The sequence below is a fragment of the Netta rufina genome, assembly GCF_964035555.1.
Source record: "Netta rufina genome assembly, chromosome: 1".
NCBI classification, from domain to species: domain Eukaryota; kingdom Metazoa; phylum Chordata; class Aves; order Anseriformes; family Anatidae; genus Netta; species Netta rufina.
Window position 1 is genome coordinate 166,371,170 of NC_140123.1, and position 72,089 is coordinate 166,443,258.

The window sequence follows — 72,089 nt, forward strand, 5'->3', positions numbered from 1 at the left end:
TTAATCTCATAGGGGCTGTGAATGAGAAGGATGGGAGGACTGGGTACAAGAAGGACAAAGCTCCAAGCAATACAATGCTGGAAGTGTCCCTTGTCTGCTCCCCAGGACAGCATGGGCACAGCTACAAGCCATCACTCACATGTGCAGCTAGGCATGGGCATTCATATTTTATAAAACAAACACCAGATCTTTCAGCAATTTGTGGAAGGGAGTTTATATATATAAATATATATATATATATATATATAAACTAATCTAGGGCCCCTTCTTTCGCATGTTGGTGTGGAATTTCCTGTGCTCTATCTTGTGGCCATTACCCCTTGTCCTGTCCCCACAAACCACTGAAACAAGGTTGGCCAAATCCCTCTGTCTCCCACACCTCAGGTATTTATACACATTGATGAGATTCCCTCTCAGTCTTCTTTTCTCCAGGCTGAACAGACCCAGGTCTCTCAGCCTTTCCTCATAAGGAAGAAGCTTCAGGCACCGTATCATCTTTGTGGCCCTCTGCTGGACTCTTTCCAGGAGATCACTGTCTTTTTTGTACCAGGGAGACCAGAACTGGACACAGTACTCCAGGTGAGGCCTGACCAGGGCAGAGTAAACAGGGAGGATCACCTCCCTTGACCTGCTGGCCACGCTCCTTTTAATGCACACCAGGATCCCATTGGCCCTCTTGGCCACGAGGGCACACTGCTGGTTCATAGTCAACTTGTCGTCCACCAGGACCCTCAGGTCCTTCTCCTCAGAGCTCCTCTCCAGCCTGTACTGATACGTCCAGTTGTTCCTTCCCAGGTGCAGGACTCTACACTTGCTCTTATTAAACCTCATTTGGTCTCTTCCTGCCCGTATCTCCAGCCTGTCCACATCTTGCTGAATGGCAGCATAGCCTTCTGGCATGTCAGCCACTCCTCCCAAAGAACAGCTTTTAAGAGCAGCTCTCACACCACAGCTACACAGAAACTGTTAGATAGTTCAAATCTTTCAAGAAAAAGGAATTAAGCTAAGAGTTAATGTTGAGGTCAACATCATACCAGTCTAGGACCACTCCTGTCTGTAATGTAGTGTGTTAGACCTCTGGAGGCTATCTCCATCTCCCTTCTGAGAAAAAGTCAACTTGCCCCATTTGCTCTGTGCTCTGGAAAGGAGACTCTGGTCCTGTGGCTCCCAGTGTGTGAAGATCCTGGTGTTCAAGCTGGAGCATCAGAAAAGTTGTCTGCTTCTGGCATAATGTATTTCTTGCAGTCCAGATATCCAAGAATCTTTGCCACCTAATGGCTGGAATAAATTAAGACTTGACTTGCACGCATTGACTGATCATCATAAAATGAAGATGGTTGGAACTCAGTACCTCAAAATCTCTGCATGAAAAAAGTAATGTGATATTACTAGTGAGAGTAGCAGTTTGAAAATGGCAGCAACATGCAAGTATTCTGCAGGTAAATCTCAGTTATATTCATGTAATGAACTCAACTCTCTTGTTACTTCTGAGCCTGGAATTTATTTAATAGAAAGAAATAAAATGTGAGAGGGAAAGGAATGAATTATCCTATTTTAACATCATTGAATTATGCGCCATGAAGTTACTGCACTGAAGAGAAGTTTTCATCAGCATGAGGAAAGGCTGGGTAAGTTAGGGAAGAGTGGATCTTCCAACAGCAGACTGTAGCTATATCATACACAACATTTTAAAAAGTTCTTATAAGTTTGTACGCTTGAGAATTTAATGAGCCCACACCTGGTCTAAATCAGGTCTTTAAACATGTTACTGATGTTAGCAACATCTTACAGAGAGCCTCAAAAACTAGGGAAACTGATCTTACTTTACTGTTCAGAAGTTTCACATTAAAGGGCTAAGTACAAACCTTCTAGCACATACGAAAAGAAATTTTTTCAGAATGTGGCATATGGGGACAAATATTTCTGTTTCTAATATACATATTTACTCTATTGGCTTAAAAATTATAATATACAACATAGTTCAAAGAACGTAGGAAAACATGGTAATAATCTGTTGACACTTCCACAGATAAGTGACTGAAGTGCATCTCTTCATAGGACAAGAAATGCCAGAAGCACTCTAGTCATTCATAAAACCACAGAATTCTTAGAGTTGGAAGGGACCTTAAAGACCCCCCAGTTCCAACCCCCTGCCATGAGCAGGGACACCTCCCACCAGACCAGGTTGCCCAAAGCCCCATCCAGCCTGGCCTTGAACACCTCCAGGGATGGGGCATCCACAGCTTCTCTGGGCAACCTGTGCCAGGGCCTCACTACCCTCTGAGTGAAGAATTTCCTCCTAACATCCAATCTAAACCTACCCTCTTTTAGCTTAAAGCTGTTATCCTTTGTCCTGTCACCACACTCCCTAACAGAGTCCCTCCACAGCTTTCTTGCAGGCCCCTTTAGTCTGCTATAAGGTCTCCCCGGATTCTTCTCTTCTCCAGGATGAACGATTCCAACTTCCTCAGCCTGTCTTCATAGGAGAGGTGCTCCAGCCCCATGATCATCCTCTGGACTCATTCTAATAGCTCCATGCCCTTCTTGTGCTGGGGACCCCAGAGCTGAACATAGTACTCCAGGTTTATTCAGAAATAAAGTGACCAAGGACTATGTAAGAGATACTGTAGTAGTGCTGTCAGTGCACTTTGTTTCCAGTCAGCAAACCACTTAGATGCCTGATTTCAGGAGGAAAAGAATCAAGTTAAATGGTAACAATGAAAAATACACAGCAGGAGAAAAGCAAAGTAATTCTGACTCCAAATGCCAGCCTGCACTGAGACAGCTTTTTCCATCTTTTACTCTATCTTGTGGATGATGTTTTGACACAGCAGGTGCCTGTAGCATAAAATAGGAAAAATATCTTAAGAAGCATAGGCTTACAACAGCCTCATAGAGCTGGCTTGCCAGTCTAGGCAAGGGGAATCCAAAGTTTTTGCTTATTTTACCCTGCTCTGACTGTGACCATAAAACAAGCTTTTGAAGGAATGACTGGATAAATTCATTCTCTCTGGAGTCTACCAGTGGTCAGTTCACAGGTGACTAGTATAAAAATTGGAAGCTAATATGAATTGATGGTTGGACCAGATGATCTTGGAGTTCTTTTTCAACCTTAATGATTCCATCATTCTATGAAATGTAATATGTCTAACTGAATCCAAGGCCATGTGATCAGTAATTTTTGTTATTTCCACAGACTTCTTTATATTTCTTTCTCTTAAAAAAAAAAGAAATAATAATAATAATAATAAAAAAGAGACGTTCCGTGGTAATAAACTCAGTAGAAGCAATCAGAACAGAAATAATATGCCTGGCAGAATCAGTAGTAGTTAATCCTTTTAGTTGTGAATGCAGCCAGTCAAACCTGAATCAGCCTTGTGTTTTCTTCTTCAGTGTGGCAACAGATAATAGTGACAATAGCTTCAAGAGACTAATTTGGCTCTTTCCCTTACTTCAGTGGAGCATTGACTCTGAAAGGGGTTGATAAAACATGAATTCAAAGCTGTTAACTACTTTTTGCTAGTCAGCATTCAAGCCTTCACTCAGCCAAGGTTTTATCCAGTGTGGTTGCCTACCTTCCTAAAACAGGTTGAACACAATAAAAAAGAAACGAAAAAACAAAGCAAAGAAATTCCTAGAACAGCCAGGGTCTGACAGTGTTCCATAGGATTTCCCAGGTAGTCTGTCAGAATACCCTAAATTAGCTACTTGACGCCCACAAGATCACTTAAGAAACTTCACCTTATACACATAATAATGTGAACAATTTGCAATATGCTATAGAAGAAAAAGATACGCAATGGTATGGATCAAAAAAGATCTCTTACAAAAGAGGTATTTATAAACTACCACCCCACTCCCCCCCTCAAAAAAAAAAAAATCAAATGTGTTCAAGCTTGATCTTCTATCAAAGTACACTGAATGAATAGGAAGAGAACAGGTTAGTAAGTAGCAAGAGTTCTTAATTGATTCATCTATGGATGAGATCACAGAAAATTATCCTGCAGCCAAGCTACTGTAAATAAAAGAAAATTGTTTTGGTTTCTAATGCAGTAAACCTTTTAAAAACAAATTACGGAGCTTTAGTCAAAACTGACTCAGTGTCAAAGTCAGTGTTTTAAAACTGACTCTTGCTGAAAACGAGCAGTTACAGAGAGGTAACAAAATGACCACAAGGACATGAGCATCATTTAAACTGCAATGTGGAAAATGTGAATTTAAATGTCATCAGTACACAGGCATCTAAACTAATTGTGCATCTGTGTTACGATCAAACTATCACTTACATCTTTTTTAGCACCACTATCATATTCAAGACTTCCATAACACTATACCATTTACCAGCAAAATCCAGTCCAAGAGTGGCAATGATGCAGACTGTTATTTTGCCTTAATCTGTTCATTAATAAAATGTGACAGAAAACAACTTGAATCAAAGAGCACATCCATTTCTTGTATTTCACTTATAGTAAGTAAAGTTACGTAAGTCCTTCCATTCAAATCCTTTTAGCTACTTATTAGAAATAACTAAAATGCTCATCCAAACAGATGTCTTTTCAGTTCAAAATGTGCCAAAAAGGAGCACTTAGTGATTTGTGTGGTAGAGCACAGCTCTCCCAGGTCTCTTTACTAGAGTAAGAGAGAGGTTAGGCTGGAGACAGGTTATGTAGCACAAAGAAATATGGTCAAGATCACTGTTGATTATTCATATTGGCAGGAGTGCTGTGAGAAAAGTGAGATTACTCAGGTGGAAGCAATGTCCATAAAATTATATCTATGCCAGTGGGATGCATTATCAGTCTTTAGCTCTTGACAAGGAAACCAAAAGCTTGGCTTTAAACAACAAAATGAAAATTTCATCCAGAAACAAATCATTTTCCTGTTCTATCTCAGCTTCTTCGAAACAAACAAAACAAAGCAAAACAAACAAACTACAAAAAAAAAAAAAAAAAAAAAAAAAAAACAGGAAAATATTTTAGATTTCCAATGTTCCAGTCATCCTATATCCTATGATGGTATCCTCTTCTCAGCACTGTTGGAATGTAAAAAAATAAAAAGCAAAAATTCAATGGAACATTTTAGTATTCGGAATCAGGCAAGCTTCATTTAATTGGCCTAGCTTCAATTTCATTCACATCTGTTGACAAGGTTTCTGCCTTCTCTTCCATTTGTCCTCTCTCTTTTCTCAAAGACAGTCTTTGGCTGGACTAAAGCAAGAAAGGGGGGGAAAACACTTTATTATCATGTTGTGTGTAACCCATTTGCAGAACTTTCTCAGTTAAGAAGAAAAAGAGGAAGAACCTGCACCAAATACAAGCAGTAAATGGGAATATTGGACACTTCAGAGAATCATCAAAGCATGACCCTTTGGGTGACTGGATTGTCTTGCCATCATTCCCTGCTGACTCCTCATCAATGTACCTATGGAGCATCAATCAGGCAATGATGGTCTTGAAAGAAGACTGAACCAGAGTTAAAACTAAATTTTATTAAATGTTTTACTTTGATTGCTGGGCAGTGGGAAGAAGGAAAATGCATAAAAAGTTATTGTTCTTATTTAGAAGTCATTCATGGTCTTTATGCAAATGACAGAAATCTCAGCAGGGTGGTTTTAAACTAGTATCTGACCACTTGGCACTGTTTATTTCTGCCCAGCTGTTGAACTTGAAACCTGCTTATCAATGCAGAGCTTCTTTGCCTCGATGCTGAAATTATCTCCAGTGCACTGCCAAAATATTGAGAATGTTGTGACACTCTGTAAAGGTTTGCCTTCATTACCTCTGCATCACAGTGACATAGAACCACAGGACTGCATTGATATTCAAGGGAAGGGGCTACAGGTTACATAAACAAAGTGTTAGCAAAAGAAGAAAAAAATCTTCCCATACTCTCCAAAATAATGGTCTCATTTACTTATTACTTCTTCCTCTGAAGTGTCTTAAAGAAATCATGCCCCAAAACGTATGAGCACTACAGGAGTTTGTATTTGTGATATGCAGATAAAGCTTCAAAATTAAATAATACTGATTTTACTGGAGTTTTATATTGCTTAATAACTCTTAATGTAACTCAATGCCTTATGCATATTGATATGCTTTTAAATAACTAAAGCAATTCTGTAGTGTATATTCCAAAATAAGATATGTTGACTCTTACATTAACTCTTTTGGCTGTTTGGATGACTAATCAGCTTTTTCTGTTACAAGCTAAGACTTTCAGTAAAGGATATTTGGATTTGCTACTTCCAGAAGTGTAATGAATTTGCAGTGCCCTTAAATAGATCATAGGAATCCATATCTTCTAAGGTACTTCTAAAAACTCATCAACTGTCCCTTCACCACTTTTTAGCTGCTGGTTTGTCAAGGTTATTGTAAGTATTTCCAATTTTATCCATTTCCCCCTGCTTTACTAATTTTTAAGACATAATAACTATGCATTAAGACGTCCATCCAAAGACCAAGGATGAAAGTTTTATAGTCTGGCTGGAGTTAGACTATAAAATCTGATCATCTACAGTAAACAAAATTTATCATAATGAACTATTAGACCATTTTAGTTTCAACATCCTCTTCCAAATTGCCATGTTACCTAGGATCAGTTTTCTAACTGACCTGATGCTATATAAAACAGAGGAAGATATGGACCTATACTTAAAAGCCAGGTGGAAGTGAGCCTACTGGCCAAAATATCTAGATGTTACATTTATGCTTGAGGAAAAGTAACATTTCACCGTATAAAGTAATTGACAGCATTGAGAAATATAGCCAAAGATGAGCAAAACAGAATCCTTTGATACAGCACCTATTTCTGAAAAAGGTAATTGCTCCATAAATTCAGATTTGTAACCGTAAACTTGATTAATGCATAATTTACAGATCAACCCATAATCCTTGCTGAAAATATTTCTTCCCAAATATAAAACAAGTGATTGTTCTAGTCTTCAGCAAACCATTTTGTTTTAAACAGCATCCATCAACTTGCCAATGAAAATGTCAATAGCACAGAGAGAAGAGGCACATTTATCTAATTTTTCCACAAAGAAGAAGGTATATATGTAATAAATCTAATATGAAAAATACCTCGTGTTGTTTTTATGACATGTAAACACATTTGATCTATTTTTCCTCAGAATCAAATTATTTAGAACACTGCAGGATATCCCACTTAAAAGGCATCTACTATTAACTTTTATCTCTCTACGAGCATGGTTCCGAATAATCAAAAAATCTCAAGTTTTCTGCTACCGAAAGAAGATTCATTAAAATCTGGTGAGAAAACAACTGCTTCTATTTCCGTAAGCTCTCAGTCAAGCATTCTTTTTTATGATCTTTCATAGCCCTTAGGCATTTTTTAACTTTACGCAAATGTTTGTCTGGTTCAGTATAAATCTTAACTTTCTTTACTAACACTATTACTTTACCGGCTTTCAGTTACTACTCAATTGTTTGCAGTGTTTTCATCTGAAAGTATTAAGAGTGGGGTAACTTTCAAACACCTCCAGGGACAACTTCTGTTTTAAAGCCCAGGTAAGTACCCGGTGCTGAAATACGATGCATACAAGTACATCAACCACTGATGATTATATTGCCGTATAACAAATAACAGTTATTATCATTTTAGAAATGAAGTTTAGAAATGGAAAGTCACCAACAGATTAGCAGACATAATGATATGAGTTTGTTTTTCCTACTTACATTCTTCTCCTGTCTATTGGCTGGGCAGTCGTGATGTGTTGAATTAATCTGAAAGAACCTTGCTGTCCCATTTGAAGTAGGCCTACCAACTGAAGCATCTCCAAGTGGAATACATTTGCTCTGAGCCCTGAGCCTGGCTGAGGTCTCTAGACTCCACTTAAATACAAATACTGTAAACCAGTCACTCTAGTAAATGATGCTCACTGACCTATTCCTTACAAACCTGGACATCTTCTCCTTCCACAGAAGTTAACAAAATTATAGCTCATTGGGCCTTAGGATCAGATGGATCTCTTTCATAATTCCCACTGGAAAAAGCCACTTTTGTGTGCATTTTACTGATTTGCACGTCTATAGTTACACAGACAGGAACGTTGATGCTCTTACCATCCAACATAGAACTCCTCACAGGACAACTGACACACATGCAGACAGCAATCAGCAGTCCAAGTAGCTGGTGAGGACCAAAGAGTTGTCAGAGGAAGGACTGGCTTTTTAAATGCTTTTACCCTATGCAGAGTTTCAGTGAGGCCTTGTGATAGCCCAGATCCAGAGGACTTGGAAGTGCAGGGCACCAGGACTGGCAAGCCTTGAGGGATGTTTTGGGATGGGACCCCAAGCTGAATTCTGGTCCACCAATGTGCAGTTAAGAGAGAGCAGCTCCCAAACCCATTATCCTATCTGCCTTTTCTGGGTTAAAAAAAGTAATATGTCTTATTTGTCACACAATTAAATAGATATTATTCTAAATATAGATGGGAGAGGGGGAAAACAACAGAGTAAAGAGGTGCTATTTTGCATGCGGTCATTTTGAAGAGTAGAACATGAAAATTAAAGCATACAGTAATTTACCATTACATACTTCTGCAAAATGTTTCTGCAGAGAAGTTTTGTCATAGTTTTTCCTTCAACAACTGTCAGGCAAATGCTGAACATCTGGGTAAGGCTCTGGTTTTATACTGACAAAATCTTAAGTATTTTAATGGCAAGCATAGTGTTGGGTCCTTGCAAATGTATATTATACTGACTAGCATAACCTGGATGCAGGACATAATCAAAAACACTGTAGTATTTTTGCCTCTGACTAGCTTGTTTTGCTGATGCATTACATGAAAGTTTATCTTAAAGTAATGGGGCAGTTTTCAGAAGCCAGCATCCTTCTTTGTTAACAACTTTCCATGCACACACTTATCCTTGCAGTAGTAACTGATCTACATATAGACATAACAGTTCTGTACACGCAAATTTTAACAGCTCTCAGGCAGATTGCTTCATGAACACGTGCAGGCAATACCACAGGCGGCTAGTATAAAAAGATGCACAGGCATAGATGCAAGTCCCTATTAAAAATAAACACATCCCAACCATATACCCCTGATCAATGTGGAAACTAGCTGTAAAATTTATCATGAAGTAGATAGCAATTCTCTAAGAAAAAGAGAAAATCTGTATTATTACATCTCTGCACAAGCAATCAAACATAATGAATTTTTGATCCTCTGTAGTTTAAACCACATTAATGCTAGCCATCTAAAGCAAACATTCCCAGACTCAGAAAAAGCAGAGAGGAATCAATGCCAGAAACTGCCACCAAGATCAGCACCCCGTGCAATAATATTTACATCTGTATTTCTAAGTCCATACCAGTCCAATCTGGGTGAAACAATAGCTTTATGCAGGATTCAGTCAATTTCTTAGAATTATTACAGCTGGCTGCTCAAGCAACATGCTACTCAAATTATTTCTACACTCCTCTCAAGCTGGAATTTAAACTAATTTCAGATATTCTCTTATAGTATTTTTAATTGGATCAATAGCATTCAGCCATTTTGAAAACTGTTACAGCACACATTAACTAATACATACATGAGCACTCTCTTAAATATAGGGGTAATGCTGCAACTCTTTCTTACATACATGTAACATCAAAGTATTTGCTAGACAAGACCAAAAGGGCTGTAGTTTCCTTCACTGTGCTGTTTTATATGGGATGCATGCATGCTCCCTGCAAGGTAAGAGCCACACATCTCCTGCACTCTAGCCCACACTGTGACTGACGGTGACCCTTCCTCACAATGCACTGCAACGTTCACTGGGGAAGATGCCCTACAACCACTCTGAATTTGGCTCCCTGGGGTCATATTACCATTGGGGTTTTTGATTTTAACTGTGGGAGTCTATATGCTATATAGGAGGCGAACTCAGGAACGTGAGTATATTAAAAGGCTCCTCAATTCTCAGATCTGATTTTTGTTCATATTTAAAGCCCCCAGTAGGGGAAAGAGGAGAGATTTCTTTTTTCCTTGCAGCACTTCAGAGTCAATACATTTACCAAGATACGATCTGAATTCCATTCTGATTTGCAGAATGGTTAGTTAATTGGCAGGCATACACAATTTAAGAACTAGATTTTGTAGATTAAACTCATTACTTCAAGCTTTTTATGTCAGCCTCCAAGTCCCTGCATAACCTCTTCCCCTGCTGGTTATCTGCCCTGCTCTCTTTTCGTATTGCTTTCCCCCACTCCAGCGCTGTACCTGGCTCCTTCTCCGGCAGAGGTTTCCTCACCTGCCCCCCGTGCCTCCTCCTGTCCGGGCTCCCTCTCTCACAGCTCTGGCTCCTCATCCCGCTGCCACCGGAGGCTTGACCAGCAGGTTACAGCCGTCCCCTCTGAGCCACCGGCACCCCAGCACGCATTGCTCGTCCCTCTCGCCTGTCGCATCTCCCGAAACGAGGCTAGTTATTAATTGGCGGCAGAGCTGTTTGTTGATCGGCTTTCCCCTCCAGCTGACTGCCTTTTTAGCATGCACGCTCTTCAGGCCACAGACTACGCCTTTCTTTTGTGTCTGGAAAGCCTGTAGCAGTTGCTGGGCACGAGGAACAAACCAAGCTCTGTACTGGCAGCTACAAAAACTATTCCCACCTAAGAGCACTGCAATCCTCCTCCACCTTGTCTAAACGAAGACTGTAAAAGGTCCGGGGGTGTATTAGGATGGGCAACCTTCTGCAAAACAAGGATGGTTTCCTGTCTTAACCGAACGCTCATTATTTACATCAGAAATAATGCTCATCAAAAGCTTGAAGTTGCCTTTACTTTGAAAGGAATACGTCATCTTCTAATATGCAAAGCAGGCTTAACATTGATAACACATGAGTTATTGACCTTGTATTTCAGCTGTTTTCAGTGTGCACTTTGGCTTTTTCTGTAATAAGATCATCTTACCACCAGATGATTATTGATCACTTATGACAGAAACAAAAAGCCATGACCAGACTCATCTATTCATTGCGCTCAGTAAAAACCGGTATAAAAATGACAAACTCCCCCTCCCCATCCCCAACTGAGTCACGGTCTGGAAGCCCATCTAGGGATGAAACCCGGAGGAGCAGGGAAGGCAGCGAGCCTTCCCTAAGTAAGTTTCAGCAGAGACCTGATGGTGCACAGCCACCACCTGGCAATAGTGACCAGCCGGGTATGATGGAAACTGGGAGAAGCCCCCAACCACCAAACCTATACCTGTGGGGCCTGCCCCATGCAGCCCACCCGGGTGGGAGCAATGCTGGGCTCTGGAGGCAAGGGGAGGCAGAGAGGAGAAGGGCTGGGACCTTAGGGCAGCCCAGTTGGCAGCCCAGCACCCATGGGACCATTGGTGCCGTTGCCAACCCAAGGCCAAGGCAGCAGCAAGACGACACATCCCTCATCCTCAACTTCTCCGGACGGGCCCAGGCGGGTGGGCAAGGAGCGGGTTTTGGGGGGGGAGAAGCTTCTAGACTGACCTGCCTACAGGTTTCCGCGATGTGCATCCCCCCGGGGACTGCTTTGGGCCGCTGCCCCTCGACGAGGGCCGGCCCCTGGGCGCCCCGAGGTGCCCCGGGAGCTCCCCCCGGGGCCGGGGGGAGGCGAGGAGCGGAGATGCGGCGGGTGCCGGCCGCACCGGGAGCGGGCAGCCGGGTGGCTGCGTCCTCGCTCGCTGCAGGTTTGAAGGTAAAGTGCGTGCGATTTGTCACCCGCACAAAAGGGAGGAGGAAGGAAAGACGAGCAAGGAAACAAACCAGGCAGGGGAGGGTTGGAGGGGAGGGGGGGGGGGGGGGGGAGGAAGAAAAGGAGGGAGAAACAAAGGGAAGAATAAAACCCTCTCCGGGAACAAGCAAACAAAGAGGGTAAGAGGAGCTCGGCGCTCTCCCCTGGGGGTAACCCCGGGAGGGGGCTCCCTGGCCCCGCTGCACCCCGCCCCGACGTGCCGCCCCCCCGGCGGGGATCCGGCCCCGGCCCCGGGCTGCAGCCCCCGGGCAGGACCCCGCTGCTGGCCGCTGCCGCCCGGGGAAGTTGGCGGCGCAGAAATGCCCCCGCGGGGCAGGGGCACCTTACCTGCCGGCTGTCACTCCTCGGAGGGGGGCGCGGGTGTCGGGGTGGGGGGGGGGTGGTGAAGGAAGAAGCGGAGAAAAACGTGAGCGGGGAGAGAGAAGAAGGAAAAAAAAAAAAAAAAAAAAAAAGCGGAAAAATAATAATAAAGCCACCCCAGTTTCCGAAATTGCACCGCTCGATCAGGTTACTATGGAAATCATCTCGAGGAGGCAAAAAAAGAAGGCAGAAGCCACCCGCATCCTCGCCGCCTCCGCGAGGGACCGCGGCGCCGGCAGCAGCCGCCGCCTCCCCCCGGGCTCCGCTGGGCTCCGAGCGGCTCCGAGCGGCTCCGAGGGGCTCTGTGGGGCTCCCCGGGGCTCCGCAGGGCTCCGCGCCCCCGCCGCCGAGCACCGGCAGCCGGCCCCGGCCCCAGCCCCGCGCCGCGCCGCCAGCGGTGCTGCCCCCCCCCCGCCGCACAGCTGGAATTTAAAGGGGCCGTGCGCCGCTGCCCCCGCCGCCCGCCGCCGCCACGGTATGCCGGGCCGGCCAAAGTTTGCCTTGGGGGGGGTGGCACGGGACGGGGAGAGCGGCTGGGGTGCGCTGCTCGGGGTGTTGGGGATGGTGTGAGTGAGGAACCGCAGGAGACGAAAGACGAAGGCCTCGGCAGGGCTCGGCTGCACGGGTGGGGATAAGGAGAGGCAGCCCCTGCCTCAGGGAGCTGGTGCTGTAAGCGGTCAGGGCATAGAAATAGGGAGGAAGAATATGTAATCGGCGGGGATGAAAACTTCCTACCCCTCCACATTTTTAATGGCAATTAAAAGACTCAAAAAAAAATTTAAATCCAAGAGTTCTGAAACATGCCATCCCCCCTGCTCTCCCCACTCACAATGTGAAATGCTCCTCAGCCCCACACGTCCCAACAAGTGAGCCCGGCCTGAAGAAGTCCTCTTCATCCTTAAGGCTGGAAACCCAGATAAAGACAGAGCTGTGCCAAAAGCTGCCGCTCACAGGTATGGGTGGACTTTGGAGCAGGTCGATGGATGGAGCCTGGCAGCTGTTGCTACCTCTTCAGTCTCCACCCTGACCCCTCATGTGCTGGCTGTCTCTGTCCCACCAGTGTGTCACGTACCTCTCCCTGCTCCTGCAGTGTCGGGTCCACTGCTGGGTCTGGCTCAGCCCCCAAGGGCGCAGTTTTCCCTCACATTCAAGTTTGCACTGATGGGGGATGCAACTTCCAAGTTATTTCAGCTCGGAAACCCAGCTGGGCAGCAGAGCACAGAGCGGGCCCCTCACTGCTCTGTCATCGCAGGCAACACCCTATGTGCTCCAACTCCTGAGAAAGAGAAATGTGGAGAAAAAAGTCATCAGATGGTTTCCTTAAGGAGAAGGAGCCCTGCTCTATTGCAGAACAGCAGGCAAGATAAGGAGGGACAGAAGAGAATTCCTCCTCCAGAATAAAAATTGTTGTTTTTTCTCTTTCCTATTTTCTTGCAAGAGCTAGAGGAGGGAGAACACGTTGCAAGCGGTAGGTTTAGGGAAGATGGTTTGCAGTTAGCGGCCCCCATGACACCTGTGGGTCTTTGAAAATGCTTCCTTTTACAGACTATCAGCTGGTTAGGCCTCACAGCTCTTTATTTTTGCACCGCTGCTCGGTGTAGCTGAGGTTGAAACTGTACTTTCCGGCAGAGCTTAAATTGTTAGCGAGGCTGGAGGTGGAGGAATCAGCCAGTGGAGCTGTGTTTGGATGCAGGAGGAAAAAATAAAATTAAAAAAAAAAAAATGAAAGAAACAAAAAACTCTCCCACTGTGCTGTGTGGTATTTCCCCATTCCAAATAATTCCTGGCATTTCAGCTAGCCATTTCTATTTAAGAAAACAAGAGGCGTAAAAAATCCAGCTGCTAGCAGTCTAGCGAGAGCTTAGTGTTAAGAAATAACAAAGGCTATTTGAAAGGGCTAAACAAAAGGCAGGAATGGACAACCACAGTGTCCGAGAGGCCACTTTTCCAAATCCTGCCATATTTTGCACAGAACAAAACACAAAACAATTTGATCATAGTTTGAAAAACACTATAAAACATAAGGGGACATTCGAGGCCATCTTTCCTTAAAGTTCAGGACATGAAGGAGGCTGACTGTCTCCCAGTTTGAGTAAAGCAGAAGTAGTTCTGTGAGAGAAGATGCCAGGTGAGACACCTTTTGGAAAACCCTGCCCATGGGCTGCATAGCTCTGAGGTTATTTCTGTCCATGTGTAGAAGGCACAGGGCAGCGAGCTATCCAGGCAGCATCTCTGCTGCAAGACTTTCACCCAAAAGGTCAATCGGGTGAGAGATGCATTTTTTACGGAGTAGAGAAGTGTCAGCTGAGGCCTCCAATGTTGATGTGGCTCATATTGACAGAACCACAGCTTCGTTAGCAGAAGGTTTTTCACCGTGGTGTGAGGTATTGCCATTATCCCAGTCCAGAGATCAGCCCCAGTGGTCTACCCACGTCTGCTCTGTGCCCTCAATGCCATACTCTGTCCCCTGCAGCAAAACCAACAGCAGTGCCCATAACTCTCCCACCTCATTTTCACTCACAATTGGTCTGTGATGGCTGGTTTTTCCAAAAAGTTTTGCACTTTTCTCCTGGATAGTGTATTTCACTGTTTCTTAGGCTCCACCACTCCATCTCATGCCTCAAGCAGTTTTAGGAGCCTGTGGCTGACAGTGCAACAGTAACCAGGCCTCTAGTCCTCCAGAAAGACATATTCCACATCAAAAAAAGTATCCAGAGGCAGTTTATTTATTAGCAAGACTTTTCTACAATGACTTTTGCAGTTTTGTAGAGAAAATATTCATTAATTCTTTATTTTTGCTTTTATTGCAATATGACTAACAAAGGATAGTGAAAAAAATAAAAAAGCAATACTCAGCTTTAGAATGAACTGCATAGTTATACCTTTCATATGTAAAACTCCACAGTTTCTTATTTAACAGTGTATAAAAGTAGTTTTAAGTATCCTCAAGCTGTCTGTGAATTAATTTGCAAAATTTGGGAAATAAAAAAAAAAAAAAAAAAAAAAACTAAAAAACTATATTAGTTATGTTTTAGTTTTTCTCTATATGAGACAAAAAGAAGTGTGTTGGTGTCACTTAAATGAAATTAAAAATAAATTTATTTTGATTATATTTAAGATAACTGCAGTGATACATGCTAGTTTGAAATTGCAACATCTTGGCTTGTGTGTTTGAATGAGATCAATTATCTTAGCTACCATACGCTCACGTAAGTGGAATGGCAAAACAATTAAAACCTCACAAAGACAAACTAATATATTATCCCTGAGGACTGGGTACTTTTCAGTCCTTTCAAAATTACATCACTGTATGTGACGTGACCTTGTCACAAAGAATAAAGGACTCTCCTGCCAACCATAAAGATTTATACTGCATTGTGAGCCCAATACATTAGCACCTTTTACATGCTAAATCCCCATCTCAGGCAAAAAATTGCTATAAGACTCTGGAGTCAAGCGGTAGCAAAAGAGTACTTAATCCAAAAAGTATGCTGTATTAAAAGCAAAAGTTTATTGTTACGGCAGTATTTGAAAGTTTGAAATGTTTTAACATTAATATTTCTCTCAAAATGGTAATCAAGCCATGCTGCAAACTCTGTATTTTGTGGGGTCAAGTAAAATGCAAAAACCTTTTTTTTAATCTGCATGGGAAGTTCTGTAATCTGATTTCATGGGCTTCAGACGTTTTTATGTCTAATCAGAAACCTTTAATATGTGGGGGGAAAAAAATGAGATACTCTATTAAAGCTTAGGAATTTGACATTTAGCTACTGAACTTTGAGGGAGACTGTGTTGTCCCTCTACAGAGCCACAGGCACCTGAATGGGAGCTCAAGACTACATCCCCAGGGGACCATGTGCACAGCAGGAGAAGAAATTCTGAGTTGAAACACCACATGCATCACAAAACCACGGGCACAACATACTCAGGAAATGTAACACCCTTAAGACACATCAGGGAAAAGCCCAAACTCCAAACAACAAAAGAAGGCATCTTTCCCAAGAACAGAAAATTCCTGACTCCATCAGAAGAATGAAAACTGGGGGTTGCACTGGTTGCTGGATAAGCCATTTCAGATCACCATTTGGGTTGCCTTACCCCTCTTACATGACCTCACTAGATTTGGCGAACTAGTTGGATGATGCTCAGTTAATGAAGCACCTTCCTCAGTTATATGTTTTATCCTAACTGCTCATGATATGGTCTTAATACTGTGCATATCATGCATTTTAGGCACAAGCGTTCATTTCTATGCCCCTCATTACTGTGCCCTCTTCTCTCGTAGGGAAGGCACAGCCTGGCTGCCAGCCCACGGAGGTGGGAGCTGCTCTGGAGAGACTGAGTCTTCTCTTCAGAAAGCAGAGCTGCTAAAATTCAAGACATCCTTGTAGCATCTGTGCAAATGTGATTTTCCAAAATCCAGTAACTTAAGCAAATTCAGAAGTGAGTTTTCTCATGGAAGATGAAAACTCTCAGCCTAACTCTTGCCCTGACTCTTAGCTGTCAACACTGAAGGCACTCTGCTGTGCAGCTGCGCTTTACAAAAGGGCTCAAACTGGACAGGTTTCTGTAGAATGGTGAGAAACATGTCTCTGATGGAAAGACCACTTTCCTGCTCATTTCCAAAAGCGTGTTCTAAAGGTAAAGTTATTCAAAGGACAACAAATTTTAATGCTGTATTAGTTTCTCAAGCCTCATTTTCATTTGTAGATGAATTTTCAAACAAAATTTTGTTTTCATTATACCATGGTTGTAAGACAACTTAAATGGTCAGAAATTAACAATTTAAGTGCCTAAAAACAGTATTTTCACAGGAAAAAGTGGGTGAAACATCCAGTTCCTCTTATATCAGCAACTGAACTGCAATCTGACTTTGAAGAAGGGGAAAACTCACCAGTCCCCCGATCTAAATTCACAGCTTCTTCAACCGCATGCTCAGCGCTTTTTATAGTTTTAGAATTTGTAAAAAAATTAACCTTCTCGATTTTTGCTGTTTTTCTGTTAGACCCAGACCATGTATTCTTTAAACCACTTACATTCTGCTGAAGGGATACCCAACCCAGGATACAAGTTGGCCACTGAATAGCACGCCCCGACTCCATGCTGTTATTTTCAACTTCAGATGGCACAGAAAATGCTCTCTAGTTTACTTGTTTCCAAATAGAAGCAAATAAATAAATAAAACAAAACAAACAAACAAAAAGCCCCATGCACAAAACCAACATAAAACACAAGAACATAAAGTTTTCTAAACATAAAGCAGAAGGAAAACCAAATTATTTAGGTTTAAATAACACTGCAAAACCATTATAACCCAAACAAAGCAATCAGACGGCATTATAAAATATATGCTTCTTGTAACAAAGACCAAAAGTACCCTGAAGAGTGATTTTGTGATGCTTAAATAAGAGCTTACATGCATTGGAAATGAGCTTCTATAGCTTTCGTACTGGCAAAATAGCTTTCATAGGCAATTTTTTTCTTATAACTGGATCTGCCCAGCAGACATAAACACGTTTCTGTCAGATTCACCAGTCTGCCATGGATATAAGAAAATATCTTGAGGAGACATGGATATGTTTTTACTTCATTAATCCTTAAATTCTTAAGTTCTCAGATGACTGAGATCTCTTGTAATATTCTATATTTTTAATATTCTGGCAAAAGTTTCTGAGCACCTCTCAGGTCTATTGCTCCTACCTGCAGGATGGAGCCTGCATCTTTTTAGATATTAACATCTCTGGAAATGTGACTTGCAACTAGAGGAGGATTATGGAGTAGCCTATAGTTTATAATTCCAGCAAGCATCTGCCTTGTGGTGTTCCTGGCACTCACCCAAGATGTAGGTTCTTGACTCTATTGACTCTATTTCAGCCCCATCCTGTATGGAGGCAAAAGCTACTTGCAGTCAGTGGTAACTCACAGCAAATAAGGGCAAATCATACATTCATGAAACACGTATAAGCACAATCATATGGGATTTGTTCCAGAACTTGGGCATCTAGTATGAGATTTCTGTCACCCAAACCATGAGAAGGGAATTGAAGAAGCTGAAGCAGCAAAAGAAGCCAAGGAATATTCATTTGGCAGCTACTGAGGTTTTGGTACTGGTGAAGAGCAGAATGGTTTCCAAGAGTGACTTCTAGCAGGCTGTACCTGGAGGAAATTCCCTTGGTAGATAGCTATACCTCCAGTCATTAAGACAGCTTCTGCATTAAATTTAGGAAAGTGGATTTGTTAGCAGTGTGACCCTGCATCATTTTAAACACTTGATATTCCAGCTTTGTCAGCTTATTGGACATCAAACCCTACTTTCCACTTCACCTGCTTCTTGCAACTGTGTTTATTCATAGTTACAATGAAACATGGCAGTAATTTCTTCTTTAATTTGGGACAGAATTTATTTTTTTTTTCTGAAACTGAAAACAAATGGCAAACATCACCTTCCATGTTCTATTACAGTTATGTCTGGGTTCTCTCTGCAAACATTCAGAAATGTGTGCATACAGGAATATTTTCTGCTCCCTGTGTTCTTGCTGAATCCTCAGCTGTAGAAGTGGGTCCAGATTTGGGTACTGATTTAAAAAGTGATGCAAACCTCTTAGTCACTCTGATATACAGCAATGACCAGAGACTTAGATCACAGACTGTGATGAAGGGCTTTTTCTCAAAAGCTTGTGAGAGACATAGGAGCACACAAATCAGAAACCTTGTCTCTCTTTTAGAGCAAAATGGCTCCCACCTAATGTTTTAGGGGATGGTATACCAAATTCAAAAGATGAATTATTCCTTGCCCCAGTTAAACAAGTAAAAAGTGCAAACTGAGTGTCCAAAACTATTGAAAGAAAATAAGAAGTAAAAAGATCTTAACAGAGGGTCCTGAGGTTGTCACTTCACCTGCTGAAGGTAAAATGCTAACAGAGTTTGATCTGATTATTGATGTCTCCTCATCATGTCATTTGTGAAGAAGGAAGGAAGGAAGGAAGGAAGGAAGGAAGGAAGGAAGGAAGGAAGGAAGGAAGGAAGGAAGGAAGGAAGGAAGGAAGGAAGGAAGGAAGGAAGGAAGGAAGGAAGGAAGGAAGGAAGGAAGGAAGGAAGGAACAAATGAACAATTTCTATCCAAAACTGTAATCAGGTTAAGTTATTGTGCCCAAGCTGAAAAACTATACCTTAACACAACCTCCAAAGAGGATCACACAGGATCTCAAAGAGGATCTCTCTCTCTCAGGGTGTAATTGGAGTAGATACATTTATTTAATTGCCACCAGGCTGGAAGTCTGTGCTTCTGTATTTATGCCACAGCAATTATTTTCCTAGGAATGAAGCATTTGAATTTTAATATCTCATAAATTCAGTGCTACACAGCATATTACAATATCTTGACCTTTTCAATGTTCCATAAATTAATTGTCTGGTTGTTCCTTTTCTCCCTTGCTTATAGCCCTGGAAATCTTGGAAGAAGAGGTAACATGGACGTCTCTGAGTCATATCTTCAATGTTTACCAGCCCTTTCTGAATCACACTTCTGGTCTCTTGAAGGCTTGACAGAAGCTACATACTGTGTGCCTGAGGTGCAGTAGCATATAAAATCATGCCAGAAAAGGCAGGGATAAGAGCTACAGTCTCGCTCATAAGGTCCACCACAGGTGGTCCTGTGGTAGGTCACATTGGTTGACCAGTATTGTTATCAAATTGTGATGTCTCCAGCGAGTTATTCTGACAGCCAGATAAACCTCCAGCTAAATAAGTAACATGCATAACCTTCAGCCAACCAAATGCAACCGTTTAATTAATGTGCTTATTCTAAGTAAATTATAAAAAAAAAAAAAAAAAAAAAAAAAGGAGGGGTGGAGGGAGGCCTTCTGGTCTTCTAAGGATGAATAAAACAGAAAATGCAATACCAGATCTAAATATGAAAGGGAATGAATCCTCTTAAAGCTGAGGATGCAGCAGTAATGCAAAGCAGGGAAATGGCTTTCATTTTCAGCCAGAGAATCAACCTGTTGGATTAATAAAAAGAAGATACAAATTGTAATAATCTGTGAATTCTGGGGGAAGACTTCAACATCAAACCAAAGAAAGAGCAATTGCCACTTTCTCACTGCTTGTCTTATATCAGTCAAAGAAGGGAGAAATAACAGTGTAGAACCAAATCTGGTTGTAACAAAGAATATATTGGAGTTATGACCAAGAACATTTTTTACTTGCTGTGAGACAGCTAGGAACCTTTCCTCAGATGCCTTTTAAAGGTTATAGTTTGGGTGCCTCTCTGTCTAGAGTATAGTACAGACATAACATTGGCTCTTTTCCTGTCTGCTGAGCAGGGAAAATACCCACTTGGTAGTATTAATTAAAAGCATTATACACACACATACACACACACAAAAGTGGAATTAAATAGAAATGCCCTGAAGTGTCTCAAGTTCTTCCTCTGAGACTAAATGTAAAAGGTTGTTCTGGGGCAGCTCTTCCACCTCCAGGTCCTTATTCACGTGAGTGTAGATGTGAAGAGGCAAGAATTACTTTAGTAGCTTCCTACAGGCATACTTCCAAACCTCAAATTTGCCCCTTCAAACAGTGGCAAGAGCAGCAGAAAGGCCTGTTTTGTCTCAAAATATTTAACAGAGCAGGAGGAGCATGCAGCTACCTGCACAAATGAAAGGTGGTGGTGCAGATGGGCAGGACACGCAGCTCACCTCTGTTAGACTGACCATTATCTGAAAACTGTTGGCACCATGTTATTATCCCTTTTCTACAACAGCTGTTCCCAATTTTTTCTATTTTCAGGTGCAGAGCACCATTTGAAGTCCCACATCCAATCTGGGGTGTGAGAGTATGAGACAAACCATGTGAGAGCATGCCTGAAGCATACAGTGGCCTTTGGTCTCCATCTCCTCTGTACCCCATGGAGAACAGTCCTGCCTTTCCAGTCTTCTGCTGAAAGCAGTATCAAGATGAAAAATAATCACACTAGGGTGAATCCAGACAAAACAGAGAAGTCAGTTCTGGGATGAGGAAAGCATGTTTAAGAATCTTCCTCCTTTTTCAAATGCATAAATCTTAAGATTGTTAAAAAACCTCTCATCCTCAAGTTTTTGGACAGCTTGTTGTTTTTGGCTGCTCATTTACCTATCATAGCAACATTCATACATTTTTGTCTTCAATTAATGAGAACATTTTGAACAATACAAATAGAACTAAGCCTGGTTGCTTTCATGATGATGTGACCTCCTATGGGTTTGCTGCCAAAATTTGAGCTTCGTGAGCACTGACCAGCACAATATGCACCAGTATTTTACCCAACAATAAAGATAATTGTAAGCTGATAACTAACATAATGTTCTGCATGTTGTCCTCCTTCTTTATTCAGTATAGACTTAATCATGACAATTGTTCTGGTAATCAAAAGCTTTACCTATGGATATGTTACCAGTTGCAATTCGTGCCTTAACAGAGACTGTACATTATCTTACCAACATAATGGAAGAAGCATCAATGTCAGGAGGCAAAGACTATCTATTATCCATGTCATCCACAGAAGAAAAAAATATATAATTTGATTGACAACCAAGAAGCCTGCAGTAGCGCCATGCTGGGACTGATTGTGAGAAAGGCTAGAAAGGAGGGGCAGATGCCTTCCACAACAGCAGATGTGAGAAGTGTGGGGCAAGAAAGGATGGAAATCTATAGCAAGAAAGTAACTTTCTGCAATGGTGGAGGTAAATTTCATCTCACACCCCCCCAACCCCCCTCTCTCACCAATGAAAAATGAAAAACCATAGAACTGTAGAATCATAGAATCACAGAATCATAGAACAGCTTGGGTTGGAAAGGACTTTAAAGAAGGTCAAGTTCAAACCCTCCTCCCATGGGCAGGGATGCCACCCATTAGATAAGGTACTCCAGGGCCTCATCCATCCTGATCTTGAGCACTTCCAGGGATGGGGCATCCACAGCTTCTCTGGACAACCTGTTTCAGTGCCTTACCACCCTCTGAGTCAAGAATTTTCTCCTAATGTCGAATCTAAAACTCTCCTCTTCTAGTTTAAAGTCATTTTCCTTGTCTTATCACTATCTGACCAAGTAAAAAGTCACTCGCCATCTTTTTGATTACCCCCTTTACGTATTGAAAGGCTGCAATGGTCTCACCAGTCTTCTCTTCAGGCTGAAAATCCCCAGCTCTCTCAGTATTTCTTTGTAGGAGAGCCGCTCCAGCCCTCTGATCATCTCTGTGGTTCTCCTCTGTACCTGCTTTAACAGACCTACATCCTTCTTGTACTTGTGGCCCCAAACCTGGATACAACACTCCAAGTGGGGCCTCACAAGGACAGAGTAGAGGGGCAAAATCCCCTTCATCGACCTGCTGGCCACTCCTCTGTAAGTGCAGCTCAGGATGCAGTTAGCTTTCTGGGCTGCAAGCTTGCACTGAAGACTCACGTGGAGCTTTTTGTCCAACAGAACCCTCAAGTCCCTCTCTGCAGGTCTACCCTCAAAGATTTCTTCTCCCGGTCTGTACTTGTGTCTGGGATTGCACCGACCCAGGTTCAGCACTTGTCAAAGGAGACACTGATTAGTCTTCCCTGGTTGACTGATACAGACACTCCATCATATAAGGCCACCAGACAGGTCAGGCACTATTTCCCCTTGGTGAATCCACAGCGGCTGTCTTGGCTCACCTCCTTTTCCTGCATGTTCCTTGACATTGCTTCCAGAATGTTCCATGATCTTGCCAGGAACAGAGGTAGGGCTAACTGGTCTTAGTTCCCTGTGTCCTCTTTTCTACTCTTTTTAAAAATGGGAGTAATGTTTCCCTTTTTCCAGTCACCAGAGACTTCACCTGACTGACGCGACTTTTCAAATATGATGGAGAGGACTTGGTGACTGCATCAGCCGTTTCCCTCAGGAACCTGTTATGCATGTCGTCAGGCCCCACATACTTGTACCTACTCAGTTTCATTAAGCAGTGTTGAACCTGTTCTTCATTTACAGTTGGGAGGGACTTTTAGTAAATGTAAAAAATACAAAAATAATATCTGCAGGCCACACGATGAAATTGTTTGGAGTGGGATGAGACAACCATTAAGTGTATTATTGTGATGTGTTACTTGTTTACATAATTTATGTTACTCCAACTATTGGGCGGATCTGAAGTAGACACATTGTCAGGAGGAAACACTGACTTGCAAAGTTTGCTATCCAAGTGGGTTGTATATGAGTTGAAGAGAGGCAGAAAGTGAAGGGGGCTTACCCATATTCACATGACAGATCTGTGCCAGAGCCTGAAAATGGACAATAAATTCCCAGTACTTGCATCTTATACTTGGCAGACATGCTATGTAATTTATGGTTCCTGAAAAGAGACACAATGAAATATTCCTCTGGCTGTCCAAATACTCTAACACATCAAAATCAGGTTAGTATGATTGCAGAAAGAAAAAATAAAAAAATAAAAATAAAAAGGCTTGTGTATCTGAAATATTACTTAGAGGTCCTTTCATAAATACAATTGATGTTTTCTTTGTTGATGTGAGGTGTGAGCCCTTCTATACCTCTACCCAAAGCCTATCAAAAGTTGTGTGCAGCCTAAATATCTCACTGGCTGATTTTAAGCTAAGCAAAGGAGACACAGAGGGGCAAAGGAAAATGTAATTAAGAAAATCTATCTTCAGGATGCACTGTGTCTTATTTTACTTGCCTTGTCAAGGTTTTTCATTGATTTCTGAGAGATTTGGCCAGAAATAGAGGATGGTGGCTTTGAATTTGTGCATATTTTATTGCTCAGGATACATTGCCAATACATGACACATTTCAAGATCTCTCAAATAGTCTGTGCTGAACACACAGTCAGAAGGGTTCTACTCATAAAACTTAGTTAAAGGGAAGCATACAGTTTTCTTTCAGGAAAATAAGAATGAGTCATCCATACAAGCATTTGATTTCCAGATCCAAGAGTTTGCTGTCTAGACTTATGGTTTTCATTTTTCTAAACACTTAATCAGTGTCTCTGTGGGCTGTTATAACCTGATGTCAATAGGAGGTTCATGAGGGTATGAAAAGCAGAGCAAGATGTACCAGAGTTTTCTGCAAGGTAGGAAGATGAAATAGTTCTCTGGAGTGACTACCTTCAAAAATATCCTAAGATATCTAAGTTGAGGGACCCATCAGTTCTCTCCAAACCTGATCCACAGAGGAGTGACTGCCTATCTGTATTAAAGTCTGTATAAATTCATTTATGGCTCCTCAGGGTAAGTAGATTTGTAAAACTCTAGTGTACTCTCGAGTAACAAATGCAATTTCCCTCTGAGTTCTGTGAGACCACCAAAGGACTGGGGGATGGTTTTTGAGGGAGACTGGATGTGTTGACAGGTGGAATGAGGGAGGATCTTAGCAGATGAGAAAGCAGTGATGATAAATGGCATAGCTTCACATGGAGGAGCCTCAGAGAAATGAGGCTCTCTTCTTTGACTCCATATGTGCAAGATGGAAATCTGCAACAGAGCTGAGTACATGCTTTCTCTTTCTCCATGGGCAGTGGGTTAAATTAGCCATCATCAAGCTGGGGAACAGAAAAGAGGCTTATAGATGGAAACACTCTGTAACCCTAGAGCTGCAAACAGCTGTTTTAAAAGTAAATGGAGAAGCCCCTGGATGGGAGGAAAGGAGTTGGGTTCCTGCATTCCTCCTGCAGAAACAAACATCTTTCAACTCAGGTCCTGGTGGATGCAGCTGATTAGAAGACATTTTGGCTTCTAAGTAAAAACTACATATGGATACTGTACTAGCAGATGGGGTTCACATCCAAGGGTTTGGTAGCAAGGGGACTCAGGGCTGGCCCCTGTAAGCAGAGCCCAGCAGTTGTCCCATGTCAGATCAGAGCCAGCTCTAGACAGCTCCAAAAAGGACCCTCTACTGGCCAGAGCCAAACCAGTGAGCAATGTTGGTTGGGCCTGTCTGAATGCTAGAAGACGTTCCCCTGCAGCCTGTGGAGAGGTCCCTGGTGGAGCAGGCTGTCCCCCTGCAGCCCATGGGTCCCACATGGAGCAGATCTCCACGCTGCAGCACATGGAGGAGCTCCTGGCGGAGCAGGTGGATGTGGCCTGGAGGAGGCTGCGGCCCATGGAGAGCCCCCGCAGGAGCAGGCCCTGGTCCGGAGCTGCAGCCCGTGGAGAGGAGCCCACGCAGGAGCAGGGGTCTGGGGGGAGCTGCCGCCCACCCGTGGGGGACCCGTGCTGGAGCAGTTTGCTCCTGGGGAATGGACCCCATGGTATGGAGCCGTGTGGGAGCAGTGCTTGGAGAGCTGCTGCCTGTAGGCAGCCAATGTGGGATCAGTTTGGGAAGGACAGCATCCCGTGGGAGAAACCCCATGGGGAGCAGGGACAGAGAGTGACCATGAGGGAGGGGTGGAGGAGAAGTGTTACAGTCTGACTGTAGCCCCCATTGCCCGTTCCCCTGCTTTTAGCTTCTCAGCTTCTCAGTGTACTAGTCTGTTATTGATAGGCAATAAATTACATTAATCTCCCAACAAGGCTGTTTTGCCCATAATGGTAATAGGTGAGAAATTTTCCTGTCCTTATTGCAACCCTTCCCCTGCACAGTGAGAGAAGGTGGAAGAGCGTGGATGAGGGGAAGATGTTTATAGTTTGTTTTGTTTCTTGCTTCTCTAGCTTGTTTGTAATAGGTAATAAAAAATTTCTCTAACCTCCCTATGCTGAGTCTGTTTTGCCTGTCACAGGAATTGTTGAGTGATCTCCCTGTCCTTATCTCAACCCTTGGGCCCTTTTTATCATATTTTCTCCCACTTGTGCCATAACCCTCCGGACAATTTGGTGTAGCAAGTTTGAGTAAAGTGGCTGTGTCTCCTAGAAGGCAATCCACTTTCCATCTGTAGCCAAACAAAAGCTGTCATTGCATCTGCCATTAAAGCAGTCATGTGCATGGGGCTGCAGGTGCAAAACATTGCTTGTTTACCCAAGTCTCCCACAATTGTTCCTGTGGTATTAAAATAAGTCATGAGAAGATATATATAAACTGTCTTCATCAAATCAGTTGATATTTAGCTTCAACTAGCATATGGATTTATTCTTAGCAAGGAACAAAGAAGGAGCAAAAAGAGAAGAAATAGCAAGCAATGGAAATATATATACATGTGTGGGAAAAGAAAGGTGGCTCATGAAGCTGTCTTTCCAGCACGTGAAGATCTGCTCCAGGAAAAGGCAGCAGTCAACTCAGCTTAGCTGTCAGAGGCACAACACCACTGCCACCAGGAGAAACTCCCACTCAGGAGTTCCCACCTCCCCCTGCCCAGACAGCAAAACTTGGCAATAACTACTTAAAAACCAAGCCTCTCAGTCCCCAAACATAAATTAGTTAGTGTCTCGAAGTAACAGGCCACATTTAATCTCCAGCATGTGACCTGATTTTACCTTCAGTGTGCTGAATTTGATGGAGCAAGGTGTACTTGGCAGGAATGCACTGGCAACTTTCAGAAATGACATGAGGTTTGAATGCCAGCACGGGCTGTCAATCTTCCCTTTGTTTTCTGGAAAACAAGGCCAGCAGGCGGCTATTTAATCGTTTCAGTTGCCCCTGGTAAAGCACACTCTTGTTAGCTCTCTTTTTGTCTCTCAAGGTCTTCCAAAGCAGAAGTGGGGCAGCTGGAGGTGAGTACCCCCTGCCTGCACACATCCACAAGCAGCAGGCTTCAGGAACCAGGGCCTCACTGTGGCTAACACAGTGACACAGAATAGCACCTTTCTGCCTTTACCATGCTCATCAGAATATTCAAAAATAGCCAGAAAGCTTGCAGTTTCAAAGCTGTAAAGAATTGAAAATATTTTTTCCTTGCATGTAGTATTGACACCACTTGCCATTTCACAAGCTGTTTTCCTTGTACAGTAAATTTTCTAGCTCAGAATTTGGTTTCTATTGTTAGTGCTTAGTATCTCAGTACGGTGATATCACAAGGTATGGATCCAAGGAAGGTGGGGTTTGCAGGGATATGCCATTTCCTTTATAAGGGCAGCTGAAACACTTAGGGAAAGTGGACAAGCTCCCTGAGACCCAGTCTCTGCAGGTCTGGTGGTATTTATTACTGTATCAAAGACAGAGAATGTATGAGCTTAGAGAAAAATATCTAAAGTATTGTTGTCACCATCTTTAAAAAGCAATTTAGGGTCATTACCATTCAACTCAAGCTCTTTAAAATGCTGGTTTACAAATTTTAATAGTTATTGCCAAGGAAAGCTAGTGCTCACGCTCTTTAAGTAAGACTGCACCCTGGCCACAGCTCATAGAATCAATTTGCAGGCTCCTAATAATGTTTTCTTGAAGTATTCAAAGGGAAAAATGCACCTCATATGGACATGATGCAAAGTACAATCTGATATAGCAATGACCTGAGGTACAGTTGTTTCCTAGAAATAAAATAAAGTACTGGAAGTATAGAAATGTTTCTGCTTCTGGCAGGACAAGCTAACACCATGATCCTAGCAGGTTTGTTGGCATTTTCATCAGTACTTTTATCTTGTCCACACATCAGGGGGAAAAAAAATCCTCTACATTTGACCTATATATAATATGATTTGGCATTAGGTGCCTCCAGAAAAATATGTCAGTTTTTTAGTCATTTAAGTTATTATTGTTCTGGGGCTACATCATGCTCTCATATTCAGTTTGCTTAATTTGACTATATAAACAGGAATTCTTGATCACATAACCAGGAGATATAGTCTGGAATAAGTGATTGACCCATGCAATAATGAAATTATAACAGCTGGAACATCCAGTGACAGTGTTTTCAACTGAAATATTACAGTTGAGAGTGAATTATTTGTATTTAATTGTTTGTTTTTTCAACACACACACACACAAAATCAAAATTCCCACAGCCACAGACAGTGATTACTGCTGGTTAGATTTGTGCCTTGGCAAAAAATAAACAAATAAATAAAAAATCAGGCAAGCAACAACATGAACAAAAATTTAATTACCCCTCCAAATATTTAATCATGCTTACTGATCACGGGATGCTGCAAGGTGATTTAAAAAAAAAAAAAAAAAAAAAAAAAAAAAAAAAAAAAAGTAGGAACTCCTACTTCTGCTCTTGTCTCCTGCCTGTGAGCTTGCTCCTCACCATTTGGGCCAGGAGAGAACAGAGCCCCTCTGGTAGCAACTTTCCCTGTCCCCAGGCTGTGGGACCAGTACTGCGCAGTGCGCTCCCCTGCACTGCCCACTCCTGGGATGTCCAGGGCCACAGAAAGCCCAGTTCTGTCTTTTCTGAAAAGTAAGGAGGGAGGCTGCAATGTTTCTAGGAGTAGGTGGCAGCTGAAAGTATGTCTTGTGAAATTGCTCTGATGAATGTATAGCGTCCCTGGAGGAAAACAGGAGTTTGCCAAGTTAAGACATTTTCTGTTCTCACATAACTAAAGCTGCTTTGATCTAAATTTGACAAGTGATGTGTATATTATACTACTGCAACCACTTTAGTCTTTTTAGCTCGAAAAACAAATAGCCCAGGGACCAAAATCTGCTCTCAGATATCCTCTTCATGGAACTCCCACTGATTTCAAATTACTGAGTACGAAGGTTAGGTATGGCAGAGGATGCAGCAAATGTTTTTAGGAGTTTTTGTACAGTTCAGGTCCTGGGATACTGGTGGCTCAGCTTGGAAGCTCTGGTTCATGTCCTGCTCTGGATCCTTGTTCCTTTCTGGGTAATGTTAGCGGTGCTGGTGCTTGCAGGAGAAGCTAACCTACCATTAAGCATTCCTCTAACCTGCACTGACACTGACTCATTTCTTACTCTTTTTTTTTTTTTTTTTTTTTTTTTTGAGGGATCAGAATTTCACCTCTTCCAGGGAAATTAATCACCTCTTAATGTCAATTTCCTTTAAAGGTAATCCATGATGTCTTAAAAGGAAGATTAATTAACTCTTAGTCTGCTTAATTGTCTCTTTCTCGATAAAGTCTGGTTGAAATATAGGTAACTTTGACTCATTTATTGCCAAAATGACTTCTGTACTCCCTCTACCTGGTATATGTATTGTAATGGTAGTTTTTAATTCAACAACATAAGAAGGATTATGAGTGAAAGCTCCTGTGTATTGTGACACCAAATTTAACCTCTGTACATAGCTTTATATTCTTTAAATGTAACTGATGGCCAGTCTGTTACCACTGCTTGAACTGGTTCTCCTTTCTCCAGAACGATATACATGTCTTAATAAATAAGTGAATCAGGAGCAGTTGCCTCTGTCTTTCAGCTGGGAAATTAAGAGCGTTAGTGCCAAAAATACCCAGGCTCCTTTCACAAAACAAGCTCATGAAGATTCCTACCACATCTAGGGTTAAAATGTTATTTGTTCCACTACAGCTTTCTTTCAGAAAAGCCAAATCATTGCATTACTTGCTTCTCTCTCTCTCTCTCTTTTTATTGCCAGGATTATTTTCCAGGAAGAGATTTTTAAAAATTACAGCCAAGCAAACCCCAGACTGGAAGAAGGGAAGGAGGGAAGCTACAGCCCTATAAATACGAGAAGATGTACTTTTTGTAGATTAAATTTGTGTTTAGTGAGCAAGGAAGAGAAACAGCATTTTGTTTAATATTTCAGGAAATCATGCAGTAAATGCCCAAAGAAATGTAGTTTGTTGAGGCCAGGGCACACTCCAGTTCAACTTCCCACATGGAGAGCTGTTTGCCAAGCCTGGCTGATGCACAGTTTTTGTACGGTATAATTATTTAATTTTGTGGCATGATTTTTTACCATTGTTTTTTGCTGTTATAACACATAACATGGATGTTTTTACATCAGAATAATTGTTGTTTTGTTCTCTAATTATGGATATATTTAACAGAACAAAGAACCAGTAGGAATTGCAAATTGTTTAGGTCATCTACTCTGTTCCTTTGCCTGTGACGAATTAGTTCTTACATTGTGTTAATTAAAGCTTTTTCCAACATATGAAAAACACTGAAAAGTCATGTTATATGATGTTATGTGACTGGGGGGGGGGGGGGGTAATAATACAGGACCAGTAAAGAGGATTACAGAAACATCTGCTGGAAACTTTTTTCTTATAAAGTATGACATTTATACCTTGGCAATGAGCGATATTCACATTAACTGCAGATTATTTCTACAATTGACCATTTGACAACACTACCCAGCCTGTTTCCATGGCAGTCAGAGAGACTTTGCCCCACTCTGTTGAAGGAAAAGTCCTGGAGCAGTTGGACTATTGGGATCTTAATAACACCAGCATTCAAACAGGCTACATGCTACCTGAGCACTGTCTGGCCTCCTCTAAGATACACCTGCGTATACCGTTTCTGTCTTTGAGACTGCTTGTGTCTTTTTCTGTAACAAAGTGAAGAAAATCATTTAAGAGAGATAGTAATGGCCAAAGGAAATTAAGTCAAGGAGGCCACATCACTGTCCTGATCTTAAATACATTAAAATCGGGGAACTTCTCTGCTTTAGAGACATGTCTTTGTTGGAAGGTTTCTGTCTTTATATACACAATTGTCTTTTTGCTGTGTTTTCATAAATTAAAAAAAACAGCTGTGATGACAGTGCTGTAGGAAGGGGCAAGAATAGGTAAATATAAATTACTTTGGGGAATTAGCAGGCCTAATGAAAGTGACCCTGGATGCATACAAAGCAGCATTTTAAACAAATATTTGGCTTCTCTGAGACAGAGAGAGCCCTAGAAGATACAAACACTGTCTCTGAAATTCAGGTGGTCTTTCCCTTCTTTCACTCTGCCTGTGTATGTTTCCCTGCTCTGAGCTGCTGTGGGGTCACATGGGGCAAGTCCAGAGTCCATCTGGGATGAATCCAGCTTATTAGAGACCATGTAAATCAGTGAACAGCCTCATTCCCATTTTTTATTTCCACCAACAAACCAACTCAAGTTTCCTGGGACGGAGGTGTCGTGGTTCTGCTCGAGTGGGCAGCCGAGCTCCACCACAGCCGCTCTCTCAATACCCCTCCTCAAAGAGGAATGGGGAGAAAACATGTGAAAAGGGCTCAAAGGTTGAGATAAGGATGAGAAAATCACGCAGTAATTATTGTAACGGGCAAAACAGACTCAGCTTAAGGAGATAGTAAGATTTATTGCTTATTACTAACAAGCTAGAGAAGTGAGAAACAAAGGAAAAAAACCAAAAGCACCTTCCCCCCCATCCACCCTCTTCCACTTCCTCCCCCCGAGCGGCGCAGGGGAACGGGGGAATGGGGGTTATGGTCAGTCTACAGCGCTTCTTCTCTGCCGCTCCTTCTTGGTCACTCTCGTCCCCTGTGCTGTGGGGTCCCACCCATGGGATGCAGTCCTTGATGAACTGATTGGGCGTGGGCTTCCCACAGGCAGCGGCTCTTCCAGAACTGCTCCAGATATGGGTCCACGGGGTCCATCCCTCAGGAGAAAACTGCTCCAACCTGGGTCCCCTACGGGCAGCAGCTCCTGCCAGGTCACCTGCTCCTGCGTGGGCTCCTCTCCACAGGCTACAGGTCCGGCCCGGAATCTGCTCCGGCAGGGGTCTTCCACAGGCGGCAGCCTCCATTGGTGTAGGGCCACCTGCTCCACTGTGGTCTCCTCCACAGGCTGCAGCATGGAGCCCTGCTCCACCATGGTACTCCATGGGCTGCAGGGGGACATCCTGCTTCACCATGGTCCTCACCACAGGCCGCAGGGGACTTCTGCTCCGGTGCCTGGAGCACCTCTCCCCCTCCTTCTGCACTGACCTTGGTGCCTGCAAGGCCGTTCCTCACTCCTCTCACTCTCCCAGCTGCTGTGTGGCGCAGCATTTTTTTCCCTGTCTTAAATATGCTCTCACAGAGGGACAAAACAACATCGCTTATTGGCTCAGCTCTGGTCAGCCATGGGGCCCTTACCAAACATGGGGCAGCTTCTAGATCCTTCTCACAGAAACCATTCCTATGGCCCCCTGCTACCAAAACCTTGCCACGTAAACCCACTACAAGAGGCTGTGAGCAGGAGTGGTGAAGCAACCTGGGCCAGGGCATCTGGACAGACTCAACATTTAAGTTGCAAAGATGGCTGCTTCTTCAACCGTGGTAGCAGAGAGAGAAATATATAGTAAATGCGAACCTTTATGCATTCTTCTTTGCCCAGTTCTAGACTCTTTACCACAGCAGAATCTTTCCTTCCCCCTCCACATCCCACACAGGGGAACCAGAGTGCTGTCTGATTTTCAAACAGCAGCAGACCTCCTGTCCTCAAATTATCCTCAGTGGCTGTATTTCCCGAGTGTCTTCAGCTCCAGTTACTGTAAGGGAAAGTTTTAGCCTGCCTTGTGCAGACAGACAGACAGGCTAGGGCCCCTACATGCATGGTTTTACCTCTCGCATACAGATCAATCAGGGTTAATACGCAGCTGTGGCTCTCCCCTCATGCCAGGCAGCTCAGGTAGTCATTGCACCGGTTTAATGGAATCTCTGGCACCAGCCTGTTGGGCATATAGGATTACACCATTCAAAATGTTTCCCTAGACATCCAATGAATAATGAAAAGAGTTTAAAAGGTACTTCAACTGATACGCCCTCACATCCTTTGGGGTATGGGGTTATCTTTTCAAAGGGATAAATCTGTGTTAGTTTTAAGTAATTTCCTTAAAATGTGCATCCTTTACTGAGAGAGAAGGATAGATACAGAGCTAGGGACAACACGTGCTTTGTCATTGGTTTTGCTCGTGAGCGTCTCATTGTGTTGTGCCTATATGACCCAGCTTCATTCCATCATTTAGCTCACATGAGCTCTCTTTGAAGCAAGATCCCAATGAAGGGGGATGAGGTGGTTCATAGCAGTTATATCCTTGTCTAAAACAATGTTCCTAATAGTGAACATTTACCGAAGGGCAGATGTGGCTGCCAAAAGGGCACAGCCAAGGCTGAAGTAGGTACAATGACTTGGCCTGTCCTTTTAGTTAATTCCATGCATCCACTTTGTTTACAGCCTTAGTATTAATGATAAATGTTTGCTAACTTCACAAAACCTGACAGTAGGCACATGTTACAAGACTGACAGTAGGCACATGCCAGGGTATGTAGCTGGGCATCTTAGATTTCAGGCTGGCAATGTTTCTTTTCTTTCAGTCCACGATCCCTGTTGGGAGAGTATCTTGTCATGTCAGCAGTGAATATCTAATGTGGTCTTCATACCGTGCCAGCAAGCCATTAGCAAAACCTCCTGGTTATAATCCTGCTGGTGTCTTGCTGGCTTTGCACCTTACCTGTACAGACACAGCACAGGCAGTGTCAAGACTTGCCTTTGTTTTTCCTGTGTAATGCCCAGAATTAGCGGTTACATAATAATATATTTCTAAGATGAGGCTTGGATAGAAAGGCCACAAATAAGGAGAAACACTTAGGAGTGTAGACGATAAACTTTTTAATGCACAGACTGCCTCTGTGTATTTCCTATAATGAGGACGCACATGCTAGGTAACATCTCAGCACTTCCACAGCCTCCATCAAAGAACAAAAAACTGGTGAAAGGTGATGCCTTTTAGGTAAATTACCCAAGGCTCAAAAACAATATACACACTTGATTGTGGTAGAGAGACTTGAGCTTGCCTAGTCAAATAAGATATTAACTACCCACATAAATTCTTTTGAATTAAGTGAAGAAAGAGGTTAATAAGAAAACAAAATTAATTATGACTAACATTTGGCGTTTGGGCAGGGGGAGGGGAGGGTATGAATGGAGAAAGAATCATAAGGACAAAATTTTAGATCCAAGGTTATTATTCAGTCTTCTAAATAACTTTAAAAAATATGAGTCTTTTGCTCAGTAGTTTTTATTTAAAGTTAATAAGCAGGAGAAGTTTCTGTTTCATGATAACAGTTGCTTAATGGGTCATTTTGTTTAACTGTTCAGTCATTCTTCCTATCAGGTGGTGGCAAGAGCAGCCTCTCACAGCAAAACAAATCTGCATGTGCTGTTGTTCAGCAAACACTTTTAGATATGATAGCAAATGTTTCGTATGTATTTGCAATTATGACCCTTTCCTTGTGTTCTGTTCCAGGGTCTACTTCACACTTTCATGTCAAAAATCTAGTTTCACAGATCACTGCTGATGAAGCTTTCCAATATGTGCCATAAGTATAGGTACATTTTGTTCCACAGAAGGCAGTTTTCATTTGCTATTCTCATACCCTTACACAGGAAAATGAGCTTGCTCCAGTCACATGAGTTCTTCATCTCACTGCACAAAAGTGAAACCAAGCAAAAGGACAAACTTACACCATGGGAAGATCAAGCTTCTTAATTTATGCCTAAAACAACCAGAAAAGAAAGGAAGGATCTGCAAATGCTAGAAACTGCTATTTTGCAATTCATTGTGAGTACATTCGATAGGAATTTAACAATTTTTATACATGGGTATGTACACATGTGTAGTAATTTAACCCACTTAAGTAAAGAAAATGTCAATAAGAGCAATCCATTTAAAGTAAAGATGAAGAAACCCCAAAGTATTCATCTCTTACAGTGTCATCAAAATTTCAGACTATTATACTGAATATATTTTAGAATATTATATAATTATTGCAATCTATGTTGCCATTTATGCTACACATTTCTGTTTCTATTTAACCTATGGGGAAAGAAACTGAGAGAGCTTGAGTGAGATGATCAAATACTGCCCAGAAACTCAAGGCTCCTGTCTCCATTCAACACATTGCACATCCCTGTACTTGAAAATTTGTTCAGATTTCTCTCTTTTCTTCAGGCAACTAATCATGGACATCTTGACAACTTCCACCCATCCATCCCCAAGTAAATGACAGTGTTAAAAAGCTGCATTTCTGTTCTATTACTTTGTTATTTCAGGTACTGAAGCCATTGCTGTTCCTAGGGACAGGAAGCCAGGAGGGGACAAGGAACACAACAGATAGCTGGGGCTAAAGTGTAATGGACTTAAAATAAAAATTATTATTAATTTTAATAATAATAATAATAATAATAATAATAATAATAATAATAATAATAATAATAATAATAATAATAATAATACCATATAGTTTAATAATATGAAAATATTAAAGAGAAAAATAAATGTATGAAAAAGTGCTCTATCTGTGGCTACCAAGCATGAGCAGCAGGCTATAGCCTGGGATTCTCCATTTGTTTTAGAGGTATACAGAGATGACTCCCCCTACTTTACTTTTGTACCTCCTCCCCTCTGTGCACATGTGCCCGCACACACAAATGCACACTCCTTTGTTCTTATGTTCCTGCCCAAACATCGCCTAATGATGTGTATGGGAGAGAGAAAGCAGGACCAGATGAGCCTTTGCAGTGACATAATGTGGATGCTCTGTGTTATGTTATGTTGCAATGCTATAGCAGGGCAGGCTACTCCTATGCTCCTCAGGCTCGTTTCAGCCAGCAAGCTGGCTATCTGATGCAAAGCCCAGTGGATTCAGTGGAATCGTTTTTCACATCTTCAGAGCAGGCTCCTAGCTGCAAGCCTGGCTAATGCTACAACAGAGAACATCTGATTATTACATGGGGCTGGTCAGGACCAGTAATCAAATTACCTAAAGGAAAGCATTTAGGATACATTATTTAAACTGCATTAGATATCCGTGTGGTCAATCCCAGGCAGAATGAATATTTCCTCAATTTGATTCAATTTTATTCAACTTAATTTACACCTTTCGTTCGTTCGGATGAATATTGCTCTGTAGCATGTCTGAAGGAAGCAGGCTCTGCAGGAAATGGTGTGAGCTGCTGACGTCATTTCTTTCAAGGGAGCCTAGGATCAGAAAACATTGCAATGGGAGAGAGTTTTCCCTTGAATAAGACATGAAACTGAAGTTCCTCCTCTGTTTGCAATTATGTGGTAAATATAATTGTGACCTGAACATGGAAGTACATGTGTCAGCAGTAGGCAGGGATAGCTTCTCTGACATCCAAACTTACAATCTTTCCCTTACTACATGGAAACGAATTTTGCCAGCGAGGTCCCTCCCTCCTTGATGTCTGTCCTGTCCCATCCTCACAGGCTTTTGCATCCAGTTCTGCCTGGCTGAATTCCACCTAAACTGCAGCGTAGGTGCATTTGAGTCATCTTAGAATGACTTTGCTCTGCTAAATATCACAGGCCCTGAAATCAAGCAGAGCCTCTGGTTTTGAGCAATTTTCTAAGCAGAGGCTTCAGAATTTGCTAGCTAGAAAAGGAGGATTTTGAGAGAGATAAAGGGATTCTGATGCTCTGCCAACCTCTTCTCCCCCTCTCCAGACTTTGTTCCAATCACAGAGCTATTGTGCAAAAGACAGAGTGTGCCTTCCCTGACACTCCTTGTGTCAGGACCCCTGCCACCTGCACACCAATCACGGCATCTCAGAAATGTCCCTTATCCCATCAATTCAGCCATGATTTATCAGGAATCAGGAGTCGCAGTTCTCTCTTGCTACAACCACATGCTGGGTCTGAAGGCACTGAAAGGTTAAGGGGCGGATGGTCCGTGGAATTTAAGTTTCAAGGAAAACTTGCTCATTGTCTTCTGAAATAAGAAGTAGTAAGACAATAGCTACAGTGATTACTTAGTGTTGGTACTTACAAAAAATGTGCTCCCCATAAATATTGAGTTGTGTCATTATCACTGTATATGCTGGGCTTTCATAAATATTGACATTCTGTAATTAGACAGCTGGCTGTAAACTGGAGGAGACAGTCATTAAAATGGCCATTAACAGAGCTCAGAGTAGAAAAAAAAAAAAAAAAAAAAAAAAAGGCTGCTTCTCTGCTTCTTATTCATTCAGAACACTGGAGCTGAGGAAAAAAAAAAAAAAAAGGAAATTTTAATTTAAATAAATAGGGCAAACATTCTACATTTATTGTAGTCTCTGTTGTTTCTCTGTTGTTGGGTCTTCATTTCCAAATTCATCTATACAAGACCATGGCTATATTTCTGCACATCCATTCCAGAGTGCTCCAGCAAAGACACGTAGAAAAGTACTTGCAAGGTCTTTGTATGGACTTTAAAGCTTGTGCCTGCAAATATGTAGTATCAGGCCTGTGTGAAACAACTGATCTATGACAGGTGTTCACAGGCTAAATACCACTGCTGTTAGCTGAACACTTTGCCTTCTGTCTCAAGAAAAATACCCACCATTCCCTGGTAAGAAACATTGGACTATTTTCTAGCTTTGGCTTTCAGTTACAGCGGCTGAAGCATGGTGTTGTTGGGAAATCTGTGCCTTTGCTTCTCATATAAAAATGGTTTCACTGCTATAGACTTTTAGTCTGATAAATCCCAGGTTCTATATATTGTTCACTCATTTATTTATTCTTATGTAAGGAAATTGTATAATTCAAGGTTTTCTTCCTCTTTTGACTGATCATAACAACTGCTATAATTTGCATGGTCACAACTGTTTGGGGGAAGATGAGGGATTTTCCGAGCTCAGAGACAGCAGGCTGAACAGCATGCAGTCTGGGGTCACTGGTGGTTCCAAGCCATTAAAAGGTGTAACAGCTGGAAAAATCCTGCCTTCAAAACATCAAAATCCATATATTCCAACACATACAGGGAAAAAAATCAGGCGGAATGGGAAGAAGTTAAATGATAAAAATTGGTCTGGTTTTGTGTTGATTGTAATGACAGGGGCTGCCATGCTGCAGAAGGCAAGTCCACAGGTTTTTCTCTCTCCAAGAAATCCTGATATTATTGAAATTTATTTCATGAAATGTCACAGTTGCCATTAATTGGTATAGACTGAGATTCCTCTATGATGACTGTAAAGACACGGGCAGCTTTGAAAATCATTGATTTAAGTCCCACGACAAGCAGGTAGAAAGCCCTTTCAGGAATGGCCACCTGACGAGCAGGCTCTCATTATTGCCATTAACCACAGCTCTCTGCCTGTCTCTTTGATGAGAGCCAAGGCTAGTGAGCATTACAAGTGGATTATTGTTTTACACTCGGCATGAAAGATGCTCTTAATAATAAGAAGAAATAAGATTAATCTGGCTAAAATCACTTTAAGGGAACGACTGCAAATTGAAGTGATTAGTAACAGTAGGTCCAAAAATTTCTGTTGCGGTTATTCAGCCAGGGTGGTCGTGGAGTTTGGGGACTGCTGATACGTATCTCTCGAGTTTGCAGTGGTTTAGACATAATAATTTCATTTACATATTTTGTTTGCTGTATACTGCACCACAGCTGAATATCTGCACAGACTTGTATCTGTACACCTATAGGGAGAGGAGAAGCCAATGGATTTTTCTAATCCAAGATAGAGTCACATATATTCATAGACAATCCTGTTTGGAAGGAAATCCAATTGCTGGTGTGTTTTTATGAGTGAGCACGTGTATATATGCAGCAACAGAATCACGTAACAGAAAGCCAGCTGATTTGTTCTTACCACAGCATCCAATAATTCACCTTTCGATCCTGCCCTTTTCACAAGTTTCTCAAGGAGTGATTGCAGCTAGGAAGACATCCTTCTCTGTGAACATACAATCAGTTTTCTCCCTTACAAAAAGGCTTTGGAGCCACATGGGTGTACCAGTGTGATGGAGATGGGACTTTGTGGAAGAGTCTGGCTCATACAAAACAGGCTGGGTGAGATCATGAGCTTGCATAAATCACCACCAGGGGGATCTCACCTCTGAGCTACAGGTCACCAGCTGCAAAACCTGGCTAACACCATCTCCCTAGTGCCCCTTTTTTATCTCTTCCTTCCAAAGCTTTCCAGGACAGAGGCTTTCACCTTGGCATATTTGGAAAATGACCCTGCCTTTAGTTGCACTTCATCCTGTGGCCAGATCAGTAACTTCTGATGGGGAAAGAGGAAATGAAGAAATTGAGGAGAAAGTTCCTAAGCTGGAGGATTTGTCCTTGCTGCTTGGTGCTGCCGGAGGGGAGGGTGGTTCCCCCACGTGCCTCCTAATCTGCTGTATTTCCTCAAGCTGTCCTGGAAGGTGGGGTCTGACCTTTCCTTTCCTGCCAGAAAAACAAATGTGGGACATAAGGGGACATCCCTGACGTGCTCTGTCCCAACTGGGATCCACACCAAATTCATCTCTGAGTGCTCTGAGGGATGCTCTGGTCTCTGCTGCTGGAAAAGAGGAGGCAGGACATGCTGAGGCTGGGGACGCTGAGACACCATCCTGTTCCAGCTGTAACAATTACCTGGGCTGTCCAAAAAACAGCAGGTCCTAAATTCTGAACAGAATGAACTAAATACAGCCCTGGAGTAACTCCAGCAATCTCTGCAGTTTATAGGTGAAAGATTTTAGTTCTCCATAAGGTTTATACACAGAGCTAAATATTTTCTCTAACACTGAGTCAAAGGACTGAAATTATTTCTCAAGTTGAGAAGTTTGGTGTTCAATTCAGATGACAAACCTACCTTACTGCCACTGGAACTGGCCTCTCTGTATTTCTAGTGCACATTAAGCAAAAAAAAACATTTTTTGGATAGATGGCTATTGCTGATAGCTATTTCAAAATTTCAATTTCAAGTGCGCTATAGGGTTCCTCTGTGAGTGAGAATTGCTTCTTACCATGTCATTTTTCAAAGGGTTGCAGTGAGACCAATGAATTGGCTTCCTTTAAAAATCCTGCAGCATCCTGAACTAGTTCCATGGTGAAACACATCCCTCTGCCAGCTACTGAGTTCACTGTCTGGATAACTGAGTGCATGGGAGGAGTTGTGCAGAAGTTACCTTAGGTTTTGACTGCAAACATTTACAGCTGGCCCTATTCGGTAGGACTGAAAATACCCTGAGAGCTAAAGCATGCAAGAGTGACATGTACGGTGTGGCACAGAGCTCAGTGGGGTTCTCAGCATTTCTTCCAGGATGATAATTCAGGTTACACTTGTTTCTGATGGACATTGCACAGGCTTTGATTGCCAAAGGTGAGAGCAGAGGAGGCTGGACACCATGCGCCCTGCCGTGGCATGGGGGCAATGGCAGCAGATCCCATGTCTGATGGCACAGCCCTGCTCCTGTCCCCCAGCATAATGATCTCAGGGTGCCAGCTGCAGACATGCTGTGGCTGCAAATGGGAGGAGAGGTAAAGAGGCTGAGGATGCTTATCTGAGCAGGAGGCTGCTGCACTGTGTTTCCAGGGAGGCCACTTCTGTTCAGCTCCTTTAAGTCTCATTTTACCCATCTGTTATGCAATGCTCATTTGCCCAGAGTGGTGTCAGGAGACTTCACTGATGTATATGAAGTTCTTTAATGCATGACAGCTCAACATGAAAAATAAAACAACCAGAGCTAGTTTCCCTCTATATCACTTTTACTTGGACATAAGTAGCTATTTGGTGTTACTGAACACTTTCAGAAAAAGAAAAAAAAAAAAAAAGAAAAAAAAAAAAGGAAAAAAGAAAGAAGAAAAAAAAAAAAAAAAAAAGAAAGAAAACAGAAAAATCATTTTATTTATTCAATGTTCCCATGCATGGGACATTCCCAGTTCAGGACTGGCTTCCTGGGCCTGATTTTTTTGCCAATAGTATGTAAAGACCTACTGTTACTTGTTTTTCTCATGATACTGCTTATGACCTCCTTTTCCCTTTTAAAACCATACACAAATTCTATAGTCTTGTCCCATAACTGCCTTTCCCTGGAGTATAGTGGTCTGCATTGTTTGCAAATTACATTTGGAAAAGCAAACAGAGGGGAAAAAATATATGTTTCCTTAGCAGGACAGTAGTGTTAAAAACAGCTTTAAAAAAGCAGAAAGTTGATTGCTAACTTCAGCTGTAAGCAAAGCAGGAAGTTCATCAGTGGTTCAGCCTGTGTGTAGACTAAGGGCAGCTGCTTAAAAGTTAGCTGGGGCAGCAGGGCAGAGGCACAGCAAGCAGTGAGTGCTCGGTCAAAGCTTCTGCACCCAAGCCCCTGGCAGCGGAGCTGCTCCCATTACTTTTGCATCACCCTGCAGGCGCTTGGAGGCCACAGCTAAGTGATGGCAGAAGCCAAGGCACCCTCCTCATCTGTCGGATTGACTCAGCAGCCAGTCTGAGAAGTACGGATGCCAGATGCAAAGCCGTGAGTTGATAGGCATTGCCATTAATGTGTTTTAATTAAATAGTGGAGAGGAGCAGCGAAGGGGCTGAAGCAGTGACAGTGAGAGGAAAGTGAACACCAGTGAGCTGGGATTTTTTTCTCCTGTATCTGTTTCATCAGCAAGAAGGAGGTCATTGCTGCTGTCCAGCTAGTGTATATTACCACAACACATGAGAGTTTTGCTGTTTATAGGTTGAATATAAACCTCTGAGTCAGTCTGTCTGTTACCAAACGTACTCATATCAGCCTTTTATTCCTCACACACACTTGGATCAAATTGCTCGTGTTTGACAGATCACTTCTTTTTTTTTAACTTCCAGTTATCTCAGATTCCCCACTGGTCCAGAGCCCTCATGGTTCTCCATCTGCAGAATAACATTAGCAACCACCAGAGCCTTAGACATTGTTATGGAGATGCTGTGCAGTGGTTTTGGCTTTCTGATGTCCCTGCTGGCCTGATTATGTGCGGATTGTGCCCGGCTGCCCATGTGCAGCAGACGCATTTCAGCAACTGCCCTCAGTAGCTCCCTGCTAAGGAAGCCCCAGGGACCAGCCGGCAGGCTGCAGCTCCCACTGCACAGCCGGAGTGTCTGTCTGTCTGTCTGTCTGTGGCTTCTCTGCTTTCAGCAGAAGCATAACAAGTGGAGTATGAGTATGTAGGCAGAGTCTGAAAACGTACCTTAGGTGGAAAATTAGGCTGTATATAACAATATGCAGTGAAATGTTTCTTTTCCCCATTTACTGTGAGTCTAAAAAAAACTCAATTTCTATGGATCTCAGACACTATTTTGCCACAGTTTGCGTGGAGTCAAATGTTCTGTTTGGGGATCTTTCAAAAACGTAGTCTTTTGGAATTTCCTGTCATGAGTCCTGTACAAGCTAAATCCATGCATCCCTCTCATGAAAGCAGCACACAGCTATAATATGTCTCTGCAATTTTATCACGGTTAATGCTGAAAAGATACATGCTTGTTCTTATTCCTTTTCTTCATTTGTTGAAGTCATTCTCCACTTCCATTTAGCTCTGTTTTCTGTAATGAGTTCCAATCTCTCTGTAAATCTGTCTTTAGGTTACAGTGCACAAAGTGCAGTCACCTTCAGTATAACTTATAAATACTGTGAGATTGTTCTAAAGATATAGTAAATTATAAATAAAAATCTAGCTAGGAGTATATTTGGATAGGAAACTTTGGATGTGAAGTATAGTTATTGCTCCATAAACATGCATTTATATTTGGTCCAATGTAGCACTGAATGTTACTTCAGCCCCTCACCTGAAGCCAGCAAGGAGCAATTCCTGCAGAAAACCTCATAAAATCCAGTAAAGTTGCAGAGGGATGTGGGGATTCAACTTGTACAGGACTCATGGCAGGAAGAAGCCACCACACTGGAGATGTGTGATTCATCTCTTCTATAGTTAGCTGCCTAAAAATGGCAAATCTCCTCTCAGCCTGTTTGCTCGGCAATCAATGGGAAAGGAAGGCAACCTGCAGGCTGACTGACTCACTAGAAAGACCATGAATTAGAAAGGACCATAAGTGACTGAACCTTGGGCATCAAATTCAAGCTAGACAAGCACAGTTAATCAAAATCAATCCAGCCCCAAATGACTTTGGTCCTTGTGGGATTTATAAAAAGCTGCAGTGCAGACCTTACTTCAGAAGTGGCAGCGGCTGCCCCATTAAATTCGGTGTCATAATCCCTGCATCAGCCATCCCATGGGATTTCATCCTTCACAAAGGCTCAGTTTTTCTAGGGAGTGGTAAAGAGGAGATGGGCATAAAGCAAAGGGAGTTTTAAAGGCCAATGTTCCTTTAACATTTTACTCTACTGATCTTTTAGAGGTTTAAAAGCTGCTGGGTTATTTTATAAGGGATGAGGGAGAACTGCAAAAAGAAAAATGTAAAAAAGTAATTCAAGAATAATCTATACACATCACAGTATGGTTCTGTGACTAAATTTGGGCTCAGAGTTTCACTGAAGTTCATGTACTTCTACACGGCCCCAGATAAGGGCAATGTGTCTGAGAACTGGGGCCTAAGACAGGGAAGAGATGAAATCTTTTTTCCTAGGAGAAAAATATGGAAGAAAGAAGAAGGGAGAGAGAGAGATCTTCAATTACCCAATGAGAGGGCAGAGAGAAGATGGAGATGACAGTTCTTGGAGGTACCTAAGGAAAGGACAAAAGGCAATGTGCACAGGTTGCAACAAATAAAATACCTATTTCCAAGGCAGTAGAAAAGACTTTGTTATGGTGTCCAAGCATTACAAAAACAACTTAAGCTGTGAAATTTTTACTTTCATGGACAGTCAAAAGTCATCTGGGCCTGCTAGAATTCACCTGGACCTTATTCTGAGTGAGGGGGAGTTGACCAAACGACGGTCATAACACTAAACCAGCCACTTCTGAGCATGTAATTTGAGTTGTCCCCTCAATTATTGTTCCACCTCAGTAAGAATGAATGAGTGACCTATTCATGAATGGGTATGTAGACAGACAGATCGATAGATATATAGATAAACCAAATACAGAGGTGTCCTTAAACTCTTTGTTCTAGTGTCCCTGCAAGGTATTACGGTGTTTATATTTTTACTTTATCTCCAGAGACCAGCAGGAGACTCAAGAGACCATACTCATATTACTGTACTCCTTCCTATTTAGGACAAATTGGAGCAAGCTGACAGGCTCCAAGGAGAACTTGTACCTATAAATTGATCTCCAAATAAAGGCCTATGTATAAAACAGTCTCCCAACAATGCAAATATATTTCCTTTTATTCACTAGACCTGGTAAATTTAAATGCAAAGTTCTGAAAAAAGATTTTTTGGCATGTGGCATCTGTAGTTAGCATGACATAGACTCACTTCATAGACAATTAGGATTTGATACTTCAGGCAAAACTCCCATAGCAATCAACAGGTATCTTTATCTAAAGAGGCTGTGGGATCTGTATCACAACTTGAAGTGCACAAAAGATTATCACCATCCATTCAGGCAGCACCTCGTCCTAGACTGATGGCACTGATGGCTTTCAGTTTGAAAAGAGAGTATAAGCCTGGGGTAGCATAATATAATTAAAGGATGACTGTAGGAAATCCCTTTAAATTTATTCTTCTGGCTACTCTCTCATCTGCTCACCAAAGAGGATGTGCAAAAGGGGGTGGAAATGATTAAAACGGTAGCACTGGTTGTTGGGGTGACTGAGATCTTCAGGAGCATGGATTGAAGGATTTTGCAGTTGAGGGCTGATAGGTAGGGAGACAGTAAGATGTCACTAAATGCGTGGAGGAAAAAATGAGCACCTAGTTGTAAGGTTAATGACTCCAAATCTTTGTCTTGCAGCAGGGTTAATGTCTACTAGACGTTCTCACAGTGATGTCTTGTCTAGAGCAAGAAACAGTAGGAAAAAATAGAGCATGTGTCTACAAAAAAACTAGCAACAGTAATTAGAGAACATTATCGATTTGACTTTATGCAGAGTAGTGAGGATCAAGTGTAGATCAAGTGACAAACTCCTTGGTGCAGATGTTGTGGACCTACAAATACAGAGGAAAGACCAGGTGAATCATTCGCTGTAGAATGCAATTCTCAGAGCTTGTGTCAAACAAATTAAAAATCTGATGGGAAATGCATCTTTACAGAGTATGATAGGACTGATCTGAAAGTAGAAGGAAAAATTCTGAAGTGTAACTGGCAAAAACATTTCCAAATTAAAGCACACTGTTTTTGACCAGCATTTTGTCGCTGTGGTTGGAGTTTAAAGTGAATTTAGTACCTGTGACAGGGCTGGACTTAAATCAGTGTCCAAATGCAGGGCTTTGGTCCCTGGTACTTTCTGTCTTCCTAACAGACAAGAGGTGCAGACAGCTCATAGGCCAAATAATGTTCATAACTTCTGCTAGATGATCTAAGGCCATGTAATTTTTTTCTTGTTATAACTGAATACCATTAAGGCATGTTTTACTGTCTGGCCTGCCAAGGCTTTTGAAGCACCTTCTTAGCTCCCAGCTAGGGGGAAAAAAAAAAAAAAAAAAAAAAAGCCTTACTTCATGCTTTCTCACTCCTCTTATAAGAATAACTCTCACTTTAAAACAGATTAAAAAATAAGAGCTTGTAATTAAATAGAAGAAAAGACTGAATTCAGGCTGGATTTGGGTATTCTTTCATGTAAATGAAAATGCTCCTTTAAGAAGAAGAAAAGGAGAGAAAAAATGCATTGGACTAACAACTTTCTATTTTATTAAGACGTCACACTGTGGAGCTCTAAGTGGTGATAAAGCCAGGCTGAGCATCATCCATAGTCTGGGAGCCAGGTGATTTGCCTATGTTTAACTACCAGAATGAAAACAGAAGACCTATCAGACCTGTCCTCTGGAAATCCCCTGGAGGCATCAATATGGTGCAGCAGAAGTCTCTGTCTAGTTCTGCTGGACTCTGTGCCTGCATATGGAAAAGGGCATGAGAAAAGATCTGCAACCTGAGTGCTTCTGTACCCCAGCTAACAAGCCCCTTCAGGAGCCTTTTCTAGTCATCAAGTCATGCATAAGTGGAATTCAATTAAAGTTGTGCAAAACCTGAAGGAAATCATGTGATAAATATCCCTGGTTAGCCTGTCTGAAGGCAAAAACTGGCCTGAAAGATACAGAGGTAATTCTCTACCATGTATTTCAAAATACTGGGCCTGGTCTCTCCCGCGGTGCAGCTGTGGTGAGGGGGCTCACTGGGCTGAAAGCACCAACCGGGTGCCTGGTGGCACTCCTGTCACACCAACAGGCTCCTGCTGGGGTCAGTGGTCACACCTGCCAATAACAAGAGACAGAAGTAAAACCTGGGAGCTGAAATACCTGAAGTAGTGCTGTTTATAGGAAAACTCCATCCCCATGGCAGCCCGCCCATGTCTCGCAGCAGCGGGTGCGGTAAGCTGTGATTCTGGTCCACTCCAACCCCAGTAATGTGTGTGTAAGCCACTCACAGCCGTGCCGCTTTTAATAAACCGTTTATTAGCTAAACACGGGCTGATAACAAAGACATCTACGCTGAGAAGGATCCCTCCTTTGAACTTGAATTTGCACAGTTCAAAATCCCATTTCTTCAATCGCCGGATTAATGTCTGTGTTATCTGTGTGTGAAGACAGTTCTACTTTGTCTGCATTGTAACGAGGGCCTGTGCACCCAGGATGTACATGTTGGTGTATGTTTGTAGGAGGATTGTGTTCAAGGCAAGCACAGCTTGACTCGGGGAGGGAACTGCTGCATAATATTTGTATTACCATTTAAAAGCCCCCATGCTGGGTATTAGGCATTATTTCTCTCATACTTGGCATCTTGTAATAGGTTCTGAATGCTGTAATGCCCCTTTAAAATATCACTGGAAGTAAAGCCATGCAGAGAAATAGAGAGAGAAATCCATCTTACACGCTAACCTATTCTTGAACTCAGACCGCTTCTTATGCTTCTCCTGAATTTAGGCATGGAGTTAGTATAAATTTGGAAATACGCCTATGTCTTATCTGTTTTGTAACTTAGCAACCTTTAATCTGGGTTTCTTGCTGCTCCTTATAAAGCAGCTGATAAATCTAGTCAAGCTCTTACAATACACTTGGTGGGGAAAGTATAGAGAGTTCACCACATACATAAGTAACACCCAAAGCTCCGCTCATTTTGCTGACATTTACCTTTACGCATAAAGACAAGCACAAAAACGCCCACTGCTCAAAGTCACGTTTAATCAGACTGAGTGGATTTATATTAGCAGACACCAACTGCTTGGGGGAAGGCTGTGATTTGCAGACGGAAGGAGTTTCATAGGCCATGATTTGTCTGAGGCATGGTGATCTTCGATTTAATCACTTAACTTAGTTAGTTTGCCATCTCTGTATTTGAAGAGGGAGTTAGCCAGATGTAAAAAAATGAAAAGGAAGTGATAAAAATGTAAAAGATTATCTTGATAAGGTGTATTTTTTTAGAATGATTTGACCTCACTGACTGCCACAGAGCACTGCTAGGTTCAATCTTATCCACAAGGCAAACATATTAAGGAAAATAAGATCTGGGAGCTCTGAGTGACGAAGCTCTGAATGGCACAGTTGTCACAAGTAGTTGGCATATTCATTACTGAATTGCACCTTCCTGAAAGGTGTTTGGCATGCTGCTAAAGGATTCCTAGTCACACACAGGGGACTGTCAGACAAGCTCCTCTCTGTTTGTTTTCCTCCTGCATTAATGCAGCTGCATCCTCCTGGAATTGAATGCTGTTGCTGTGCATCCCATTGATTTCAGAGACGTGTCCAAAGGGCAGAGCTGCAGGCTCAGAGCTGTAGGCTGCCTCACAAGTTTTGCGTTTGGGTGTGTTTTTTTTTCAGGCACTTCTTTACAACACAGCATTTGACTCATTTCTTTTGTTCTGAACAGTGTGGGTATTCCTAAATCTCTTTTGGTATTCTTTTTCATCTGAAAAGCCAACCCAGGGATGGGGTAGGCTCCAAGAGAGCAAGGTTACTCCTAGCTTAAAGAACAACAGCCAACTGATCACTGGTTTGCAGGCTTCATTTTTTTTTTTCACAGAGGGTGAGACAGAAGATGAATCAAAGCCATGAAACATGTCCTTTGATATAAAGATAATAAAAGTCATAGACAAAATGCAGCTGTCCAGTGCCCCCAAACACATGGCTATTAGCCAGCACAGAGACTAAACCATATACCCAGAATTGATGTACAGTGACATCAAAGTTTTTATTTAATATCAGTCCGTTTGGGCCTACAGGCATGTTATCACAGGTTTTCCTCTCTTAGTTACTGAAGTTGGACTGAATCAGCCCTGAGATAGAAAACACAGAGATTGTGCCTCCTCCAGGTGCTGCAGAAAGTAGCGACGAGACTTGGCTTGTGTTGCAAGGTGAGCACTGAGTCCAAGTGCCAGCAAAACAACACAGGCTGCTGGGTCCTGGCCTTCTGAAACGTGCAAAAACAACTTCTGGCCTCCTGTCATTAGTGCTGAGAAAACCTCACTGCCTTGGCTGAGATCCCATTGACTGAACTAAGCGTGTGCTTAAATATTTCATAATTAAATCTCTACCCTTGATGTCAATTAATCTTATTTACCAGCAGAAACATTGGCAGTTCTGGAGGTTGCAGAACTCCAGGTGGGCCTGTGACTGTGTGATTCCCCCTGCCTATATGCGTCTCTTTTCTTTAGCTCCCTTTTTGGGTGGCTGTGATGTTCTGCTGGAACTCTTCACCAACCACTGCCATGCTGCTGGGGTCAAGCCATGGGGCAGGGCCTGCCCCGAAAGTCAAGGGGAGTCCCTCCAGGGCAGTATAGTGGGAAGCTCTCAAGTTTCGCTGGGCAGGAGCAGGACCAGGAGCCTCTCTGAAGCACCTGTACACCCAGACATGCAGGGAGGGACTGGAGGCCTGTGTGAAGGTGCTGGGATGTGGCCTCATGCAGATTGTGACGATGCAGCAGGAAAGAAATCAGAGTTTTGGAAACATTTGCAGCCAGCTTTCCCTTTCACTGCCAGTCACCAAGAGCTCAAAGGAAAAGGAGGAGACGAAAGGCACAGAACTTCTCTCTGGGGTCTGGACTCCGTTTCCAGAATGAAGGACCAGGCCTTTCCGATCACAGGGTCAGCTGCTCACAGCAGAAGCCCCTTGTGAGAAAGGCCAAGCAAAGTCTTCTCAAGCTCCTCTGCCACCCTCACTCACTTACAGACCACCAGCACATGAACTAACTTCTTGTGAAGGTGCTGCAGAAGCTCCTGTGGGGACAGTCACGAGAAAGATCTCCATGGAAGCTCTAGCAAACCCAGCTGGTGCCAGGGTTGGTTGCAAGCAGCAACAAGGAGGGGAGCTGTGGCTGCACATGGCTCTCAGGCAGCAGCCACAGGGGGTTCAAGGGCTTGGGGAGAGCAATGGGACAGCCCCAACCGCTGCCTAGTGCCACGTGGGCTTCCACAGCTTATGGCTCACATCTGCTCCTCCTTTCCAAGAGGAGTTTCAAGGAACACATGAGTCCAATTCATCCATTTTTATTTAATTTTTTTTTCCTAGTGCATTTTCTATTAGTTTTTTACTGGCATTTATTTCAGAACAGGAGCCATAGTATGTGCCACTCTGGTTAGAGGATGGTACAAAAAGAGGTGCTTCTACCCATCACATAGGAGTGGAGAAAGGGCTGATGGTGACCCTTGTCCATCATTATCAAAAACTCACTCAAAGTTTCACTTAAAGCCAATGATCCAGGTCAATAGCAGACTGCAAGAGCTTGCTTATCCCTGGTAGTTAGTTATACCCTACTTCAGCTTTCTACAGAGAGTTCATGTGAGCCCAAGGGGTTTGCCAATATGCGTCTTATCATTCCTGTTTTATGGCTGCTGGAGAAATTTGATCTTTCAGTATTGTTCCCTCTGAACCTTGGGAATATTCATTGCACTTGCTTGTGGACTTCATCACCCTGGAGTGAGAGGAAGCACCTTCATTTTATTTGATTTTCTTTTCATGTCTGGAAGCAGATTACTTAACACAATTCCCACAGAAAGGAACAGAGCAGCGTTCCCAGTGCAAAATATAAAGCTTTCTACAAATGAAATCTGCGTTTTTATTTAGAGCAACAAGATCCATCAAATTAACTTCCTCTTCACGGGGGAAAAAGTGGTCTGCAGTGCGCTGACATGATCATCTCTGACAACGCTGCCAGTTCATGTAGCAGTGACACTGAGGAGGCATGTTGGAATTAGAAAATACAAGCAAGCAACAGCCAAGAAACACATGAGAGCACAGCTCAGTGAGAGCTGCCGGTTGCGTGTTCAAGTTAACAGATGTCTGCGTGGCTTCTGAGCTTTAACATCTCCATTGGCTTGCTCAGAAGAACTGTGTCTCTCTCTTGTCAGGGTTTAAATATGTGTGCTCTCTCCTCTCTCCTGTGGGCTTTTATACGGTTGTGCCCTTTCAAAATTTGCCTCTTGTAAGTTAGATAAATAGACAGTGTTTTCTTATAACTTCAATATCTCCATGCTTCCTGAATTTACTAAATGAAATAGCTGACATGAACCAAGATCCCAGCCTGGTCTCCATCCACCAAACTGCACCGATTCCCTGCCCTGTGCACCAGGACCAAGCAGTGTGGGGGGACCATGAAAGGACCATGGACCACAGCACTACAGACATCCATTCAGAAATTTTTGTAAGCAATAGGTAAGTTTTTTTTGAAAGCAAAAGGTAAAATCAGAACTAAAAATTAACTGCTTGCATGCTTTCTAACCCCTTTCTTTCGGTTTGTTCCTTCTTTATTAAATACACTTTTTATGTCTTTTATATATACCAAAAAGATACAAAAGATAAATCTTAGCTAGATGTGCTTACACTCATACATATACATGTATATATATATATATGTATATATCTTTACTAGACACGTTTACAGAATACTACCTAAATACTACTTGAGATAAATAGGTTGCAAGTTTTCTGCCTCAGCATCTGAAGGCCCTTTTTCATCACACTGCAGACGATGGTGTTGAGTAAACATGCCACCACAAAACGCAAACTATGTGTTTATCTTTTTGAAACATTGAATGAACATCCCATGAATTAAAATTGATGATGGTCCAGAGCATTTTAACTATATATGCTTAAAGTAAATTTTACTTTTCATTTCTTGAGTTTTAGAAACCCTCTTTCCCAATTTTTGACGAATGGATACTGAAAAAGAGAACTTCCCAAAAATGCAGAAATGCTTGTAAGAACTAGCTGAACATTTTCAGCTAGTAGCAAACATGAAGAACAAAAACTGGTTCCACAGAATACCAGGAGAATTATTATAATGTCTTCAAATATTACATTTTCCTATCAGGCCATTCCAGAAGCACAAAGAACAGCAGAAAAATTATTTTTCCCTATCTCTGCTTTCATAATTGTCAGTGTGAAGCATCCCTGCTCTCAAGTGTAGTAGCAGCAGCAGAAACCAATATTCTTCTATTTCAGCCTCCAAATGTAGAACCAAAACAAAAACGATGTGGTCTTCTCCACCAGCACCATTGCTTTGGATGCACTTGGGAGGTTCAGATGTACAGATCTAGTTCACTAAAATGTTTGAATTATTATCCATATTCATTATTTTTCGCTTTTGGATCCTGTCTCTGGACAAATAAACAGTAAATCAAAAGGGCCAAGAATTTTCTCCTCTGGGAATAAGTGAACTTAAGCATCAAAGGTGGTTCAGGCACAGAAGCACCTCTCCTGTGGGGAGAGGCTGAGAGAGCTGGGACTGTTCCGCCTGGAGAAGAGAAGGCTTGGGGAGATCTGACCAGTGTCTGTAAATACCTGAAGGGGGGTGCAAAGAAGACAGAGCTGGGCTTTTCTCGCTGGTGCCCAGTGCCAGGACAAGAAGCAACAGGCACAAACTGGTCACAGGAGGTTCCCCCTGAACACCAGGAAGCACATCTTTACTGTCCAGGTCACGGAGCAGTGGCACAGTGCCCACAGAGGCTGTGGAGTCCCCTCAGAATCAGGGCACTTGAGGCTCAAGTCACTGAGATGCTGCACTGACTCCAACCAATGTGAGAGACGTTCCTGCTGGGGTTATTTCTAGGCTCTGGGTTTGTTCCTGACTGTGATATTTTGCTTTGTTTCCCTGTACTGGTAGTATTGGCATTTGCTTAAACGGAAGGATCTGGTGAGGAGAGAAGTCTTTGTCAGCTGCTCATTATAACTTGTGCTTGTATAGTCCATCTTGTGGAGCCTTTCTGAGCTCCAACAGGGGCAAATAGAGTGTTGTTATGTTTAGGGGATTTTTACTTGTTGATGTAAACCTAATGTCTACCTTGACAGACAGGGGATATACTGAACCAACAGGTCTTAGCAAATTCCTGATACTCCTGATACATGCTTGGGAGCTGTCAGTGTTCAAAATCTGTGACACTCCAGCTCTTATAAGCCATGTCTAGAGACAGATGGAGGAAGAGGGAGAGAGAATGATAGATCAAGAAAAATATATAAGGAAAGAATAATGTCATAACACAAAGGTTTTATGTCTACATCTTAGCACAGTGGTTGTTTGTGCAACAATCACTGCAAAAGAGGTCTCTAAAACCTCTGTCCTTCTGTCCAGGGTTCCTGCAGGCTCCTCTGCAAGCCCCGGAGTAGGCGAGCTAGGGGAGCAGGTGCCAAGTGCTGGCAGGGATAAACTCTTTATTACCCCCATAAAAACACCGCATCTCTCCAACCAGCCCTCCAGCAAGCTGTTGAGACTAGATGCTCTAAATAGCTCTCTGGAAAAGCCTACCAATGGGATTTGGGAATATGCCTATCCTAGCTAACGAAGCAGGGCAGCAGATAGACCATTGCCCTGTGATCATTTATCCTATTTAACTGAATATTTGAAGCAACACAGTACCTGGCATGGATATGACCCACACCAAGTGGTACCTCCCTGGACAATGTCATATGGGTCAGAAGGCAGAAAGGACAAATGAAGTCACCACGTCCAGAAGGACCAGGGAGCTTTGTTATGGGAGCACAGCCCAGAGTTTGCCACTTCCCTTCAGGGCCAGAGGATAGACCCTCCTACTTATTTATCAACATTAATGTATACTGAGAGTCCTCAAGCCAGATTGTAGGGATTTTTATTTTTATTTTTGTTACTGTGAGTTGAACAGCACAGGATTCTGTCAGTACTTAGAAGGCCCCCTCTTTTAAAACCCAAGGCTAAACACCAGAGGGGATTCTCCTGAGAGGATGGACACTCCCAGTGTGATGCCATCGGAAAACAAATTTCTGAGTCACATTTCTAGGAAGACAGGACTGTGCTTATCTAGCTCTGAGCCAAGGACAGGCATGGCAGACTACATGCTCCAGAGGCCAGAAATGGCTAGAAGAAGAACTATTTCTTTCACAAGCAGAAAACAAAAGCAATCAAAACGAAATATTTGCAGCTGCTTAAGAGTTGTCTCAGGAAGTACATTAGTATGTTGATTGAGGTGTCAAGTATCTGACAAAGTGCACAGGGATATGTAGTCTTACGCATGCATTTTATTTTCACATATGGTTTAGTTGTCCTATGGGGAAACTTAAACAAAATCTAAAGTTGCTAACCAATCGCTTTCAGTCTGGATTTAGTTTGCTCTTCTTAGCTGTAAATGCAACTGACGGATCTTTGCATAAAAGTGTGTGTTAGTCTCTCAGATGATATTCACTGGCAGTAAAACTGACTTCATTAAGTTATGGTATTTTATAGTAAAATTCTTTGAATTACCTCAGTGCCTGTGCATAATTTTGATTATCTCCTTAGTGGTCCCTGATGCATCTGAGGAGAAAGAGGAACTGAAACAGCACATATTGGTTTAAGGCCTTGTACCTGTGCAAGCCTCTGCCACCCCCCAGTTTGTGTGTGTTACCTGTGATCACTGCTTACCAGAAAACTCAGGACAATTGCGATTTCCTAAGTAATCTACTAAGATCTATGCCACTAGGACTAGACTGCTGTGGGGGCCCATTTGAAGCCATGTCAGACCACAGCTGAGAAGCACCATGAGCATAGAGCTGGGTGTTTTCAGAAGCACCCAGCACTCACATTTTTGTCATGTGTCTTTTTTATCAAATACAAATTGAAAGACCAATGTTGCTCCATTGTAGCCATATTCATAGAATCATAGAATCATAGAATATCCTGAGTTGGAAGGGACCCTTAAGGATCATCAAGTCCAACTCTTGACACCGCACAGGTCTACCCAAAAGTTCAGACCATGTGACTAAGTGCACAGTCCAATCTCTTCTTAAATTCAGCCAGGCTCGGTGCAGTGACCACTTCCCTGGGGAGCCTGTTCCAGTGTGCAACCACCCTCTCTGTGAAGAACCCCCTCCTGACGTCCAGCCTAAATTTCCCCTGCCTCAGCTTAACCCCGTTCCCGCGGGTCCTGTCACTAGTGTTAATGGAGAAAAGGTCTCCTGCCTCTCGACACCCCCTTACGAGGAAGTTGTAGACTGTGATGAGGTCTCCCCTCAGCCTCCTCTTCTCCAGGCTGAACAGGCCCAGTGACCTCAGCCGTTCCTCGTACGTCTTCCCCTCCAGGCCTTTCACCATCTTCGTAGCCCTCCTCTGGACACTTTCCAACAGTTTCATGTCCTTTTTATACTGTGGTGCCCAGAACTGCACACAGTACTCGAGGTGAGGCCGCACCAGCGCAGAGTAGAGCGGGACAATCACCTCCCTTGACCTACTAGCGATGCCGTGCTTGATGCACCCCAGGACACGGTTGGCCCTCCTGGCTGCCAGGGCACACTCCTGGCTCATATTCAACTTGCTGTCTACCACGACCCCCAGATCCCTCTCTTCCAGGCTGCTCTCCAGCGTCTCATCGCCCAGTCTGTACATGCAGCCAGGGTTTCCCCATCCCAGGTGCAGGACCCGGCACTTGCTCTTATTGAACTTCATGCGGTTGGTGATCGCCCAGCTCTCCAACCTATCCAGATCCCTCTGCAAGGCCTTTACACCCTCATTCGAGTCCACAACTCCTCCAAGTTTGGTGTCATCAGCAAACTTGCTCAAAATACCTTCTATTCCTACATCCAGATCGTTTATAAAAATATTGAAAAGTACCGGCCCTAAAATGGAGCCTTGAGGGACCCCACTGGTGACCGCCCGCCAGCCTGACGCAGCCCCATTTACCATAACCCTTTGGGCCCTGCCCGTTAGCCAATTGCTCACCCATCGTATGATGTTTTTATTTAGCTGTATGGTGGACATTTTGTCCAGTAGGATCCTATGGGAAACTGTGTCAAAAGCCTTGCTGAAGTCCAAAAAAATCACATCAGCTGGTTTCCCTTGGTCCACCATACGGGTGATCTTATCATAAAAGGAAATCAGGTTAGTTAGGCAGGACCTACCCTTCACAAACCCATGCTGGCTGGGACCAATGACTGCTCTGTCCCCCAGGTGCGCCTCAATAAGTCCGAGAACCAACTTCTCCATGATTTTACCAGGCACTGACGTGAGACTGACAGGCCTGTAATTGCTAGGGTCTTCTTTCTGACCCTTCTTGAAAATTGGCACAACATTTGCCAGCTTCCAGTCTACCGGGACCTCTCCAAATTCCCAGGATCGTTGAAAAATAATTGAAAGAGGTTCCGCGATGACATCCGCCAGCTCTTTCAGCACCCGGGGATGAATCCCATCCGGACCCATGGACTTGTAGGGATCCAGGTGGAGTAGCAAATCCCGCACACGTTCAGGGTCAGTTGGGAGTTTGTCATCCCCACCGTCCCGGCCCTCCAGCTCAGGGCACCCTGGGTCCCGAAGCCCATCATCGGCATTGAAGACAGAGGCAAAGAAGGCCTTAAGCGTCTCTGCTTTGCCTATGTCATCGTCTGTGAGGAGACCTTCCCTATCAAGGAGCGGCCCTATGTATTCTTTAGTTCTCCTTTTTCCATTTACATATCTAAAAAAACCCTTTTTATTTTCTCTCATATTCCATCTCTTGATTTAAGAATATCACCCAGCACTCACATTTTTGTCATGTGTCTTTTTTATCAAATACAAATTGAACGACCAATGTTGCTCCATTGTAGCCATATTCCATCTCTTGATTTAAGAATATTTTTAATGGATTTGGAATGAATTTTGCTTAATAGCTTATTGTCTCCATTGGTCTATGCTGAATTCTGTTGCTTCACAAGATGGACAGATGAAATATTGTTTTTATTTCTTTGAGATGGTCAATTAAACCATCTTTGCTCTGCTGTTACCTGACGCTCTGAACTACCATGACCATGTGTCATTAATGGCTATGCAAGGTCAGGAGCATTTTGAATAGTAAACGTCAGAAAAGCAGGAGGAACACTGGAATAAATTTCAGCCAGAGATAAGATGGTCTGGGGTAGCACATAATGAATGATTTCTCAATTTAATTTACCTTACTTCTTTTTTATTTATTTTTTCCCTAAATAAGAAGCAGAAGACAAATTATTTCATTGTGTTTCTTATCATTTTAATGGTAAATTGGATCAGTTTGTTACTTCAGCATCTTGTGTCTCCCATGTCTATGCACTGTCTTTCTTTTCTTCTGGAAAATAATATTTATGAACATTTGCTTATAAAATCTAATTAATATATTAAAAGATCAGCTAGACTCTGTCAGGTAAAGCTGAATGCATTAAGTTGCACACTATTTAATACTAAGAGTATTTTTGTTTGAGACCTCCTCTGCCAGTTTATCAGCCAATATTTATTCTGCAAATATCAATTCAAATGTCATTATCTGTCCTTCCAGATTCAAACATTATCATATACTACAGTGCATTATGAAGTATCAATTACATCTAGCATTTGCACAATACCAAAATCCCCTCCTCTTTACTTGTTAGGTAAATGTACCTAATTTGACAATGCTACTGAGTTCTGTATCAAAATGTTCTACAACATCTGGCAATAAATCTGTATTAAATATGAACACAGACATGTCAGTCAACCAATAGCATAGATGCAAACGCTTGTGATCTTTTACTTGCTGTATGCTATCAGATAGTCTTCACCTGTATGCATATACTTGCTTTTTTCAAAGACACCACTTCTCCAAAAATAAGTATTAAATTAAAAATAAACAAATAGACAAATAAATAAATAAAAAAAAAAATAAAAAGAAGAAGCAAAAGAAAGCGTGAGAAAGTATTTCAACATCAACTTCAGGAAAGTGGTGAGCAATGGCCTGGGGCTGTGACTGTACCTGTGATACCACTAAATTATGTTAGGGCTTGTTGTCTGGCACTTGCCATTATGGATGAGCTGTCATGACACGGTGGATGTCCCAGGGCTAGCCAGGCATGCTCGTATGAGAGTGCAGGGCCATACTTGATGTAGGCCAGGGCACTGGCCTCCCACGTTTGGAAAGGCTGCTGTTCCCCAGCGGTGCTCCTCTGAGGGGAGATGGCCCCAAACACACAGGCACTGGCTGCTCTGGGGACAGGGTGGTGATGAGCCCTCCCGATGTACAGCCATTACCACCTCGAAGCCTCTTCTCCCCTCTTGTGGAGCCAAAGGAAGAATTGACCCCAGGTCCCAACGCACCTCTGCCTCCTCTGGCAGCAGCAGCTCTGCTCCACGTTCAGTCTATCTGTCCTACTGAGAAGCCTGGAGGAAATCCAACGCTGAGATGAACCACAGGGACAGAGCTGACTGCACAGCTGGTGAACCCCAAAGGCACCATTTTAGGAAGGCACAGTTCTGTGCTCTGGTGGGAGTTTCCTCAATTTCAGGTCAGGAGAAAGCAAGTTCTGCAGAAAGCAGAACGGCAGTGACTAATCATCTGTATCTGGGCAAAGACTCCTCAGTTCCTTGGAGGAAAAATATAGCCCTTCATTCAGTGGTGAAATGGAGGCAGAAATACTGTTAAAAATAAAATTGTACTGATGGCAGTGGGCAGAAAGAAGGAGCTGGGAAACTTAAGTAATTGCTAAGGGAGAGAAGAGGCATCAATGGCCAGCTGTGGTAAGGTTATCCAGGAGCTGTTGTTTATATACATCAAGAACAAATGAAATTAAATCCCATTAAGGGCACAGACCTACAGTTAGGCAGGGTTGGCAGGAGCATTGATCACAAACTGCAGAAGGCTGAAACATTCAACTGGAGCTTCCCTCAGGTGCAAGGAGCTGGGGGGATGACAGCTGGAGTCAGCCACCAGGACTGATCCATGGAGAGGATGCTGTCTCCCATGCATCCCGTTCAGACATCTTTCAATCTGCAAGACCGGATAATTTGCACCAATAAGAATTAAAAACTGTGGCCAAGGAGCTCTTTGAATTATTAACTTTAATAAATCCTAGACTGATAAAAAAAAAAAAAATCCAACTTGCAAGGTTACAGACAAGCTTAGATTGACATTGGTCTTTGATAATATCCAGGAAAGGCTGGCAGGGAAAACAATCAGCAAGGAGTCAAAAGAACAAGTGATTCAATCAATATTGTATTTATTTTTTTTTAAACCTACCTCAAAAGTTTTATGACATCACAAATTTGATTCAGTTACCCAATTTATATAAGTCATTACAGAAAGTCCTTCATAATGTTCTTAGAAAAATTAGCTGTACATAAAAATCAATGCAGATTCATTTTTAAAAAGATTAAGAATTGCTCAGTTGGTAGATCTCTGAAAGGCATTTGCAGCCACTAAGGGTTTATCAAGCAGAAGTCTCCAGGGAGCTGCTCTCATCCCCTTCAATACCTTTATCAATGATCTTGAAGAAAATATTAAATCATTGCTGATAGAATTTGTAGAAAATAGAAAACAATGAAGAGAGAAAAGATGATGGGCATAGGTCTGGATCACCCAGGAAGGTGGCTTCATTTGAATATATGTTTCAACACAGACAAGTGTAAGGTCATACTCTGAGAGAAAATAAATCCCATTTATGGGGGGTGGGGGACATATCTGGGGAAGCAGTGGCTTTTAGCAGGACGTAGTAGCTGTAGTAAATAAGCAGTTCAATGCAATAGCTGAAAGAGCAAGCAATGTCTGTCACCATGTAAACAGGCAAATGCCAAAGGGTGGTAAGGAAATAGCATTATTTTGTTGTACAGGATGTTTATTACTTCAAAATATAAAATTGACTATGAGTGTCAATAGAGCCACCACTTTTGTTTCTCAGGTGCCTGGTCTACCCTTACAGCTCCTGGCTTTCCCTTGCTGGTGCCATGCCTCAGCATCAAGGCTGGGCCAGGATCATTATCCTAGGGGCAATGGGCAGGATAACCCATAGGCACTGATGACCCTTGCTGGGGGGGTCCAGAGATGGGAGATGAGGGATGCTGTACTGTTTGGGAATTAAAACAGAGCTGGAAAAGAATGGTATGTTTAAGGCTATATCTTCTGGAAATAAAATCCATACGTTTCATCTATTTTGATTACCAAAGAAAAGCATAAGAGGTGATTTTATCACAGTGTTAAAGAACCTAAATGCAGGAGACATTTTGCAGTTGGCAGGACCTCTAACAGAAAAAGATACACAATTCAAGGGCAGGAAGCTATAAGCAGATAAACAGCTTAGAAACTTCTGTTTCAAGAGGTAGAGTAAATAATAATTGAGCCCTCACTTGCAGCTTTTAAACCATGAGTGAACGTTTCACAGAATGAAATGCTATGGTTCAAACAAAAGGCTGGGGTGGAAGGAGAAATCACTGCATAAGTTTATTTGAGAGACAGACCAAACCTCAGAAGGCCCTTCTACACTTTCTTTGTTATTTTGGTATTTTTCCCAGACCCTGGGACGCATGTGTAAGTCTCCTACTATCCTTCTTGGCTTTCATTCTTCCTTTCTGAGATTGCGGCATTACATGGAAAAAGCACAAATGCAAATTATATATACTTTGTGGTCAGGTAGGTTTTCAATCCTGAATTTGCAGACCTACATTGACTACTTAGAGAACCGATATTGATTTTTTATTATTTATTTTTTATTTTTTTTTCCCAAACACAAGGAAATAGCTACTTGTACTAGCATTTTGTACTCTAGCCATGAAGTAAATACAACTGTAAGGACTTCCATGTCCTTTAGCTACATAACCATTTTATAACATTGCAAAACCTTGGTTTAAAGCTATATTGTACCACGTTTTCAACTTACATGGCACATACATTATAGTTAAACTTTGATTCTACTACCCTGAACACACCAGTTCTCAAAGTTGGAGGTTGTCTCCATGACTGAGTTACTTTCTGATCACTCAGTTTCATACCTAACACCTATTTTTAGATTCCAGATGCACTAACTCTTTTCAATCTATACTGTAATAACAGTCATGTTCTAGCAGCTTATATTGATTAGTAATTGCAGACAGCATGGAACTATAGCAATTTTACTGTGACTGCTGTGTGATTATTATGTAATTACTGTCTGATCTACAAATTAAAACATATGCTACTTTGCCATTAATGCTTTAGCTATATTTTACCTGTCTTTAACATTTAGCTGTACAGAAGTAGCCAAGGGAGACCTTGACAATGTTGATTCCAACTTCATAGCAGTCCTTTGAAAAGAAGACTCACTTCATGATTCAGGGAGACAGCTCATTTTCTGTGGTCCAGGGGAAATGTCACCTGTTCAGGACAGACTACCAACAATGTGTGTATCATTGGCCTCAATGTGGTCACAATTTCCCCTAGGCAGGGAGAGGATAGTCCAATAAAATTCCCCTTGATTCCAAAAAGAGTTTCAGGAAGCCAAGAATACCTTTGGAGGTTTTTCTAAGCCATGGCCTGGAGGAAAATTACCGTGTAAATGTGATCTGCTCCGTGATAAGTCTCCAGTACTTCCTACTTGGCACTTCAGTTGACTTCTCCCCAGTGCTGGCTGAACTGCAAGGCTAAGGGATGCTTTGGTACTTTCAGCAGCATTTGTGCTTAGGATAAAGACACAGAACCAAAAAAAGTTGGTAAAGTGTATTTGTTGCAACATGCACCAGGGAGGACCACTGATGGTTCAGTGACAGGTTCCCTGCACATGTATTATGAGAACGTCCACGTGCATATTTTGGCATCCATTATCAGGGACCATCTCCCTACACTTTAAGTCCTTCTGTATGAAATAAGTGAAAAACCTCTTAGCAAATGAGTTTTTGAGTCAGTTTCTTCTCTTTCTCATCTCACATTACTATCACTATTCATTCATTTTCACTTTTTCCTTACTTAATATCTTACCTTGTTTGTCATACCTATCATTTTTATACAAATCATTGTATTTCAGGCAAAAGCAAAATGGAGGATAATTTTTGTAGGCCCTAAATGACAGGCTCATGCTGACATTACTAACCTCCCTTGAGACTTACATATTATCTTTCCTGGCTAAATTCACATAAGAAAAGCTCAGGCTCAAAATCCACTTACAGAATAGATTTTGTAAATACTTCTTTTATTTCTTTATTTCGCTTTTTTTTTTTTTTAATAATTTATTTTTCCATTTACTTCACCCTGGCTTGTCTCCAAGAGTTATTTCAAAGTAAAATACAAGAGCTTCTATTTCCTTTGGATGCAATTTTTAAAACAGGGATTTGTGAAGCTTTAAAACACTCAGTAACTCTACACATAGCATGCTACAGAAAGGTACTCTTCCTTTCAGCTTCTTGGGTCAGTTGGGAGCCCACACAATGAGAGAAGTGACCCCAGATAAGCAGTGGCAGCCAGGCAGAGCACCACATGGCAATCAGTACCAGGCAGAGACTGAACCCTACAGATATGGAGGGAATAGTAGGCACTGATTTTGTGAAGGTCGAAAACATTAATTGTACTGCACAGCTTCCAATTGGAAATGTCCCCTGAGCTACCCTTTCATAAGGTCACACAGATGATAGAAAACTTCTGGGAGTGGAATTCAGTTTCAGTTGTGACACCTAAACTCAAGGTTGTAATTCAGGGAGCTGACGTAGTTCCCACGCTAGCCCATGGTGTTCTTGCCAGCTGTGCCAGTGGACACCAGAGGTTATCTCAGCTGACCACTCTGGGTGAACAAAGTCACTCTGCATGCAAATTAGATCTTCACTGACTATGACAGGAGCTTGGACTCATACTTAAACACATAAATCCAGCTTTTCTTCCCAGTTTGTCCAGTAACCCACAGGACAACCTCTACACAAACATCATGGAAGTGTGATCTACTAAAATTCTTAAATTCAGTTTAAAACCAAAGCTGAGAGTGCTAGCTAAAAAGCTATTCTATAATGCTGGCTATCCTTTTGCAGATTATTTGACAGTAAGTGGTATGTATAATGAAGATCCTGGTTTATTTGTAATGTTTATTCAAAACGTCAGAACAAATTACTTCTATCCAATACAATCTCTGCTTTAAAATTCCATCCATTTCTCTTAGGTTTTTAATACTGGTCCTAGTTTGCATCTTTATGCTGAGACATTAAAATAGAGCTCCTTTCCTTGAATACCCACTTTTTTCATTAACTTTGATAGGAGTGTCTCTTGTAAAAGGAATGCCAGACCAGAAAGCAGTAGCTATAGGAAAAGCAAGATAAATAATGGCATTCAAGAGATGACAGTGTGCTCCATTGCTTTGGAAGGATTATCCATTTTAAACCAGGCAATATTTCGCCTAAAACTTGGCCAACATTCTGAGCTTCCTTTTAGATCCTGTAATTATTTTCTGTGGACCCAGTATCAATTTCAGGAAACATTTCACAGTCCCAGACTGGTAAAACAAGGGGCTGAAAAGGGTCCCCTCATTCCCTACAGGAAAGAACACATCTCTTAGGGCAGGCAGTTACAGCAATTATCTAATAGCAAATCTCTGGGTATTTCTGTTTTGGTTAGCACGCCAACTCAAGGGGAATTTGATTCATGTATCCATGTCTGTAGATGACATTGACAGTGATACCTTAAAGAGCTAGCATGCCATACATCAACATATATCATTATCTGTTTAGACAAGACCCTTCTAAATATAAGCCTTAGAGCATTTATGGGGTATACACAGAGCAAGTTTTCTGCTTCTACAGATTCAGAGTCTGTTGCTTCATCCTTCATATTTGCCTCCCTCAGCTATATGTACAAAGGGCACTGCTTTTCCCCAGAACAGTTAGAAAGATTGTGATGACATTGAATGCAGCCTGGCTTCAGTGACATTGAGCAGATGAAAGTAACAATGCAAAAATGAATAAATAAATAAAAAAAAAAATAATCGCAGTATAATTGGGGCTGTAAACCAGAGGTATTTATGTCAGTCCGAGCATGGCAGCACACTAGTTATTCCTGGCTCCTTTTGTTAAAAAACAGTTAAGTTCCTTAACTAGAATTCTGTACTTTATTTCTGATTACATTATGTATTCTCACTGAGAAAACACAGAGGACTTGAATATTTAAGTATGTGAATCAAGCAAGATGGCAACATTGCCAATTTCTTTCAGTCTGTTTTTCTGTCAGCTCACTGGAGCTTCACGCATTGCTTCCTCACCATTAAGAGGGGTTCTCTGCCACACTCATCTCCTGAACTCATTGTGGCAAGCTGTAATGTGTTTTGGTGACTGTTTGTATTTGCAATGTAAGAACATGTTGCTGCACCGATGATTTCAGTGGATGCATTGCCATCAATGCAAGCGGGAGGAGGAGCTGCTGTGACAGGGGATGTCTCCTCTTTTCCTTCACTAGATGAAGTGGCAAACCTATTTAAGATTGCTATTCTGGAAGCGGCATGATAATTTGCCAAGAAGCAGAAATGTTTTTTAATAAATATTTTAGTACTCTTCCTACTTACTGCCATGAAAAAGCCTTAAATGTAGGCTTAAAGTAATGAAAATGAAGAACTCAGAAATACCACGTGTGGAACAACATGGGCACAGGAGTAGGGCCTGCTTATTGCAGTAGCAAACAGTAAAGTTATTCCTGTGTCTGTTCATTAGTTAAAAGTGAAGATAAGCCCACACAATCACATATATGGAACCAGAGCAGAGCATGCAAAAAGAATAAATGATTTTTTAGATGATATAGAACTTGGAAAATGCCTGTGAAGAAAAAAATAAAGAAAAATTCGGTGTGAAAATATTTGTTATACCAAGCCTGTATGGGAACACTAAGATCCAACTCAGAAACAGTCCAGGTCTCATTGGAAGCTCTATTGGCTTTAAAACAAATACATTTATCCAGCCGGCAGCTCCCAGACAAGCAGCAGGTAGCCCACAGAGGTCTGCACCTCAGCTTGCGGGAAGTTCTTTTATACCGCGGAGAGGAATAGTTTGGACACCAACTTCAAGCATCCTTGGAAGTTTATCCTGAACTGATATTACCTGTGCAATATATTGTATTCAGATGTATACCCTGGTGTGAAAATCCAAAGGAATGTTCAGCATATATAGCTTTTTTTTTTTTTTTTTTTTTTTAAATGCACATTTTTTAACCAGGGAAATCTAAATATTTCCATCCAAGTATATAAAAAACTTATATTTATTTACAGCCCACATTCCTCTTAAATAACCATAAAGTCTTTTAGAGAGGTTATACTCTATGGGATTGCAGACTTACACTTTGATTAAAAAAAATAAATCTATATTTTCCATCAAACAAGAAAAATATATTACTGTTTTAGCTCTGCTTTCTCTTTACCATGTAAAGCAACTTTAATGATATACTGGACAGTCTGGGAGGAAAAAAAAAAGTGAAAGTATATCCAGAAATCACAGTGAAACAACATGCCATCAGAGGAGGATGGATCCCTAGCTACACCCGTGCTTAGATCCTCTCAAGAGGATATCACAGACTGAACCCACAAGGATGTATGCTGCGAGGAGAAATCCTCTGTAAGGCATGGCATGATGGCATGATCCCTTTACCACAAGGATTGGTCTGTGTCATTGAGGCTGTTCAGAGAAACAGAAGGTGGAGGGATTAGGCTGGTTTATGGACCTGGAGGCGTATCCTGATGCCCATGGACCCTCAGGCATCGTGCCTCCTCCCAGAGCAGCCAGCTCTGTTTTTAGGGGAGGTGTTTCTGCTCCTCTTCCAGGAACCAGGGGTTCTGCAGTGCTGTGCTATGCTGTCCCGGGGCATCCACACAAGCAGCCTCAGTGTAGCCAGGAGGGAGGTGCTGGGGGAAGGCTTCTGAAGGGCTGTAATTTCCATTGGCGTGTACTTCTGGCTTCTGTATAAACCAACAAGCATAATGAATATGTCATCATAATGTTTAAATAACTAATGATTTTGAAAGTAGGGTAGTTAGTAATGGTAAGCTGATCAGAAGCATATGTTTAGAGGTCGAATGGTCCAAACACGGTGCATCCTTTCTAAGCATTTAAGCCGCAACAAAATCCCAAACAAGGCACAGGTGATGGATAATTTAGGCTTGAGGGAAACAAACAAACAAACAAAAAATACATGATAACAAATTTTTTCATAAATGAAGAATAAGGATTAAAAATAAAAAATAAAAAAATAGTGTCTTGAATTAGCTGGGGCAAGAAAATATTTTAGGTCTGAAGAAATCTAGAGTTGTATAAGGCTGATATGCACCATAGGAAACAAGTTTGCATGCATGGCGTTTATTGGGTGCAGGGCACCTTGCTCAGCTCTTCCACATCTGGCTTGTGGGAAGCAGCTGGCCAGTAACACCAGCACCCCATATGACAGACAATAGCAGAGGACTCCAGCAGAAGACGGGTGTCCAAACACAAGCTACTGAAACCCTGTGGAAGAATAAAGTCCTCTAGAAACTTTGAAAAGTGGAGGTCAAAGAGGTTTCCAGAGGATCAGAAAAAGGCAAGAAGCCAAGTCGTGGTTCCAGGGATTCCCTATGTGGGTGCCCCACGAGGCTTCTGGCAAGGACCGCAGGGTGGGGTTCACTCACATAGTTTCAGTCATCTGAAAAAATAAGGATTCAGTCCTATTTCAGTCCTCTGTTTCTCCAGCTAGTGATCGGAACTGGTAGCTTTGGGAGAAAATCTGCCATCTGAAAACCCTGGTATAGGACGGGACAAAGTGCCTGGTGGGGTTTCTCTCTTCTTCTCCTCTCTTACTTCTCAGATCCCAGGTGAACAGCTTGTGCAATAGACCTTGTTTTAGATGAAAAAGTTGTCTGAAACGAATCCTGCTTTCATCTTTTTTCTTTCATTTCTGGAAACTAGCACTATGTCAGATTAAGATTGACGGCTTCCCCTCATGGAAAAGCAGAGCGAAGGACTGCCTTTACTGAATCACACTTGATTTGATGTTTCTTGTGTTTCTGTGTTTGAAATAATTTCCTACATGTAATTATACACTTAAGCAATATTCATGTGCATAAAACAGCTAACAGTTTTCCTGTTTTCTAAAAGAGATTGGCTCGCCCTAGGAACATTTTGCCTTACTGCTGTGTTTTTGGACTAGATGCTGCTACTCAGGATACAAGCACAGGAAAGAGACTCCTAATTGTAATTTTGAATGAGCCATACAAAAAGGTCCCACATAAGGCCACACATTTGTGTATGATATAGAAAGTGTGTGCATACACTACAGAACTGCAATTACATTGAAAATACACATGTAACAAAGAAAATAATTGGGAATTGTCACTGCCTTATAGATGTGCCAAATATTAAAAGATGCCTTTTTAATTGAGATTCACAGTAAATCTTCTGAATTTTGAACAATCCATATATTAAGCAGACAGTGGTGTTTCATTTATCTGCTTTCTGACAAAAAAAAATCCGCCCCTGTCAGATTTCAAGTGAATGCAACATTTAAAAAAGGTTCAATGGTAGCCAAATCCTGCAGCGCTCACACAGCTAAACCCTGACTGCAAATTGCAAGCGGTTAGAGACTGCGAGATAATGGTCTCCAGCCTTTGTTAAACTCTCCATCTCGGGGTTTAACAGCACAATTCTGGAGACTGCAGGGAATAGTCCCTCTTTAGTATGACTCATTTGATTTTTTTGTGTGTGCGCTTTTCCTACTTAATGCTCTATGTGATGGAGCATACAACCCCACGACCTTCAGTGAAATTATAAGGATGTAAATGAGAATGGGGCTTAAGCTGAAATATTTGTTGAGTAAAAGCCCTTGTAAATTAGTCTGCAAACAGCCACAGAACGATACAGACTGAACAGCTTTTACAGCCTACTTTACAGTGTTATTTTAGCTAGTTTAGCAGCTGAAGTAGGATTTTACTCATTACAATTCTTCAGCAGTCCTATTCCCCTTGCAGCCAATGGAGGCTTCGGACACCTCCAGGCCGGATTGCCATAATCCTTTGAAGGCAGGTGACAGGTTTTAAAAAGATGCCACTTTGTTTAAATAGCAAAATGCCCCAGATCCTTGCTTTTTTCACATCCTCTGACCTGTGGCACTAGTTACACTGACATCCTGAGCAGGAGGCAGACCCTTACATGCACCCACAGTTTTTTTTACCTCAGAGTGGCAAGAGGGCTGACAGCCTCACCCAGGCATTGCTCATCTGGCCTGATACAAGATGCAATATCCCAATGCCCAGCATGGCCAGGTACACACAGAGGGAACCTCTTTAAGGATGCAGAAATATGACTGGCCCCACCTGCTCTGAAGGACAATTAAGTGCAGGTGCTGGGACCCAGCCCAGGGACTGTAGTCAGAGCTGGCAGGTTTCAATGTGCTTCCAGCCCCTAAAGCCAGGAAAGATGGTTTGATCCCAGCCCTGTGGGGAAGGGTGTGTGCCTGCTTCTCCACAGCTAATAAACATCAAGAGGTTGCTTGCAGAAGGAGGCTGTTTCCTTAGAGAGATGTAAGGCCAGCCCTGCTTAGCTGGGAGGGTGACTGCTGCTTTTGCCATGAATTGAATGGAAAATTCTCTGTTCTTTGCCAAACCAGGCATAAAAATGATCTGTACCAGAATGGCAGTGCTGAGGTCATGTTATTCTGGTGGGCTGGAAGCAGAACATGCTGGCTTGTTGTCCACTAAACTCAGACCTGTGTTTGGGACCTGGCCCCTGAGCAGTGCCCAGCTTCAGGCCCTTGTGCCCATGGGAGCTGGAAGCATCCCCCTGTACTGATGTGGAGGTGCCTACAAGGAGCCATGCGCAAAAAGCAGTGGATGTGTACAGCCAAGGCAAGAGAAACTGGAAATGCTAATTTAGTCACTGCTGCATTGCTGATCAAAGGAGCTCGGAGTAACAAGAAAAATCTCTTTTAGAGCACAACTTAATATGGTTACCACTTGTCAAGTTTTTCAAATAAGAAAATTATCCATTTTTATTTAAAACTTTTTCATGCCAGGTTATGCAAAGATTTACAGGAACTGAGCATCTGTCTACAAACCTGCTAGGTTCTTAATAACACAGCCTACTTGATGGCTTTCATGCAGAAGAATGGAGGAGTGATGCCCTCCGGTGTAACTAGCCCTAGCTATCTGGTATGTCGGACTAGAGGTGATTTTGCCAGACTTGGATCTAAGCCCTGTCCCACTGGTTTTGGTGTCTCTCTCCATGCAGTTTTAACCAGTGATTAATGGAAAAATGCATTAAAAAACTTTGGTATAGTCCAGAGTATGAAGTCCCCACCTCACTGGGGTACAAGTCTGGCTCTCACTTGAATTCTTGCTCTCTAGACCATTAATTTTGCTTTTTGCATTTGTACAGTTTCCACTGGCAGTGCTACAGGTACCCATACCGAGCTTTCCTATAAACTTATCTTCCCCTTTCTACAGTCTTTTTCCCCATTTATCTCAACTATGCCATAATGAGTAGCACAGTCTCCTAAAAATTGGGAACAAAAGGTTTAAACCTACCTTACCCTTACACGGGCATCATTCCCACACCTCCAAGTCCCTGATCAGGAGTTTTAGGCTACTACATGAAATGCAAGCTTCAGCTGATACTACCTGTATCAAGCAGGAAAAATACAGCAACTACCGTGTCCTGAGGTGTCAGTTCTCCTGCTGTCAGTCAGCATCGGCATGTTATAAATTGCTGCATTTATTGAGGCTGAAGGGGCTTTTACATAGGTCTAATAGAAAAGGAGATGGATACTATTCAGGCCAAAATACAGATTTCTCCATAGTTGATCAAGCTGCTAAGTTTGAAGATGAAGACACTTCAAAAGGCACATGAAGCTCTATGAAACAGAATCTTAGGACAACATTTCCAGGCCCCTCATCACTTAATCTGAAAATATGAGGTTTCAGGCTTTCTTTTACTCACACTTTTTTTTTTTTTTTTAATTATTTACTGTTCTAAATTTATTTATTCTGCATATCAGTATAAGTGAATGCTCTCTGTACCCTGAATGTCATTGTCCTCCATGACATCCTATGGCTCTGAGTTCCATAGATCATTATACAATCAGACATTTCTTTTGTGTTCACTTTCATCTGAATAAAAATGTCTATAACAAATGTTTTCATCTCACATTGTGTTTTTATATGTTGCCTCATATAGACAAAGCATTATTGTGGGTGGAAAGTATCAAAATCCAATAATACACTTTGAAAGTCAAGGTTGTTTGAAAAAGATAGCTAATAATTTCATACCACAGTACTATTCTGTCAACAGCCATAGCTTTTGCCAGCTTTAATTTGTCTCAATCTATTGACTGTCTCTTTTGGGATGTTCCTGCACTGCTCCACTATGGTTACAGAGAGAGGAAAGATCACTTCTACCTATGGCTGCAACCCATACACACAGGCTTGCTGAAATTAATGAGATGAAATGCCATATGAAGTCATTAATGTAACATTATGGTTGCACAGCCTGGGCCAACTGTGGCTTCCAGGCAGGTGCACGTGCCAAATAATTTCATTAACTTCAGCAACACCGGGCTGATACGAACTGCCTCCATGGAGATACCTTCTGTGCCCTGCAGCTGAGGCAGGTGCTGGTCTTATGCAGGCATTTGTGCTTCCTGAGACAGCCAGGAGGACTTTGCTCCTCAGATGTACTCCAGGCAGAGCTGTCATTGCTTAGCTCCCTTACTGGTCTTCTCACTGTTTTGCTAGGGTCACTAGCTGGGCTGAATTCCCCTCCCCAACCTAGGTCCCTGCTTCTGGCTGACTGGGTGTTGGGGGGGGGGCTATCCAATACCCCACTGTGAGGGACATCACACAATGCCCTCCAAACCTGCCAGCTCTGCTTTGGCCTTCTTCTGGGGAGTGATCTGCACAGGGACCTGGAGGAAGCTGTGAGTTACAACCTAGAGCTTGTCCAGGAGCTGCTGCTAACCGCTTCTGCATTTCAGAGGTTTTCTGAAGAAGGTTTCACAGGCTCACCTTGAAAAGCAAGTATCTGCTTCTCATTTCTCAGCATAGACTGCTGCGGTGACACAGAGTAACTTCTGGTGGAGCTGTGGGTGTAATTCAGGCATACGTTCCAGAAGATACCAGGCCTGCACAGGCTTCAGCCATGCCTCTGAAGTGGGATAATGCCTTTTGTCACAGGGGAGCTCTAAAGATATTCGGTGATATTTGCGAAGCGCTCCGATTTCCCAGCAACTCACGCTTCAGAAGAGCAGGCAAGGAGATGATTATATCCATTTCATGCAGCCTGGTGCTTAGTCAGAGCAGCACAGGGCCCCTGCCCAGAGAACTGGCAGAAGAGGCCTGCTGAACAGCTGCCCGTCACAGAGCATCCTATGCACCAAGCGAAGCAGGAGTTAAATGGGGAAAACACCGTATGCGATCGTGTAATTAGCAAATGTATCAAAATGCCTAGGCATAAGGGAGCTAAATTAAGGTATGGATGCATAATTCCAGTTCCTAGTGCTTCTCGTAGCTTGCATGTAAAATCTCCATGCAGACTGCATCCTGTCTGCTGTTATCGGTGGATGCTCTATGCAATAAACAGTCCTGCACACAGATTTGCTTGCTCGTGCACGTGGCTGCTAAATTCAGCATTTATTAGTGGTGTCTGAGAGGGAGACTGCTGTTATTGATGACAGTCTGTAGAAGGAATCGTTGTAGTATCTCTGTAGAAATGACTGGGGAAAATTTAACACTTAAAAATTGATGTGCAGGGGTAAGCATTCATAGTACTCTACGTGGCACCTGAATAATTACAGGACAGGAGAGCTTTTAAACAGAATAACTCTATAGGGTGAGTGAAGGCTGCTTCTCCATATTTACCTGCTGTGAAGCTCAGTTTAGGTAGTTGTAATTGCTTGCTTGGTAATGGCATTATGAAGCTGAATTAATGGTGTGTACGATATATTGTAATGCTCAATAAAGGTGTTCCATGCTCAGGGAGAATATTGAGTTGGAAAGATATATGCGAAATAGGAAAGAGTAATGCTGACATTTTTCATTTTTATTATGGATGGCCCTAAAAAGCAGTCACCCTGTTTCACATTCTGTCTGGGAATAACTGATTTACGTTTATGCTTGCAGCATGTGCCTTCCCTTGGCAAATGCCATAAAGGGCATCGTCTGGCTCACTGCTCCTTGAAGAACGTCTTCCTCGCACTGAGCCGTGACCAGCCAATGCCCCCCAGATAAAGGTTATTAATGTGGCACATTAGCGTGATGGTAAGGAGTGCCAGGAGGAGGAATCCCCCATGCGCTGAAGGATGCTGTAACATTGCTCCACTATCAGAGCTGATTTACGTTTGTATTTCTCACGTACATTTTAAAAACATATGCAGACTTGAGTTACCAAATAGATGTGTTACCAGCATCTGTGTGTTTGCAGAGCATTCATGCTTACTTGTTATGGGGTGACAGTAATACACAGGGAGATGGCCTAGGAGCATGATCTAGATCATATTCATCCCAGCCAGGTGCAGGGCTCATCACTCCTGCTTCCCAGCTTTCTCTCGATAACTATAGGTATGCAATGCTGGCTTAGAGCAGCAACATTTTATGCTACCTTCCTCCTCAGAGATGAGGCTACAAGCAGCACAGGTGGGCCCAATTTTGCCATCTGTAAGTGGAGAAGGTGATTTGTTGCCTCCCACAGGTGCTGGGAGGTTTCCGTCTTTGCCATTTTGTGCTTTGCATGCAGAAGGCACTACACGAGTGCATGTTTTATACAGCTATTTGCCAGAGGCTTACAAAGCTTCCCATATGGCATCTCCACACAGTGCTCATGAGCTCAGATTTTCTCGACGTGGGACTGCTGCAATGAAATAGTGTCTCTGTCAAACTGGAAGACTCCAGGAGCCAACACTAATTCCACCAAAAGAAAAGAAAGAAAAAATTTAACGGTTTCCTTTCTTTTATTTTTTAAAAGCATCTGGAACTTTTCTGGCCTTTCAGATTTTTGTCCTGATTCTCATCTGAAATGTTACCCTCTCCATCCCCTTAGCTTTTCTCTCTTTTTCTACTAGGAAAATGGGAAACAGCTTTAGGAGATAGAAGTGGAACGGTTGCACTTTAAGATGTGACACTTTGGAAATAACATTCTCATTTAGAGTTGGAATTGTTACTGTATGCTGAAAAGTAATGCTTTCTTTCAGTTCATGTCTCGACCTTAAAAATGTTAATGCAGGCATTTTCCCTAAGTGTAGGCAAGAGATGTTTTTATCCTCTTCTT